The sequence below is a fragment of the Leguminivora glycinivorella genome, chromosome Z (genome assembly GCF_023078275.1).
Source record: "Leguminivora glycinivorella isolate SPB_JAAS2020 chromosome Z, LegGlyc_1.1, whole genome shotgun sequence".
NCBI lineage: Eukaryota > Metazoa > Arthropoda > Insecta > Lepidoptera > Tortricidae > Leguminivora > Leguminivora glycinivorella.
The window spans coordinates 18,405,908-18,477,996 of NC_062998.1; the positions used below are offsets into that span (position 1 = coordinate 18,405,908).

The 72,089-nt window shown below is 36.1% G+C and overlaps 2 protein-coding genes across 3 annotated transcripts in view; both read left to right on the top strand.

Annotated features, from left to right (window-relative positions):
• LOC125241788 overlaps positions 1–837 on the top strand; it is a 13,554-nt gene extending 12,717 nt beyond the window's left edge. Inside the window, exon 8 of the mRNA XM_048150415.1 lies at positions 724–837. Coding sequence (XP_048006372.1) covers positions 724–837 — 114 coding nt within the window. The remainder of the gene's footprint in view (positions 1–723) is intronic.
• Positions 838–5,329: 4,492 nt separating this feature from the next.
• LOC125241745 (methionine-R-sulfoxide reductase B1) lies at positions 5,330–15,705 on the top strand. Of its 2 annotated transcripts, none has more exons than XM_048150358.1 (4): positions 5,330–5,582; positions 5,715–5,819; positions 5,901–6,062; positions 14,480–15,705. In XM_048150358.1, the coding sequence occupies exons 1-4, from the start codon at positions 5,480–5,482 to the stop codon at positions 14,659–14,661; spliced, it is 552 nt and encodes a 183-aa protein (XP_048006315.1). In that variant the 5' UTR covers positions 5,330–5,479; the 3' UTR covers positions 14,662–15,705. The 2 variants fall into 2 exon arrangements, with proteins under 2 accessions (XP_048006315.1, XP_048006316.1); XM_048150359.1 differs by having other exon boundaries at positions 14,516–15,705.
• The last annotated feature ends 56,384 nt before the right edge of the window (positions 15,706–72,089 follow it).

Consider the following 72,089-nt stretch of genomic DNA (forward strand, 5'->3'; position numbering starts at 1 on the left):
ATTATACAATAAGCATGATTTTGAATTATTTCTGAATTATAATTCTCATTATTGACGAAAAATAGTGACACCAAAACTGAAATAGTATTAAAGTATTTAATGCAACCGGTGTTTAAGGGAGGTAAAACAAGGTGAATGGCGCGATTATTATTCTGAGCGACAGAAACTTACAAAACTAATTTTATTCAAAGGAAATTAAAATTTATGAAAAAAACAATTACTTATTTTTATTTCACTGAGTAGAAATTAAATATAACACAATGTACAATAGTGCTAAAAATAAACTACTTAGTATTTCACACACAAAGTATAAAACAAAGGTCTACACTAAAAGTGTCGCGTCTAGGAGGTCAAGTGTTACTCTATGACACGGTTCGCTTCACGCGCATGCGCCTCGCGCTGCCGCCGCTGCCGGTCGGCGCACAGAATATGTTCGAGTTGTCATATCTAGTACGTAGTACATAGTAGTTCAATGCTAAGAATTCGTTTTTTTCAGTAAACTGATGACTTTTATCATGCCGCCAAATCCTTCAGAATAACCGAATTAAATGAAACTTCCAAATTAAGCAGCTCTATGACTCTTGTTTTTGGCACAGTGCCGTCAGTTTTTAGAAACTAATTTTAGTTACTTATTTTTTTTTTAAGAATTTGTATTTTTTAGTCCATAATGGCACCACCGTTCATTACACGTATAAGGTATTTTACATTATAATTTAATTCCAGAGAAACCAAGTGAAACTCGAGTCAGACTCTGCTAAATCATGTACGCGTCGTGCAACCAATGTGACAGCCACGCAGCCAGCTCCAGCTGCTAGGGAAAATATAAACCAGCCCTAGTTTCATTTCAAATTACTTAGCTAACTTTTTATAGTAATAGTTACGAATTTGTGAGGTATTTAAAAGAAATATTTTTTAATAAAATGCTTGAAACGCACCTATGTAGTTTTTTTTACAGCCATATTTTGATCAGTTGTTTATTTTTTGATCGTATTTATGTAATGTATATATATGTCGCAGTAAGATAGATAAAACCGTTATATAGTTATAACCCTAGGAATATAATTATACGTCGTAACATAGTTAAACGAAAGCGATTAATTGCTATCTTACTAGGAATGTAACTATAATACGTTACTAGTTTAGTAAAATAGTTATATGACTGGATTCAGTCTAGTGAAATGATTGTAGGCAGGAGTGCGGCGGTGCGGCAGAGGTATAGTTATAACCTTAGGGATATAATTATATGCCGTAACATAGCTAAACAAAAGCGATTCATAACCATCTTACTAGGAATATAATTATAATACGGTACTAGTTTAGTTATATAATTATATCACTGGATTAAACTTAGTCTAGGGATATAATTATAATACGTCTATAAGTGGGACTGGAACCGGGAGTCCCGGTTCTTTGTATTTTTATAGTTCTATACCAAAAAAATCAAAAGGAACCCTTATGGCGCGACTCTGTCCATCCGTCTGTGTGTTTAGAGAGAATAAGCACATTGAATTGGAAATAATTAACAAATTCTTGCCATAAACAATTCTTCACTGTGGTTTGTTTGTTTAACGCATATAATTATATCCCTAGGGTTATAACTATACCTCCGCCGCACCGTCGCACTCCTGTCTACAATCATTTCACTAAACTGAATCCAGTCATATAACTATTTAACTAAACTAGTAACATATTATAGTTATATTCCTAGTAAGATAGCAATAAATCGCTTTCGTTTAACTATGTTACGACATATAATTATATCCCTAGGGTTATAACTATATAACGGCTTTATCTATCTTACTGCGACATATACATATACATTACATATAATGTATATATACATATGCATTACATAAATACAGATTGGTCCCATTTTTATCAGAACCCAGTTCTGATGATGGGATCCTGGAGAAATCGAGGGAACTCGTCAAATCTTAAAGGTATAGGTACTTATAAATAGTGATTTTTGTGTTTTTATAAGAACAGCATGCGTTTACGTTCAGAACAGTTACATTTGGCTCAGTGGAACTGCTGGTGATGATGAGAATGGAACTCCTCAAATCTGAACGGCACACTTATAGTGACTCTGGTATTTTTATGAGAACAGCATGCATTTACATTCAAAACAGTGACATTTGGTGCAGTGGAACTGCTGATGATGATCAGAACGGAACTCCTCAAATCTGAACGGCACACTTATAGTGACTTTGGTATTTTTATAAGAACAGCGTGCATTTAAGGTTAGAACATTGACATTTATTTGTTAGGAGGAGATTTGTCCCCCCCGTTACTCGCACGCGAGACGGATTAATAAAATCGGTAGGTAAGTATGAGATAAAAAAATAGAATCGGTGGTCGCAAGGGGCCACACACACTCGGTCGCACGGGATTTTGTTTGAGATTTGCGATATCGTATGTATCTGTTGCGACGAATCGTACAAATATATCGTAACTCGTACCAAATGGCCGCTGTACACATATGGCCAACGGTTCCACCAGCCCTTTGTGAAGCCCCTTGGCCAAGATAAGAGCCGCTGTTTACACATTGGCGAACCAATCACTTGGCATTGGCTCTTCATGAAAGATGGACGTGGAATGGAAAAGTCTAGGAAATTCTAGGTCATAGACGTTGTCAGAAAAATTTGATTAAAAAATAATAACCCCGTAGTAAAATTAAATGATTTGAAATATTAACAATTTTTTGAATATTCTGATAAGAGTATTTATCTTTTTTAGGACATACATTAAACATTTGCAAGGTTATTTTATTTCCTAAAATCTACACTATTATTGGCATAGATAAACTTATTATTTTCGTAAATATTTCACTACTGTCCTCTCTGACGGCTGATGACCAACTGAATGAAGCGCCAACGTGTAAACGCAGTTGGCCATTGGCGCCAAGATCCTTTGATGTGTGGACAAAATCACAAAAAACCGACACCAATCGGTTGGCCGGCAAGCGCAAGCGCCAACTGCCAACTTACGGCCAAGTAGCCCTCTACACGCTTGGCCAAGGGGGTTGGTGAAACCGTTGGCCATATGTGTACAGGGGCCAAAAGAGAATATAATCACTACGTTTTAATTTCATTCAAAATTTGTTTTGATCCTAGTTGCATCAGCCTGCTCGTATCGTACCATGAATGGGGCCTTATACTCTAAGTTGGCAACACTGTGTCGAGTCTCTACCAGCTGTCAATAAAAATACAAGTTCACCACCAGTGTTGCCAACCTGGCATAAAAGATGCCAGATCTGGCATAATGGCAAGCGATTTAGCATTAAAATTTTCCATCTAGCATCTGGCATATTTTTTAGCATATTTTGGTCGCAGCCAAAATTTTGTACGAACTTAGCAGTTAAACTAAAAAAAAATACAAAACCAAAAATAGACCGACGACTTGACGTGATTTTTTAAGTGGAGAACTATCTTCACTTACAAAATCACGTCAATATAACAATGCTATGTTTTTGAAGGTTTGTGATTAGCCTGTCCGGTAGCCAGGTGTTATTTTTCGATACTTAGGCCGGCAACAGACAGTCATTCATAATCTGAAAAAAATATAATTTTACAAAAATCAGATCAACACATTGCCAGACACATTCTTTAAATTCAGATTATTCGCAATCTGTCGGATCAATCTGAAAAAATCATAATCTTAAAAAATAAGACTGTGTGTAGACAGTTGCAAAATTGTATGGAAATCCGTGTACTCGATCTGATTTCATAAGATTATGATTTTTTTCAGATTATGTATTTTAAGATTGTCTGTTGCCGGCTTTACCCAAGAGTCTTCTTCTATTTTTTATGTTAATGTTGCCTGTTTCTTAATAGCTCACATATATTTTAATCTTTATATACATTATTTGTTCACAAATAATGTGATAGGTATTGCTCAAAACAGTTTTTTCAGTACAGATGGTCGTTTTTTTACGCACTAGTTCGAGAAGTGGTTCATTATATGCCAGGTCGAAACTTCGGAGGCTCATCTGTACTGAAAAACGTCGTACGATACACGTGCAAAAAGGAAATTCGTAACTCGTGTCGATTTAAAACACTCCCTTCGGTCGTGTTTTAATTTATCGCCACTCGTTTCGAACTTCCTTTTTTACGCACTTGTATCGTAATGTACTATTTCAGTACAGATGGTCGTTTTTTTACGTATTAGTTCGAGAAGTGGTTCATTATATGCCAGGTCGAAATTTCGGAGGTTCATCTGTACCTACTGAAAAACGTCGTTCGATACACGTGCGAAAAGGAAATTCGTAACTCGTGTCGATTTAAAACACTCCCTTCGGTCGTGTTTTAATCTATCGCCACTCGTTTCGAACTTCCTCTTTTTCGCACTTGTATCGAAATGTACTATTTCAGTACAGATGGAGTTTTCTTTACGAACTAGTGCGAGAAGTGGTTCATTGTATGCCAGGTCAAAACTTCGGAGGCTCATCTGTACTGAAAAACGTCGTACGACACACGTGCGAAAAGGAAGTTCGTAACTCGTGTCGATTTAAAACACTCCCTTCGGTCGTGTTTTAATTTATAGCCACTCGTTTCGAACTTCCTTTTTTACGCACTTGTATCGTAATGTACTATTATTTTATTTCCTGAAAAGTGTATGTGTCCACCACTAGGGGACTTGTAAGTATTATATTATTTTTTGATTCCCCCTACCTGCTACTCCGACTAGATTGCAATTGTCTCAACCCAAGGTAACCCATGATAGGTTTGCAACGATTTTCACAGCCTCGTCAGTGCAGATGTTATATTAAACGTCAAACTTTTATGAAATTATGACGTTAACTTAACCCTTGCAGAGGCGGGGCTATTAAATTTTTTGCAAACTTGTCCTGGCCGGACTCTAGGACGTCAATGCGCATGCAACATCTATGGAGTAGCAGGCGTCCGTAGCACAGGGTTGATTGCTTCTAAATATGGCTCACCTCATGGCCGTATGATTGTTTGACACAAATGTAGTACTAAAAATTCGATCTCAATGTTCGGGTTGACCATCTGCTCTGACAACAGACTCCTAGAAGAGGTAACATACAATCTTACCCCACCATGACCTTGGAATTTTTCACCTAAGTGAGAGCAAGAAAGAGTTATTTATTGGTCGTTCTCACTTACGTGAAAAAATTCCAAGGTCGCGGTGAGGTACGGTCCTTTCTTAGCTATTGGACAGTCGCACAAACCACATTATTTTTAATATCTTTTTGGGTAACAGTTTAGCATTTTTTTTAGCATCCTGCGAAAAAGTTTAGCATATTTCTGGCATATTCCGGGCAACAGTCTAGCATTTTTTCAAAATCCGAGTTGGCAACACTGTTCACCACGCGACCAGTGGCGATTACGATTACTTATCATCTTTCTAGTCTATTTCCAGTGCTTGATGACAATATTAAAGGCGTCGTAATCTTATCGCTGTTTTATAAAAAGTATTTGATTGCGTAACAGTGTTCATGAAATAGGCAATGTGAGTTATGCGCATTCTACTCAGGCCATTTATTGCGTCCAGACAAGTAGCGCGGCAGCAACTAAATAATAAAGTGATACCAATAAAGCTACGACATCCTTTTACAACAGGTAGGTATGTAGCGCTCACCCAGGGCCTCTTCCGAGCGATGTATACCTTAACAGCAATACGAAATTTCCTCGTCGCGTTTTTTTGGCACCATGCCAGACCAGCTCTTCTAAAGTTTAGTTCCGTATTTACAGCTTTAGTGTGGAGAGCAATGGAGGATAAAGAAGCCTTGAAAAAACGTTTGACTCCACTGCAATATCATGTCACTCAAGAAGCTGGAACTGAGCGACCTTATACAGGTAAATAAGTCATTGCTCATTATAAGTTACATGTGTAACACAAAATTTTATTGTATGTTTATTTATACTGATTTATTTTAGGGTGCTACAATAAATTTTATGAAGAAGGACTGTATGTATGTATAGTCTGCAGACAGGACTTGTTTAGTTCGAAGACTAAGTTTGACTCTGGTTGTGGCTGGCCAGCATTCAATGATTGCCTAGCTAAAGATAAAGTCACTTTGCACCAGGATACAAGCGCAGGTATGTTGTATCATTCCTAATAATATTTTCAAATTAAATTTGCTTGCAATTTGAATGTACTAATACCGATTGTGTGTATCATAAATTTCATTCTGTCATACCCTAATACTAGCTTTGGACTATGTTCATTCATGCAGAACATTATGTTCAATGCCACAGCCAATGCCAGGAGAACTCATTGTATTAGGCTTACAATGTCAATCATATCACCTTGAGGTGTAAAGATCCAGTATTACATATTTATTTGTAATGACTTCAGTGTGGATAACAAAGTCAAAAATAACAAATGATATAATATTTATATTACTATACCAAGGTTTTAAAAAGAGCTATTATTCAATCTTTTGGAGATAAACCTTTGCCTGCAATGCATACAAAATTGATAGGGTGTTTCATATTCATAGAAGTTCATGATAGGGAGTTGCCTCATAATATTGGTTTCAGTGGCAGTTAAAGTATATAATGGTGTCTTTATATACTTTAACTGCCTTTACTTTTAACTCCATACCATGAAGTTCTATGAATACGAAACACCCTTTCAATTTAGTATGCATTGCAGGCAGAGGGCTATCTCTTTTGATAAACTGGAGCTTAGGTTGCGGGTGGCGAAATATTTAATTAATTTCATTTGCAAAATCCATACTAATATTATAAATGGGAAAGTGTGTGTGTCTGTTTGTTTGTCCATCTTTCACGGCAAAACGGAGCGACGAATTAACGTGATTTTTTAAGTCGAGATAGTTGAAGGGATGGAGAGTAACATAGGCTACTTTTTGTCTCTTTCTAACGCGAGTGAAGCCCTGGACAAAAACTAGTAATAAATAATTTAATTTTATCTTGAAGTGAATACATATTCTTAGAGCCTGTTCATATATTGATTACTGAGTAGTATAATTATTTACATCCACTACTAAAGATAAGTAGGTAGTTGTATATCTTATGGTAGATTCAATATTTTATTATTGATATGTCATATCATAGTTTCCAATTTTTTTTTCAGTTCAGCTCTTTTTATATCTGGCAATGGCTATGGCTATTTTAAGTTTGCTTTTTAAATCTTGTTACATTTCACACATTAAAATAATATACATATTTATTCTTTACATTGAAACATAATTACTCATAAAATACTGAGTGGTATACTAATCATAATCAGTCTGCGTGGAGTGGTGGGACAGGCAGGTCTCCTTTAACATTTAATTCTCACCCTTGAGTTTCTTGCTTCTGCTGTTATATGTATAAAACAACATATTAGAATTAAAGTTTACATAAGATTAGGCAGTGGAGGTGGTGTAGAAATAATGATGTTAGCCATGTCAGCATTGGATTCCCTGCTTTGCCATTGCCACCAATGGGTTGATCGCAATGATCGCTTTTTCTTTGGTGTATGGTACCTATTCCAGTGTATGGTGCAGGGTGATGCATATTTTATCAAAGTTAAAAAGTGCTATGTCTCACCCCCTCAAATTGTTCTCTGGTACTAAAAAAATTATTGTAATTTTTTTTAAGAATTTTTTGATAAATTTTAGAGGTCGCTACTACACAGTGAAAATTTTTAGTTTTCATACAAAATGATTTTTTTAATATTTTTTTTTTCGTTTTTTCTGTCTAAAACAATGTTTTAAGGTATTTAAAGCTATTTTTGAGGATATTTGATATTAATAATAATTTCGTTTGATTTTTAATAATTTTTATTCCTGTACTGTTGGTACAAGTCAATAAAATCCACTAAAATCAGTGTTTAAAACACCTAAAACACGAATTTTATGCATAAAAAAATTAAGCTGTAATGTTATATCAAATTTTAGGTACATGAATACAATGATTCGTCATAAGTATCATAAAAAAACGAAAAAAAAAAAAACATTTTGTATGAAGAATCAAAATTTTCAACGTGTGGTAGCGACCCCTAAAATATAACCAAAAATTCTGAAAAAAAATTACAATTATTTTTTAGTACCAGAGAACAATTTGAGGGGGTGAGACATAGAACATTTTAACATTGATAAAATATGAATCACCCTAATGGTGCCATATTTTTTATATAATGTAGTAGTGTAACTAGTGACTACTTAAAAGACACATCACAAATATATATTGAATTTAATTTGATTTTTTCCCTAGATAGACATTATAACAGATAATTTTCTATCAAGTTCCTATTCAAAATATACTGACCTGTCTATCCATGATGGGAAGATATTTTATTTAATATCCAGATAATTAAAAAAAACCGGCCAAGTGCGAGTCGGACTCGCCCACCGAGGGTTCCGTATCGGTACAAACTTTCAACAGTTAAAATAATGTTATGATTCTTAATAATAATAATAACTTAATACTTAGTACCTAGACTTGGCTTACGAGATAACCGCCATGTGGGATGTTGATTCGACGATTATTGTCCCGATAGTCGTTTCAGCGAACGGTCTCATAGCGAAGAGTCTCGACCAACATCTCGAGAGACTCTCGCTAGGTGGTTGGATCAAGGGTCAGATGCAGAAGGCGGTGATCTCGGACACGGCGCGGATAGTCCGACGGTTCCTCTCTCTGCAGCCCTAACCACCGGCAGCTTGGGCCCTGCCCCGCTTTAGTAGTAGTTTTGTATTTTACTTTTATATTCGTATTATAAATAGCCTAGCCTAAGATTTAAAAGAAATAAAGAGAATAACTGAATAATAAGAAGGAAAATAAATACTGAGAATAATAACTTAAAAGACGTGACTAGAAGTATAGGTATAGCGCCATCTCTCGGTGAATTTACTAACTTAATTTGCGCTACCTGTATGGTATGTTGGTTTTTCAGGGATAATTCTTTATAATGTTAACCGATTTCGATAATTTTTACTTTATTTGAAAGATAATATTTCACGTAAAATTTCGTATTAATTTGAAGTACGATATATATCTGCAAGGGTGATTACATTAAAAGTTAAAATGTGAAAAGCTTTTTTTTATAAAAAAAAAGTTTCCGAGATACAGACACGACTTTATTTTTCCTGTAATATTTGGCATAAAACCAATGTTTCGTAAAATTTTCATAATTTTTCGTTGGTAAACTTCGAAGATAAGGGGGGGGGGAACAGTATTTTTTTTTAGATTATCCTTCATAATTTTTTTTTCCACTACAAAAAACATAGTTTTGATATGTACAGTTTGAGCTCTTTCTAACGATACCCCATTTGACCTAGTAACTTGACATTTACAGTTTGCCCCCCTTGCATATTCCCTATTTTCTATAATTAATATTATTTAATAAAAAAAAAAAATACTTTCAATTTGTAGAGGTTAACAATGTTCTGAATAACTATTCGAAATTTCAAGTCGATAGCATAAAAAAAAAACCGGTCAAGTGCGAGTCGGACTCGCTCACCGAGGGTTCCGTACAAACTTTCAATAGTTGAATCATCAAAATGTTATTCATAGAACTCTACAGATTTGACTAAATCCCTCAAGACTCAATTTCCCACATAACAAGTAATATTTTAATATACAATTTTATTGTTAGACAACGTCCAAATAAAATCAAGACTATTCGACTTCAATAGTGTACGACTTACGACATGTCGCAATGATGCTCCTGAACCGACCTCATTATATCAGGAAAAACGCGATGTAGGAAATGAGCGTTCAACGTACAGCGACATCTATCGGCAAATTGAGTAAACTAATGCGCGCGAGCTAGTATGGAGGATGATTTTTATGGAATAATTGTTTATTGCGTGAACCGATTTTAACCACTTTGCCTCTATTTGAAAGCAGGTAATTTCATTGTTATTTTGTTAAACATTACAGGTACAATAAACACCCGCAAGGGTGTTGAAATTGAAAATGTAAATCTGAAAGGTTTTTTATAAATTAAAAAAAAAGTTTTCAAGATACGTGTATGATTTTATTTTTCCTGTAATATTCATTATAATAGCCATGTTTGGTGAAAATTTCATAAATTTATGTTGGTAAACTTCGGAGATAAGGGGGGGGGGGGGGAACGGTATTTTTTTTTACATTTTCCATCAAAAAACATTTTCTTTCCACGACCAAAAAATTATAAAATATAGTTTTGATATGTACAGTTTGAGCTCTTTCTAACGATACCCCACTTGACCTAGTTACTTGAAATTTTCAGTTTGCCCCCCTTTCATTTTGGCCATTTTCTATAATTTATATTAATTAATTAAAAAAAAAATCTTTCAACTTGTAGAGGTTCACAATGTTTATAACTATTCCAAATTTCATATCGATAGCATAAGTAGTTCTCGAGATATTTAACAATGTGACAGACGGACAGACAGACGGACAGAGTCGCACCATAAGGGTTCCTGTTGTACCTTTTTGGTACGGAACCCTAAAAATGTTATTGTTACTCAGTACATAGTGGCCTTTTTAAAGGAGTCGTTTATGTGAAAATACATTCAAAAATAGTAAAAAAAATTGTCCAAAAATTACAAAAGTCATATAATATATTTCTTTGTTTTTACATAAAAAATGCGTGGTTAAATTCATCGGGTTATTCAGGCCCGCGGTGTATAGCTGAATATATCTTTTATCCAAGTTAAATTCCTAGAAACTAGAGCCTAGAAACTATATTAACAAAAAATGGTCATAGGTGCCAAATATACGCAGTTAGGTACCAAATAGTACCAAATAGGTACTGAATCTTAGTGAGTATGTACTAAACATCAAATATCTGTAGTGGTCCAGGGGTCCTGACTAGGGCATGCAGAACCGGAACGGTACCAAGAATTTCATTTCCCGGTTCTAAGTGAGACTGGACCTGGGAGTCCCGGTTCTTAGAGTTCCGTACCAAAAAAATACAAAAGGAATCCTTATGTCGCGACTCTGTCCGTTCGTCTGTGTTTTGATAGAAAAAGCACATTGGATTGGAAATAATTAACAAATTCTTGTCCTAAACAATTCTTTACTGTGGTTTGTTTACGTTATATAAGGAAGTAAAATAGTACCATGGTTTCAAGCAATGTTGCAAATTGCACTATTTGCGATAAATATCATGTTTATCTTGTCAGATTCAACTTTACTAATTATTTACAAATACTAAAAATGCCATCGCACAAATCCAAATGCAGATACAATTTAAAAAATGAATAAATCGGATATTTTAAAAAGAACCGGGAACACTGGTTCCTAAATTTTTGTCCCGGTTCTTTCGCCACCATAAAATTACCGGGATTTCCCGGGAAATACCGGGAGCATGCCCTAGTCCTGACGCTTACTATATGTTGGTCAACATAAGCGTTCATTAAATCTTAAATCAAAGCTTCATTTATTTCATAAGATGGGAGACGTTGGTGATGTAAAAGATATCCCATCAAAACCATAAAATATGTGATATGACAGCCAATTTCAATATTAGAAAGAAAGAAAATAAATTTATTCGGGAATTTTACATGAAGATTCCTTATATACATAAACATCACTGAAAGGGTCTCCCCTCAGCAAACAAATACACATTCCAGTTTTATTTAGTGCTTTATTTGCTTTTAGCAAGTGTGCGAAATATTAGATTTGTGTCTGTAACAAGGGATCAAAATTAATTATATCCTAGCCATGTCTTTGTCTCGACTACTTAGTCTGGCCACGAGTAAGCCCATTTATAGTATAAAAAAATCCTGAATGTAATAATGGATTTTACAATTTAAATCTGAGCTTAGTAGCGAGCTAGCGAGGTATTCCAAAATTGAATCATGGGCGGTTAGTGGGATTCAAGTGCTAACGCCCAAAGAGAAAATTTTGTTGCTACTGATATGGCTATTCACATCACCTATGAGGATTTTCCAAATATGAATTAAGGCTCATTATACTAATATAGTTAGTACGCACTTTATCTACAAAAATATAGTTTTAGATTATAATCTGTTGTGATTAATGATTATATTGCGCTTTCAGAATTGGTGATGTGAAAAATATAGTGTACAGTGCGATTAAAATCAGTTAACGATTCGGCTTTTACCCTTCGGCTTCGGCTCTTATCGGGATCGCATAAGTGCGAGCAAGATAGATATAAAACCCGAATCGTTAACTGATGTTAATCGTACTGTAACACAGATGATAGATAAATTAGATATTAACATTCTGTAGGCACTAACCGCCGCCCATGAAAGTGTTAATATTGTGAACTTGAGTTTTTATTAATACTAGTAATGTCCATAGGCGGAGATGACTGCTTTCCATCAGGCGACTTGTCTGCGTTTGCAAAATACCTAACATTTAAAAGATGTCTCGCTCTCGTTTAAAAATGTGACCGTACCTACATGTATATTTTGTATTTGTTTTGTTAGTTTACTTTTCCCCGCACTGAGTAGTGAAATTGTGTTCTTTACCTTTTTCTATTGCCTGTCTGTATCCTTAACTATTTTTTAACAAAGTTTAACAAACCACAGTAAGGCTAAATTGAGAAAGAAATTTTGAATTGAAAAATGATGTACCAAAAGTCACAAAAATTTCACTACTAAATATATGGCGTAGTTTCGAGATGATCGGCTGATTTCGCTAATAAGAAAATGTTTGGTTTATTTGATTAATGATACATTTTGCCCTCCGCCCTATTGAAGAAAGTTAAAACGAGATGGAACGTTTCGCCATTTGAGGGTAGATAGACCGCTTTTCTGGACCCGTGTTGTGCTGCCACTGCCTCGCAACCAGCAACTTGTTAGACACCTGTGCTTGTACACCGTGTTTTTTTGTTTTCCGTTAAATTCGACACGCAGTTAGGTTCCTCACCAGGAACCAGCCTGTATATCGCTTTTTGTTAAATTTGAAAAATTTTTTTGACAAAAAGTAGCTGACATTTTTAGAAAAATACTAAAATAACATAATATTCAAAAAATCCAAAAAATAATTAAAAACTGAATATCTTTTTTGGGGAAAATAATATAACCTTCCATCATATCCCTAAAAATCAAGGAATCCTGTATTTTTTTACTTTTGTAACTTTTACTTCATATTACGATCACTAACTATAAAAAAATACGTTTCATTCGGACGTAACAAAAGTTACTGATTTCTTGAAACGCAAGTTACCAATGTTTTGCATGGTTATTTTCATAATTGAAAAATATTAAGATTCCTTTTTGCTACATAAACATACTCTTGACTGACACGATTTAAGTTACAAGAAAATTCGTAAACCAATATGGAAATAAAAAAATCGTATTTCAATGATGCTTTAAAAACCCATGTCCAATTTCTGTAACGAAAGTTACCACCTCATTTTAGTGTACTGAGGCCAGAAAATGGTTATGTTTCAAATAATTTCCACTTTAGTTTAATGAGATTTAACTGTATTAAATGGTGCACTAGCAAAAAAAGATATTTAAGTATGAATCAAGCCACAAATAACCTTTGTTTGACAACTTTGCGTTCTAAATGTAACGCAAGTTATCATGGAATTACCCAGTGGTAAGGGATGCCACACACGTGTTCAGTAATTAAGTTTCTTAGAGAAATTGATTGTATTTGAACTAAAGAATCTTCCCTTAAAGTTAACGGAATTCAATAAAAACACGTTGTATAAGTAGATAGGCCTGGCCTGGGGATGCAAACGCGAATGACTTTACACGTCGGTTCGATACTCTATCTATTATGAAACAGCGATACAGAGGCAAACAGACGAATCTCGATTTTCGCAATATCCTCACCTCCAGCCCTTATTTTAATTATTTTGCAGTAAATGGTTCTTATGTAATATAATTTATTATGTATATTTCAAAAAATACATTTTGGTGACGGGAATGTGGAGTTTTGGTGCTAATGTATTTTTTATCTTTTTTCTGTCTGTCTTCCCGTACCCTTTGAACACCTTCCGACACAATCCTGAACCCAACGCAAACGTAAGTCGTCCCAAATTGGTAATTATAATTTAATTATCTTCTTATGCTTTTTTTGTCGAACGTATAATCTTAAATTCATTATACGTCGCTCTTACTAACCTGAGCGTTGCTCAAATGTATTTTACTTTTCGTCATCTATCTTCTCAATGTCTATGTTTAATGACTACATCACACGATCATTTTCTATTTAAATTGCGAATTACACACACATTAATTTACTACATGACTTATGTTTGTTCTTTCGCTCTTAAACGCATCTCATGAATGTTGGAATATGCATGTAATGGCACTGCATTGTCCCGGTCCCCCGCCCGCTCCCCGCTTCCCCGCCCCGCCCCGCCCCGCCCCGCCCCGCCCCGCCGCGCCGGCGACCACCCCGTCCCGCCCGCTGCCCGGATGGCCGCTGGTTGGATGACTCCTGGTGCTCCGCTGCGACAACGCGCCTGAAAATTCACGACATCTACTCTGGAAATCATTTCGGATTATGTGCTCATGGCATCACACGGTTTCAATGTGTATCTGTGTAAATAAATGGTGATGTGGGTGAACGGATTGTGCTTGTACGAATCGTAGTTGGAGCGAATATATTACTAGTTTTAACACGGCCAGGTTTGGTGCGAACTGAGGTGCGATGTTCCAAGTGCTCCGCTCACCTGGGCCACGTGTTCGATGACGGGCCGGCGCCCACCAAGAAACGTTTTTGTATTAATTCTGCCTCGATGGACTTCATACCAGCCGAAGAAAGAAAGGATTAACTTGTCTTTATATTTTTCCTTCTGATACAAAAGTCACCGTTAACGATACTACGATAAAATGTTACCGATACTATAAAATACCATTTGACGTAGTTTAGCGCAAATGATCCATTCTCTAAAACTGGCTTGCCATCACAGAACAGCCCTTGTTGCTTCAATAGGCTACTAGACTCATATCTAATTGGCACAAGAAATGATTATCTTCTGTAATATTTGACAAGAAACCATGAATTTTTGATTTTGGGTATTAAAAGTGTACGATGACTGCATTTTTCATTATAAATGTAAGTATTTTTTTTTATTTAGGCCACTGAAAACGCTGTCGACCTTGTAGTGACAGTGACGTCATCCCATACAACGATTTCGGTCGCAAAATCTTCAAATTAGTCACTAAATGTCAAATGTGACATAACGCGTGGTAAGGTCGTGCACACAATGTGCGGTCCTGATACAATAACAAAATGGAGTCGACGTATGCACGCATTACGGTAATAAAATGTGTACAAATTTTGAATGCTATTCACTGTCAGAACGGTTTCTTACTTCACTTTGTTAGACACTGTATGCACACATGACGGTAACAAAATGTGTACGAATTTGTGGCTGTCAATGTCACTGCCAGGCGATTTCTAACTACACTTTGTTAGTCGCCGTACGCACTCATTACGGTAACAAAAAGTTTTTTTATTTATTTATTGAAAACAAAGATTACAATCAATGTCACTGTCAAAAGAAGCCATTTTGTACTTTCAGTCACCGTGTACTCTAGGACCATTTTGCGACCAATTTTCGACTGTTTTTTTACCTGGAATATTTCCCAGCCTTAATCCATATTTTAACAACTTTATTGGTTTTCTAAGCATTATTTTTATTATTTCAGTATAGTACTTACATGCACCGGAGCACTAAAAATTCAGTATAGTTATGTACACAAACACTGAGTAGTAATAGTTATTTGTTATACAAGGGGGCAAAGTTGTATTTTAACGCCGAGTGTGAAATTGAAAAACGAGCAAGTAAAAGGATTCTATAGTTGAACCACGAGCGAAGCGAGTGGTTCGAAAATAGAATCCTGAATTTGCGAGTTTTTTAACACACGAGAAGTAAAATACTTTTGCACCCGAGTGTAACACAAAACTTTTCCCCTCACTACAGCGAGGAAACTACAACGCAAAAAATGCGTTTATCACTGCTTCCAGTAGTTTCACAGGTGGGAAATCATCTTTATTACTAGATTCACCTACTTTTATCAATTTTAAAGCAGTTAATTTGACTTTATTCAAGGTCAAATTACTTTACCCACTAGTGGATAAAATGCGTTTTTACCCGCTGGTATTAAAGGACAAAACACGTGTTTCCGAGCTAGTGAGGGGAAAATAATATTATTGCTGGTTAAATCCGTAGATGTAGATGTAGATGTAGTGTAGGGGCGCCCGGCCGGATACAGGCGGGCTGTCGATCGCTGATGCGTTCATTCAGCCCAATTCCCTGGAGTTGGAACTGCAGGTTACTGTCCCGGCTGCCCTCCCACACTTCTCTCCTCAAATCTTCTTGTTTTCCTGCAGAACAGAAGGACATCTTTAAGTTTGACATCCTTGAGTTCATCTTCTCTTAAACTGTCTTTACCGAATGTATCATATCGCGGTGCCGCATACATGATACATTCTGCTAGTAAGTGCAAGCTTGTCTCCTCCTTACCACAGTGTGGACAGGATTCGTCACTACTGATACCTATTATCCTCATGTGTCTGTTGAGTAGGGTTTGCAAAAACCGGTTAACTTTAAAAACCGGTTAATAACCGAACCTATATCTTCAAAACCGGTTAACCGGTTTTTAACCGGTTTTGCGAATTTTTAGTAAATTACCGTACTACGCAATAATATTACCATTACCTTCAAGAATTCTGTTGTTTATGATATCGTAGCAGGTATTACTTGCACGATGAAGATCATTTTTATCCAGTTTTTTGAAATTTTGTGAAATTTAATGCAGAAGTTGCCATAAAGGACTTGAGTGCCTATAGCGTATATGACGCTTAAACCTGTCGTGACTTTACTGTTTACTGTGATAATCACTTTACGAACTAAATATTTGTCAGTTGTGCGTTTTCTATAAGCATATCGCGGAGGTCTACAGCTCCCAGAGATACCAGTAATACAAGGAATTAACGTAGGAAAACCAAGATCTACATTTTCCCTTTATTTTAAAAATATAATTTGAAATATACAGTAGAATCCGGTTATAACGACGCCCAAGGGACCGCTGATATTACGTCGTACAAAAAAAAATCATTTCGGTTTAAAGATATATCATTTTTTAGTATGCGTGCTTGCTCATCACCGGCAAATTACTGTCGTATTTCGTAATAATAAATAGTCGCATTCCTTGAACCTCGATTTACGTAATTAATATGACAATCTATTTTTTTATTGAGTAAAATTAGTTTATACGCAATCGAAAAATAAAAAGTGGGTTCTATTTAGCTCATAAGATTAGACTGGAGGCGAACAAATTGTTAAAATTATTAAAACCAATGCTCCAAAAAGTCACATGGCCACAATCTCATCTTACAACTTGTAGGCAAGACAGGGGGCCGTGATATGGGCGGAAATAGCTTTGTTTCCTCAATTTACTAGTAAAAACGTTGTCGCTCGTCGTTGTAACCGGGCTTGACGGACGGATTTTGCGTAAAATTACGTCGTAAAACGCGGTTGGTCGTTAAAACCGGAGTCGTAATAAACGGATGTACTTTCATAATATCACATACTATTTAGCATTTTGGTTATATAATGAAACGTTTTTATTTTATGCTTGTATGAGAGATCATATCAATTCAATTATGCGACCGAGTATGTTAAAGGGGTATAATATGCAGCCTTTTGTCTAAAATAATAATCAACGTTTTTACTTCAAGAAAGGTAACTAACTTCCAAGGAACAAATTAGCTTTACTCAAATGTCATATGACCTGTAGTGACTACTAATATGATGAAATAAGTAACTTCCAAAGAACAAATTAGCTTTACCCAAATGTCATATGACCTGAAGTGACTAATATTATGATAAAATAATTGTAAACATTTATTTGTATTCTCCATTTAAGCGATCCTAATTAAATTTGTTTTTGGGATAAATTTAAATATGTAATTCAATTGGCAAATATGGGACATAATAAAACTGCGTTGGTTATAAATCAATGACACCAATTATATATTTACTCGTTAGAAACACATCAAATATTCAACAAGGGAGTAAAATCATAAACATGGTTACTATTAAGTTACGTATAATGAAATAGTAAAATATGCTTATTTTTAATTACAATTTCATTAGTCAGTTTCATCAATTTATTCAGGTAGTTTTCATTAATTAATTTTCATAGTTAAATACGGGTAATTATTATTAAATAATCAGACATAAACAGGGTTGTAGAGTTGTTTATAACGAAACACTAAAACATTAACTTTTTAATTACATTTTCATTAATCCATTTCATAAATTAATTCAGACAATTTTCATTGAATAAATTTATAAATTAATTCAGGTATTTATTAAATAATCAGATTAAGGTACTTCAAATAATTTCATAAACTAATTCAGACAATTATTATTATTATATAATCAGATTAAGGTACTTATCTCTGTTCGTGGCGCTGGTAGAACTAAAAGTGACTGCTCGCCGACGAGCAGTCCCTTTTATAACCAGTTCAGGTAAACTTGCCAGACCGACCCGGTTTCTTTGTCTACCGACATTATTGCCATAAATTTAAATGTTTGAGAGAAACGTACCTTAAAATGTTACAATTATTAAACATTATAATGGCAAATCCAACACGGCCATACTGACAAGTACTTCGATCTCGAAGTACAAAAGTATTTACATAGTTATACATCTTAATCTTACTCATATTAAGTAGCCACAAGCCTTGTCATGTAAGCCCCATCACCTGCTGCCCGTGAAGCCAGGCAAACATCAGACTTGTGACCGACCAGCATTTTTTTGTAGCTGTGGGCCCTGGCATGAAAGCTCCGTCACCTGTTGCGACATGACGTCGAGCAATCATCAGACACACAACCGACCAACAGTATTTTTGTAGCTATGGGCCCTGGCATGAAAGCTCCGTCACCTGTTGCGACATGACGTCGAGCAATCATCAGACACACAACCGACCAACAGAATTTTTGTAGCTGTGGGCCTTGGCATGAAAGCTCCGTCACCTGTTGCGACATGACGTCGAGCAATCATCAGACACACAACCGACCAACAGTATTTTTGTAGCTGTGGGCCTTGGCATGAAAGCTCCGTCACCTGTTGCGACATGACGTCGAGCAATCATCAGACACACAACCGACCAACAGTATTTTTGTAGCTGTGGGCCTTGGCATGAAAGCTCCGTCACCTGTTGCGACATGACGTCGAGCAATCATCAGACACACAACCGACCAACAGTATTTTTGTAGCTGTGGGCCCTGGCATGAAAGCTCCGTCACCTGTTGCGACATGACGTCGAGCAATCATCAGACACACAACCGACCAACAGTATTTTTGTAGCTATGTGCCCTGGCATGAAAGCTCCGTCACCTGCTGCACCATGACGTCAAGCAATCATCAGACACATAACCGACCAGCAGTATATATATACAATTGACAACATTTCATATTTTTGAGTACTACTTTTTATTGTTTGGTTTGAAAGAATTCAATACTAAAAGATACACGTATTTTTTTATTTTTCCAAAAACTGCTATTTTAATGAGAAAGTCCCTTATTACTACTTCGAGTAGAAAGAGCTTAAGAAGACACAGCTTTATGACTTCACATGTGTTGATTCATACACTTAAGAAAACGACAAAATAATTTCCAAAAAAAAAAGTTTTAACATTCAGCTTAAACAGTCCGGTATGTCTGACTGTCAAGTGGCACTGTCAAACTCAAGTGACTTCCTAACTGGAAGTTTCTTTTGTTATAGTGACAGCTCTAAATCAGCTATTGAGGTCACTTCCCCATTAAACTATTTTTTAAGATTTTTTTGTTATCATAAAAATACGGGAAAAAAAAATTATATTAATATTATATCTCGAAATGGTTTTCGACTTAGGGACACTGAAAATTTTGAAACGTTGTCAATTATACATAGTATATAATATATATTACACATTTTATTACATATGTATATATCCAACACGGCTAATCCGGACTTAAAGCAATCGGCAAAAAAGCTACCTTTTTTTCAGTTATTTATTGTAACCTTAAATTAATGTAACAGTATAGCAAGAACACAATAAATATAGCCAGTTTTTTTTTTGCGGAATGCTTTAAGATAATCAGCACTTAATATGGCCATTTACCATTTTGTATACTATTTTACATTTTCTTTACAGATATAGCATCATCGATAGGTATATCTTTCATCAAGTTTTATCACAAAATGTTTTTATCTTTGTACTGTACTGTAAAAAGATACAATATCCTAGGACTTCAATTAATCGAGCTATATATTTATTTCTGATTACTTCACGATCAATCAACAAGTGTGAATATTATTATATCTTCCAAACAGCTCGGCCAGTCTGACCTAACGACATAATATTTTATGAAGGGCATGTCATGTAAGATGCAAATGCCGTACAAACTGAAAACTCATCTTCCCTTATTCGTAGCTTATTACATGGTAAATATCGCTTTATCAGCAACAGTTTTCAGTAAATAGTATACCTAATATATTTATTAAACATTACAGTATCACATATTAACCATGTAATGAGCTATCTTGAGAAGTAAAGCATAAACGTGACGAATAATCAGGAAAAGAAGCATATAGAATCGCCCACTTATTTATACAGTTATATTTTGAAAATGGTCCCTTTTCCCAAAGAATCTTATTTATTTGAATCTATTCACACTATTTTCCGTAGGTACTCTACTCAGCATGAAAGATGAATAAGTACCTACCTAGTGACCCTTTTTTTTGCAGAATCTTGTTCTGTGAGATTTGTATTATTGTTCATAATTTAATTTATTAATCTTATTTTTTTTTGCTTTCCTTTTTTTAATAATGACTTTCTTGTTGGGAGATAAACGAACCCGCTGATATGAAAACACTTTTTTTTGTTAAATTTGACAGTCGCCAGGATCCCTATCAGGAACCACCCGGCAAATCACTTATTAAATTAGAAAAAAGGTTTTTTTTTAACCGTTTTCATACATTATAAATTTGTCAATCATGTGAGAGACCCGTAGAAACAATAAAGTCAGTCTCAAGTAAATGACGACACATGTAACAATAAATAATGCGCTAACGCTTACTGAGCCACTAAATTCATTCCCTGAATAACTCGATAACAGTAAGAGAAAAGACAATATTTTCTTACAGAAATTAATTGTAATTTACCTAAAGAACCGTCCCCTAATATTAACGGAAATCAATAAAAATTCTTTGTAGATAATAATCTACCCAAACTCGAAAACCAGGCAAGCACAGAGTAAACTCTCTTTATAAAGCAAGTTGCGTAAGCCTTTATTTGCACTAGGTCCATTTATTTATCTACGTATATATTAATATGTATGTAAGTTTATTTATTGTATCTATATATGTTTATTTTATAATAGAATCAACTTGTATTTAATCATTAAAATCTCATACTGGCTTTATAATGGCGTCCACCAGACTATCTCTGTTTTGCCCAATGGTTGACTGATAGAAAATGACTTAAGGCGTTAAGTTCGCCATTTGTACTTGTTATTGTTAATTTGTGCAATAAAGTTCAAATAAATAAATAAAACTTTATTCGTTTTTGAGCCTAAGATATGCGATAACAGACACACAAACGTGAAAGTAGAATTAAAATCTCAGACACTTTCTTAATCGTTACTTCTCAACGAAAAGAGAAGACAAAATTGTAAACATACTCGCAATGATGATAAATAGATTTATCATTTATCAGATCAGTAATTTGTCAGAAGTAACAGCAACTTGGAAAAAGTTTCAATGTTAATTGAATTCAAACCAATAGGGATGTGTATGTAACATTACTGTTGGGTACTAAAAGTAAATTTTATTGGTCCGCAATTGGTGAAATAATTTTGAAATACGTTAGTGCGGGATACAAACGTTTAAGCGTTTCTTAGAATAAGCACAGCATTTATAGTAGCAAGTTTTGAATCTATTTTTTTTTTATTAATTAGGTAGGTAAGGAAAGTCTACCATATTTATTAAATAATTTGGTTTAAATTTCAATACCTCAAACTGTACCTACATGGTGGGCAGGAACAGGTTAAAATAAGCACAGCATTTTTAGCAGCAAGTTTTGTGTCTATTTTTTTTTTATGATGTAGGTAAGTATGTAACTAAACTACTGTATTTAAATAAACCAATAACTTTCACTTTGAAGCCATGCCACTATCTGAAGAAAACACTAATATACTACTTTTAAATTTGACATTTTTGTAGGTAGGTAGGTTTAATTACTTACTAATTTGTTTGTTTTTGGTATAGTATAGTTAAATAAACAACGAAACCACCTAAAGTAAATCACATATCGATTGCCAATTTTTTTGTATCTTATTATAATGGCAATCCACTTAGGTCTCATTCTGGTCAAAGTGGAGAAAAATCATTATAAAATGTAAGCGAAAACAAATATTGGACAGTTGAAAAGCGAGTATTAAAAAAAAAACGATTTTTGAAACGTACATATTTGCTTGAAAACATCGATCTTGAGTCACTTATTAGTATCAAATTTTTATTTATTAAGTGAAAACTGCCACTTTGCTAAATACATAAACAAAAAAAATATATTAGTGATTTTCAAATTAGTGTTTCTCAAGAGAAATAGCTAAAAATATTTTTTGGAAAATAAAATAAACGTTGGTCAATACAGAGATTTAGACCCTATATCAATACGAAAATCGAAATATTGTTTTGCAGTTATAGGATCACTCCGGATCAGTAGTGTCGTAATACAATCTTTACAACAAGAACTTGTTTACCGAATTATGTCATTAACAAAATATAATTTATTCCCAAAGGAAGAAACTAAACCAGTATTGTTCTAAACCTGTATTGTTCAGTTCTGACTTTTATACCCTTTCTTCAGGATTTAACTGTTTTTCTTTTAAACAACATGATCTAATAAGAGGTAATTTTATTTATTCAAGATGTCATAATCATAACACTAGCTCTTTCAATAACTAGCTCGATTAACTGCAGTTCCGTAATAAGTAAACAAAATCAGTTTAAAACACAGTGGGTACAACAATATTTCTTCAAAGCAAGATTTTTTACATGATAATGCAGAGCCCTCAGGGCCTTACCGACTTTAATGATCATAACAACGCCAGTCCATTCAGGTTTTCAGAAGGTCCCGAAATCGGTGCACCATGCATCGGCCGTGCAGCCCCATCATCGCTGTTAGTAGGACCAAATGTAGGAAGCACAATGTTGTGGTATCGGCAGCCCGAAGAAACTTCACTCCGAATGGTGGTATGAAAGTTGGTCAGCAGATTTCAATCCGTTATCTCTGAAATAATTCACAGTGTTAAAAGATGGCTAGGTAAAACGTATCCCACTTCTGAATTTAGCATTTTGGTTATATAATGAAACGTTTTTATTTTATGCTTGTATGAGAGATCATATCAATTCAATTATGCGACCGAGTATGTTAAAGGGGTATAATATGCAGCCTTTTGTCTAAAATAATAATCAACGTTTTTACTTCAAGAAAGGTAACTAACTTCCAAGGAACAAATTAGCTTTACTCAAATGTCATATGACCTGTAGTGACTACTAATATGATGAAATAAGTAACTTCCAAAGAACAAATTAGCTTTACCCAAATGTCATATGACCTGAAGTGACTAATATTATGATAAAATAATTGTAAACATTTATTTGTATTCTCCATTTAAGCGATCCTAATTAAATTTGTTTTTGGGATAAATTTAAATATGTAATTCAATTGGCAAATATGGGACATAATAAAACTGCGTTGGTTATAAATCAATGACACCAATTATATATTTACTCGTTAGAAACACATCAAATATTCAACAAGGGAGTAAAATCATAAACATGGTTACTATTAAGTTACGTATAATGAAATAGTAAAATATGCTTATTTTTAATTACAATTTCATTAGTCAGTTTCATCAATTTATTCAGGTAGTTTTCATTAATTAATTTTCATAGTTAAATACGGGTAATTATTATTAAATAATCAGACATAAACAGGGTTGTAGAGTTGTTTATAACGAAACACTAAAACATTAACTTTTTAATTACATTTTCATTAATCCATTTCATAAATTAATTCAGACAATTTTCATTGAATAAATTTATAAATTAATTCAGGTATTTATTAAATAATCAGATTAAGGTACTTCAAATAATTTCATAAACTAATTCAGACAATTATTATTATTATATAATCAGATTAAGGTACTTATCTCTGTTCGTGGCGCTGGTAGAACTAAAAGTGACTGCTCGCCGACGAGCAGTCCCTTTTATAACCAGTTCAGGTAAACTTGCCAGACCGACCCGGTTTCTTTGTCTACCGACATTATTGCCATAAATTTAAATGTTTGAGAGAAACGTACCTTAAAATGTTACAATTATTAAACATTATAATGGCAAATCCAACATACTCGTATGTATGAAAACCAAACAAATACCTGTGCTTCCGTTATTCGGTTATTGTAAGCGGTTGGACGTTAGGTATATGCGGAGTCGTAATACTAACCGGACTCTACTGTATAAAATGTATATTTGAGTGGACTCGGGACTATTGTTTAATCTTTTAATTTAGTTAGATTATAAAGTCATGATTACACTATGACTTCTTTAAGAAATTCAGTGCAGGTGCGTAATGTTGTCAATGAAAAGTAATACATAAATCTTTATTGTTACAAAACATTGAAGAATTACGTACTTTTGACCCTTTTTTATGCCTAATTTGGTCATTTTGGGAAATAAATATAGTTTCGGTTATTAACCGGTTAGAGACTTTTAAAACCGGTTTTTAACCGAGGCCAAAAAGTCTCGGTTAACCGGTTTTTCGGTTAACCGGTTAACCGGTTTGCATACCCTACTGTTGAGAGTGTTGTGCCCCGTTATAATACCGGTCAACATTCTTAGACTGTTCTTACCTAGTTTCAGAAGATACCTGGTTCTCCTTTGGTCTCTACCTTCTATCATCATCTTCGTTTGTCTACAACTGGTCTCTTTTTCCCAGTTTCTTTGTGCTTCCAGCTCTTTTATCTTTTCAATGACTCCTTTCGTGACGTCAGCTGACATCGGCAGAGCCGGTTCCGGACCCAAGAATTCCATCTCCGCCCCCGCCCTTGCCAACTCGTCCGCTTTCTCATTACCTGTGACTCCCTGGTGTCCCGGTACCCACGCAACCGTTACACTTCTTTGCTTGCTTATCGAGTTGAGCTCCTCCCTACATTCTTTCACCAGGGACGAGGTCACCGATGTTCTCTTCAGAGCCTTTAGTGCCGCTTGACTGTCGGTGTATATTACCACGGCTCCATCTTGTTTATCGTTCTCTTTTATAATACGTGCACAGCGCGCTATTGCACATACCTCTGCTTGGAACACGCTAGTGTATCTCCCTAGTGGTATTGATACCTTTTCTCCTAGTTTCGGAATTAATATTCCCGCCCCTGCTAACTTTGTAGAGCTTCTTCTAGAGCCATCTGTGAAGCATATAGTCGTTGGGTGCACGACTCCTACCTTCCAGTTGTCTCTTTCTCCTATATGTACCCTGTACTTCTTGTCGAAAATCTCCTCCCTCTTTATGTTATTATTGGCCATCATCATTTCTAGTTTTGATAGTGCCTCTCTTTGTATCAGCGCATGTCTCTTGTCCACGGAGCTTCCTCTCCATTCCTTACATGCTTTCATTCTCTACCACTGTTCCATGGCTCTCTTTTCTGCCTCAATCCAAAGGGGCTTTAAGCCTAGCAGCATCTCCATAGCATGTGTCGGGGTGGTCCTCATAGCCCCCGTCGTCATGAGGCAAGCTAGTCTTTGTACTTTTGTCAGATTCTTCCGATATTCTCCAATATGGGTCCTGTGCCACCAGATCACGGCCCCATATAGCACCCTGGGTAAGATTATAGCCTTGTAAATCCAGTGGATCATACCCGGCTTCAGTCCCCAATTCTTCCCTACTGCCCTTTTGCATTGGTACAGCGTTCTTATGGCCTTAGCTGTCTGCTCTCTAATATGAGTCTTGTATTTGAGTGAACTGTCGAGAGTAATACCCAAATATTTGAACTCTTCTACCATTTCTAATTCTACACCCTCTATTCTTATGGGTTCTATCTCTTTTTTTCCTCTTGTTAGTGAACAACACCAGCTTTGTTTTCGACGGATTGAGATCCAGTCCTCTCCCTCTACACCATCCCAGTACCTGCCTGAGAGCTCTTACCATTATGTTCCTCATGACACTGAGGACCATACCTCTCACCAGTAGCACTCCATCATCAGAGTAAGCCTGCATGTATAGGCCTCCCCTGTTGAGTTCTCTTACCATAGAATCCAGAAGTAGACACCACATCAGGGGTGACAAGCAACCTTCCTGCGGGAACCCCCTCCTGGGACTAATCGTCTTCGTTATGCCTCCCAACTCCGCCGTTATGGACCTGCACTTAAGCATTCTACCTATCCACTGCGCTATTGTCGGTCGGATACCTTCTCTCTCTAGACTCTCTTCAACGGCTTGGAAGGTAGCCCTGTCAAAGGCCCCCTCCACGTCGAAGAAGCAGCCTAGAGCGTACTGTTTTGATTCTAGTGCTCTTTCTACCCTCACAGCTAGGTTATGAAGAGCTGTCTCCGTTGACTTCCCAGCCATGTAAGCATGCTGATTCCCGTGAAGCGGGTCTCCGCTGCAGTTGACCTTCTCTCTTATATGCTTGTCTATTACCTTCTCTAAGCCCGTTAAACGGGTTAAACCCGTTAAACTGAGGTAAATTGATGGCGCGTTGATAAATTTAGACTTATTTTATGAAATCACTCGAGCAGTTTAATTGCCCATGGTAATTAACCCACATTGTAATACAAATGCAAATTTAAATATTTACCTTTTGCAAATTCTTACGCTATTACGTTTTAATGTCATATAGTATTAATTATTTTTCATTCTGACGTCTCTAACAGTTCGCCATTTGAAAAGAATGAAATGAACGAATGATTTTGGGAAAACAGTCGCCAAACGGTAGCAATTTGTGCTCGGGTAGTGCACAGTTCTGTGACCAATTGTGCCTGTTACCAATCGTCCCCATTTGGGTAGCCTCGACTAAACGACGACCATACTGCGACTAAGAATTGAGACACGAACATCTGTGTGCACGCAAAATATCGTAGGATTTGCGTAGGAACGACGACCGAAAATGGTTATATGCGATTGTAAACCAACCAACTTTATGTGGAATCAATCACCGACATAATGACCCTTATGCCTCGTACTTAAAGTGTAGTTAAATGTCAGAATGTGTTATTTTCCTTAGATGACATGGCTGATGTTGTATGCCTAATTACGCAATAGTATACTTTAAAAATATTTTTCAGTACAGATGGTGTTTTTTTTACGCACTAGTACGAGAAGTGGTTCATTAATAATAATATAATGAATCATTATATTATATGCCAGGTCGAAACTTCGGATGGCCATCTGTACTGAAAAACGTCGTATGATACACGTGCGAAAAGTAAATTCGTAACTCATGTCGAACACTTCCTTCGGTCGTGTTTTAATTTATCGCATCTCGTTTCGAACTTCCTTTTACGCACTTGTATCGTAATGTACTATTTTGCGGTTTTTAAGTCTTAATAAAATATAAGTAATGATTTTATTTTCGGTTCATTGGACAGTAAGACAAACTTTAAAAAAGGGTCAAGTAGCCTATTGCAGAAAATGTCATACATTTGAATGACCTATACCTACATATAAAAAAGGAACACCATAAATTGTCAAATAAACAAATTAAAGATTTTTACATTTGACACAAAGATCAAAGAAATAATTCAAATAGTTTTTTTTATTTGGATCATTGACCTTAATCTACGTCCAATTTATGTGTATAATCAAAATAAGACAAGTTAACAACTGTTTTGTACAAAAATCAGCCCCAAACAACATGTCACCTAAAAAGCAAATTTGGAAGAATACTAATATATAATGTAAACGAATCTAGAAATATGTTATTATTAGGTTTGATTTTATAACTTCTTGATTTGCCTACGTCGCGCCGCCATGTTTCATTTTTACGACCCGCAAACGTGGCAACATTCATTCATTAGGTAAGGTACCTGTTCAACCAACTTTACCATAGGTTATAGATACCTCCTAAAAATAGCAGCTTTTCAAAATTATGACAGGCTACATGCAATGTAACGTTTATTGTATACATATAGATTACAGAGCCTTACAGAAGACCGCAGCCAAATAGCACTAGACCCTACTCATAGTGTTGTGTTCCTGTCGGTGAGTAAGGCTGCCAGAGCTCAACGAGGGTGCGGTGTGCTGATGACGGGAGGACTTACGGAACTAACTTGTTCCGTCTATTGTCCTTTGAGTCGTCGGCAACCCGAACCCTCCTTAGAACTTGTACACTTCTTTTTGCTGTGTACTTAACACAGCAAAAGGGAATGTACAAGTTTCTAATGGGGTGGCAACGCGCATGTGACACTGTTTGAGTTGCAGGCGTCCATAGGTTACGGTGACCGCTTTACATCAGGCGGGTCGTATGCTTGTTTGCCACCGACGTAGTATAAAAAAAGATATAAGGACAAACATTTTACTGAAACGACAACTGTCATACGCACAAAGTTTCGAAAAATACATTTATGAAAAAATGTTGTAAAGTTGCCACGTTTCACGGTATTAGATTTAAAATGTTGCATATATCGACGATACTTTTCCCTACACAATAGTAGTAACCTCATTCCTAAGTGGTTTCTAGTACCTATACCTGCTGATAAATGATAACGTAGAAAACGAAACTGAATTTCATTCCCAAGATTCGAAAGTGGTGCTAGAATATATTATATTACATATGTACTTACCTATTACTTTTGCGAGACCTACGAAAATTTGAGCCTATTTATTATATGACAACTATGCTCTAGGGCGAAATGTTTGAAACTAGTCAAAGTTTGATTCACAGGTAATTATTACAAAATGTATTTTAGTTAAATGAAGTTAAGGATGGTGGACAAGGATTATTTCCACCGTTTACTGAAAATTAAACCTTTTAAATCGTATTGTATTATTTGTACTTTATTCATAACCTATGCCAACACGCTTTCATGCCTGTAACTTGAATATACACTTAATTTAATGAACTGATAACAGGTCCTTAACTGCGTTTAGTTTTCTTTTAATCTAACATTTTTTGCCTGTTCTCGCTGGCTATAATTAAGCGTGATGACGCGGTGTCCCTGTCATGTCATTGTAACATCGTGTTATTATAAATAACATTTATAACAGCCCAGTGTGGGAGCGCCATAAGGCAATACATGGCCCTTTGTCCTTTTTCTCGATTAAGATTGCGCTTGCAAGTGTAATATAATAACCTTTTAATTTTAACCCTTTTCCAGGCTTCGCCAATCGAGAAAGTTTTATACAAAATCCAACGTACCTATATCTTAAAAAGTGATGTTTTTGCGATAGATTTTAAGGCGAGTCTCTTCTTGGAAAAGTGCAATCTAATTTGTACACTTAATTGCCCTGAAGTGTTTAGAAAGTAAATCGCGTCGACACGTATTTGGGCGATGAACCGTACTGGAAAAGGGTTAAAATTAGTACCATAAGTAGCGTGAAGCTGATGGGGTAGTCAAAATATCCGCATGGCTCTCATTATCATTAATTTTATTATCATTGTCCGTAACAATCAAGTAGTGTCTATTTGAATACCTCGTCCGCTTTCCGATCTCTGCTGCAGCGACACGAACGACCGACTGCTCATAACGGGATATTTTTAAGCTAGTAATTCGTTAATTTTGAACAAACTTGTGATATTTATTTTATTTTGTTCTTTACATTTTCCGAAGGCAACTAAGCCGCAATCCAGTCAAATAATGTAATAAAGTTACCACAGTTATAAAGTCATTATTTTACAATTTTATCTATTACCTAATCTATTTCATGTGTTAGATTATTTATAAGAACGATTTTAACAATAATACTATTTAGAGTTAACTACTTATTTAATTTAACCGAGATGTTTAATTTTTGTCTTTTGAAGAATTTGTCAGAATAACAGAAATAAAATATTTTTATGTATCATTGTATTTTGTTTTATTTTTAAAGACCTCCCTAGATATCATGTGAACTTCGAGTGGAAAATGTCAAAAAATGATATATAAACATAACATTAGGTATATTTTGTTGCTAGGAGGGGGATAAATCTAATCCTAGCAACTACAGGCCAATATCTTTGCTTGGAGCTCTCTCAAAAATACTAGAAAAATTGATGAGTAAACGATTGGTCAGTTTTCTAGAAAAAAATAATATACTGTCGAATCGTCAGGATACCTGGACAGTAACGAAGCCTGCCTCGGTGTTTTCCTGGACCTAACCAAGGCATTCGACTCAGTCTTAATCCCAATTCTTCTAAAAAAGCTTGAACTAATCGGGGTGAGAGGGAACGCCTTGGAATGGTTTACCAGCTATCTTACAGGCCGAACACAACGAGTGAAGATAGATCAAGAAGTGAGTACTCCTATGGAGATCGGTTTTGAAGTCCCGCAGGGCAGCGTTCTGGCTCCTATATTGTTCAACGTCTACATTAATGACCTGGCTTCAATCATTTTACCCAACGCTGACTTAATCTGCCATGCCGATGATACAGCAATTATCTTTCACGACTCCACCTGGGCAAAGGTTAATCAGACCGCAGAGAGAGGTCTAAGTGTAGTTGCTGACTGGCTTAAACGAAGCTTGCTTACCCTAAACACTTCAAAAACAAAATTAATTTGTTTTCATAAAACGAAAGTCTCGGCTCCTATATTTTCTTCCAGTATCAAAATACACACCTGCAACCAGAACCATTCACTAACGTCTACTTGTTCGTGCCAGCCGATGGACAGGACTAAATCTATCAAATATCTTGGGGTAGTTATTGATGAAAGACTTGATTTTAAGGACCCCTAACAACCACTATGAAGCGCATACGCCGGCTTATTTACGTTTTTAAAAATCTACGTAGCTCGGCTAAGAAATCATTGCTTAGGACAGTCTATATCAGCGACTGCCAATCGGTACTCGCATACTGCATAACTGCTTGGGGAGGGGCTTGCAAAACTTCTATGCTCATGCTGGAAAAGGCCCAAAGAGCAATTATCAAGGTTTCCCTTCGAAAACCAATAAGATACCCTACCCCGCAAGTATACAAAGACCTGGAAGTCCTCAGCGTTCGGGGAATTTTTATCCTGCGTGCAAGGTTCACGCAGCAGTGTTGTTGTCTCCCAACTACAACTGCTACAAAAACGCACTTTCAAAGTCCCAGTCCCCCCAACTGCACCAGTTTTCGCCCAACGTCTACCTAACTTCATCCATCCATTTGTTTACAACAAAGTCAGTAATCAAATCCCCATAAAAAAACTGACCGTTAGGGAAGTTCAGAAAAAAGTGACCACATGGCTCAGTTCACTTTCTTATGAAGATATGGAGAAACTTCTAAAAGTTGACAAATAATCTTTTTCTACACTTTTCAACTCACACACAAACACACACACCGACACACATTATACACAACATGTGCACACTAGATTAAAATTAAAATTAGATTATATTTTGTTAGCTGTCTTGATTAGTTTAATTTAGTTTAACTTTAATTAATTGTAGGATGCCTCGCTGTTAAGTTCTGTAAATTCGAAAATTTTGACATTAACTCATTGGAGTCTGGCTACCTACGAGACAGGCTGAGCCTAGTGTAGGAACCAGAGTAACCTGACCTGTAAATTTCTTACCTGAGGTACCTGCATTTGTTTTTGTTAAATGTACATATTCTTAGGTTAAGCACAAAACTTTGTAAATGTTTGTCTGTACCTTATAAATAAATAATTTGAATTTTAACGATTTTTCTTTAATTTTAAATAAATCGAATAACTAGAGCTACAGCTACACTTTAAATTAGTGTAACTTAGGTGATAGTAGTATACTATCACAAACAATGCTATTTCAAGGGATTAATGGCTATATTATTTAATTACAAGGATACAAAGGATAACTTCAGGCTGGTAGGCTAATACAGAAAAGAAAAGAGATGTCTTTTTCAGGAAGTGCTTCTCAGGCTCTGGAAGTGACTCTCACTTTCTATCTATTTCATTGTGATTTAAATACGTAGAATATATCCATGTGATGTTTAATACTCGTATTCCAGAGAGCATGTCGTCAAGGAGGATCGAGGAAGTATACGTATAGATAATTATTGTCATAGCAAAATGTGTCGTCATACTTACAATACAATACAAATACTCTTTATTGCACACCTCAATACAGGAAACAATATAGTAAGTATACACAACAACTTAAGAGGTAAAACAAGAGGCGGCCTTATCGCTAAAGAGCGATCTGTTCCAGACAACCTAGGCAGTGGAGAATAATAAGTTTAACCTTGTAAGTAGGTGTACTAAATGTAGACTTAGAGGAAATCTAGCACAAAACTATACTACGCAAAACAATATACTACACACATAAAAATAAAATACAATACATAAACATACAAATACATATATATAGGTTTAAAGATATTTTATTCTCATAAAAGACATACAAGTCACTTACACGAGAACAGAATTTCAAAGTAAAAATAATCTTATTTACGGTAGCATACAAAGTCGCTCAAGTCAAGAGGTACACGCTCACGCAACTTTTTTTTTTAAGGTGGGTAGTGGTTTAAAATGTGTTGCGATAATCTAGTTTTAAATGTGTTGAATGAGCCTGTGTCTCTTAAATCAGACGGTAACTTATTATAAAGCTGTGCACCTTCATACGTAAACATTTTTTTCCTAACTGAGTTCTTATCTTAGGCAATACAATGAAGCTCGCACGACGAGTAGTTCGTTTAGATACTTGTTTCTTTGTCGTAAAGGCTAAGTTAGTATGGAGTGCGCTATTTAATATTTTCCTAACAAGAATGCTAGTACTATAAATATACAGTTGTTTGATGTTCATCAGGCCAGTTTCTGCATAAATACGTGTGGTTGGTGTTAGACGGTGATAATTAAATAGAATTTTGATTATTTTGTTTTGAAGTATTTGTAAGGAAGTAAGTTTGGTTTTGACAGCACTACCCCACAGTTCAATCAAGTAAAGTAAGTGTGGTTTAATTAGGGAATTATATATGGTGTAGCGTAGCTTATGTGGAATACAGCTTGATATTCGTCGTAAAGAACCCGTGATAGATGATAATTTTGCTCTTATATGTTCAATTTGAGTATTCCACGTAAGGTAACTATCCATTCGTAGGCCAAGGTACTTTTCGTTATTTTTATTTGTTATAGCTACATTATTTATTGTCAGTGGGCTATGCAGAGGAATATTTTTATTTTTTGCTCTAAAAATGACATAACTCGTTTTGGATGTATTTATCGTGAGGAGATTGTATTGAAACCATGAGTGTAATTTATTCAAATCGGTTTGGGCGTTTCTTATTAAATTTCCTACCGAAGGGCCGAAATAGAACAAACATGTGTCATCTGCATATAATGATACATGACCTTGAAGGCCTATATCGTGTACATTATTGATGTATATTAAAAACAGGAGAGGTCCTAAAATGGAGCCTTGAGGAATTCCGCATGTTATAGGCAATTTAGAACTTTGAGTTTTATTTATTTTAACTACTTGGGATCTATTTTCAAGGTATGATTGAAACATTTTTAGTGCATTACCAGATATACCAATTACTTGTAGTTTTTGAAGAAGCAAATTATGACATACCGTATCAAACGCCTTTTTTAAATCAATAAAGACGCCGAGGACTATGTTTTTCTTATCAATATTTGATTTAATTTTAGTTACAAGGTCGATTGTTGCAGTTAATGTATTACTTTTATATAACAAATTACATACCAGCTATATGGGACATGAGTCTATCAAGGAATCAATTGATCAGGAAAAAAGTGAAGCTTGAGAAGTGTCTTAAAAGAAGTAGAAGATTGAGCGCGTCTAATATTTAGAGGTAGGGAATTCCAAAGCCGCACAGATTGAAATGTAAAAGAGTACATTTTTTACACAAAAATTACAATAAAATTTATTTATTTCAAGTAATACAACTCATAATTTACAATAAAATGCAGCACAAATACTAAAAAGTCAAGCAGCTGTGATTGACACAATGATAACCATTTATGTAGGGTAAGATGGTTGACAGTGGGTCGCTGGTGCACAATAGGTCACGCACACTACGACGAATCCAAATACACTATTATTAATTTATTACACGCCGTGGATACCTCTGGCCAACACGTACCTACTAGCTCAGTGACCGCGGGACCGCGCGAACAGAACGTCGTGTGCATGTGTGAACGTAAGTAATATCACTCCGCGGGTAGCATATTTACGTAAGTTGGAATTTATCGTATAATTTCGAATTATGTGCCATTGAATGTCTTTTTATCGTTTTTATTACTACCTTGATTAAAAAGCTATTGTGTGTTTTATTTTAACATTTTCCGCTATAAATATTTTTTTGTATTTGATTTTAATTATTTAATTTTTTTGGCGTGTGGGTTGACACTGGGTCATATGGATCAAGTACACAATGGGTCAGATTTAGTACACACTGCTATGTTACAGACTGCTGCGAAAAAGGGTCACCTGTAGAAAAGAAGGCGGAATACCAAACGAACGAGTGGAAAAAGCATAGGCTGCCATAAAAAAATCTTGGAAGACTATTTTTATGTGGCTCTTACTTATGTTGTATGGTCAGAAATGTTCATTTCAGAAAAATTGATCCCACAAAAGCATTTTGAGTAGTTAATTATTTATATACGCATAATAATTATTGGTCTAATATTCTTACATTATAAAGTTTAAGTTAGATAACAAGAAATATTTATTTTTGTTTTATTGTATGGTTGTTTACTAAGCTTGTATGGCCGAAAGTGGAAAATCTTAGAAATTGGATCTTTTAGTTAGATGATCAGTACACCTATGTTACTACCCATATAACCATAATCGGTCGCCGTTCCTACGCAAATCCTCCTATTTTGTGTACACACAGGTCTTCGGGTCTCAATGTTTAGTCGCAGTACGGTCGACGTTTAGTCGCGGCGACCCAAATGGGGACGATTGGTAACAGGCACAAATGGTCACAGAAGTGACAGTACGTGTGCACTACGCGTGCACACATTGTTACCGTTTGGCGACTACTTTCCCAAAATCATTCGTTCATTTCATTCTTTTCAAATGGCGACTGTCAGAGACGTCAAAGTAAAAAAGAAATAAAACCATTTGACATTAAAATGTAATGGCGTAAGAATTTGTTAAAGATAAATAATGTTTGTATTTGTAATATAATGTGGGCTAATTACCATGGCCAATTAAATTGCTCGAGTGATTTCATAAAATAAGTCTAAATTTATCAACGCGCCATCAATTTACCTCAGTTTAACCAGTAATAATATTATTGACTACTCGGTGTTTGCGTGTTATGTATATTGATTGGTGAAGTTTTAGTGCTCCGGTGCATATACTATACTGAAATATTAAAAATAATGCCTAGAAAACCAATAAAGTTGTTAAAATATGGATTAAGACGGTAATATTCCATGTAAAAAACAGTCGCCAAACGGTCACCAAACGGTCGACAAACGGTCGCAAAATGGTCGCAGCGTACACGCGTGACCGAAAGCTATTTTCAAAATGGCTTAATTCTTGCATTAATTTTTTCCAGGTATCCTCAAACTTTATAAACAATTAAATATGCCGTCGTACTCAGTTGCCCTCACTAAAGAAGATAAAAAAAAATGTAACGTGCGTACCGAGCTGCTGGGTTGTAAAGGATCGGGGATCATATTATTATGGTCTTCTATAGAGCAACTAGTATTTTGCGGCATTTCACAATTGACACTTGTTGAAGTAGTCGTCAATAATATTAGGTACTATCAACATTAATTTCAGCGATCTGTACTTCTTTTGTCAAGATTTTTGTATAGATAAGTGTCTACAAATTTGTAATGTTAAAGAGACATAAATAAAACGTAGTAGAGTAAATAATGTGTTTTTTTTGTAACCCAAACAAAATACTTGTAGATACGAGTGCGGAAAAGAGGAAAATCGATACGAGTAGCGATAAATTAATACACGAACGAAGGGAGTGTTTTAAATCGACACGAGTTGTGAATGTCCTTTTCGCACGTGTATCGTATGACGATTTTCAGTACCTAAATCTGAGCTAAGAGTTTCGGCCAGACAAGAAATGAATCATTGCTTGATTTGCTCGCACTACTGCGTGTAAAAAGCAGCATCTGTACTGAAAAAAACTATCATTGCGCAACAGAAATTCTATTAATATCACAGTAAATACTCTATTTCATTTGATTCCTACTTTTATTGTGTAAAGCAACACTGCACTTCATTTTTATCAATAAGAATTAAAAATTATATATTTAATACATTAAGTAACTATAAAGTGCTTATCTATTTGTATTATCATTCTGCACTTTTCTTAACTTTCCCACATTTCTATAAAATGTCGAAGAGTGCTTAAATGGTCGTCGTCGTTTATTATTATTTAATTCGCTCATATTTAAATGATTCAAAGCAACCAGTCCACAACTTCACAAGAAAGTTTGAGAAACCTTCGTATTTCAGATTGTCATTTGCGGTTACAGTGGTTTAGGAGCAGTTCGGTAATCAGACCTACACATGTGTGTACAAATTCTGTCAATGTCACTGTCAGAAACCGTTCTGACAGTGACAATGACAGCCACAAATTCGTCCACATGTTGTTACCGTTATGTGTGCAAACGTCGACTAATAAAGTGTCGTTAAAAGTCATTCTGACAGTGACATTGACAGCCACAAATTCGTACACATTTTGTTACCGTAACGAGTGCACACGACGACTACATTTTGTTATTGTAACAATACGGTCGCATTGTTTGCACGACGTTACCACGCGTTATGTCACATTTGACAGTTAGTTACTGATTTGAAGATTTTGCGACTGAAATGGTTGTATGGGTAGGTTTTGATATTTAGTATTGACTATTTTAATAAAAAATAATACATGTTCTGTTTCATTCTTTCTCAATCAATCAATATCATTTATTGCAAACCATGGTATTACATTACAGATTATCCCCTTATCTTTCTGATATGATTCTCTTTGGTCCACTGTGGACCACTGGTATATCCATTGTTCACACCCCCTGTTGCACAGTGGATCAAATTCCATTTTTTTTAAAGCGTTAGTGACTATACATGTCTCATAATATAGCTTTTAAACCACAACACAATAAATCTTAAATAAATGTGTATATAAGCGTCCAAACAAAATGTAAATATGTCAAACCTTTCCTGAGATATGGCCTCTGAAAAATGGAGTGATCCACTGTCAACCATCTTACCCTACATTTGTCGCCAGCAGACATATCTGAGCGATCAAGGTGCTCACAAATATCTGAACTGAACACGCCTCTATTTTCTAGGTGATTTCGGATATATTTGCACGCCCCGGCTACTCAGATATATCTGAACCCATACAACCATTTCAGTCGCAAAATCTTCAAATCAGTAACTAACTGTCAAATGTGACATAACGCGTGGTAACGTCGTGCAAACAATGCGACCGTATTGATACAATAACAAAATGTAGTCGTCGTGTGCACTCGTTACGGTAACAAAATGTGTACGAATTTGTGGCTGTCAATGTCACTGTCAGAATGACTTTTAACGACACTTTATTAGTCGACGTTTGCACACATAACGGTAACAACATGTGGACAAATTTGTGGCTGTCATTGTCACTGTCAGAACGGTTTCTGACAGTGACATTGACAGAATTTGTACACACATGTGTAGGTCTGATTACCGAACTGCTCCTAAACCACTGTATCCGCAAATGACAATCTGAAATACGAAGGTTTCTCAAACTGTCTTGTGAAGTTGTGGACTGGTTGCTTTGAATCATTTAAATATAAGCGAATTAAATAATAATTAACGACGACGACCATTTAAGCACCCTTCGACATTTTATAGAAATGTGGGAAAGTTAAGAAAAGTGCAGAATGATAATACAAATAGATAAGCACTTTATAGTTACTTAATGTATTAAATATATAATTTTTAATTCTTATTGATAAAAATGAAGTGTAGTGTTGCTTTACACAATAAAAGTAGGAATCAAATGAAATAGAGTATTTACTGTGATATTAATAGAATTTCTGTTGCGCAATGATAGTTTTTTTTCAGTACAGATGCTGCTTTTTCTAACGCAGTAGTGCGAGCAAATCAAGCAATGATTCATTTCTTGTCTGGTCGAAACTCTTAGCTTAGATTTAGGTACTGAAAATCGTCGTACGATACACGTGCGAAAAGGACATTCACAACTCGTGTCGAAGTAAAACACTCCCTTCGTTCGTGTATTAATTTATCGCTACTCGTATCGATTTTCCTCTTTTCCGCACTCGTATCTACAAGTATTTTGTTTGGGTTACAAAAAAAAACACATTATTTACTCTACTACGTTTTATTTATGTCTCTTTAACATTACAAATTTGTAGACACTTATCTATACATAAATCTTGACTTAAGAAGTACAGATCGCTGAAATTAATGTTGATAGTAATATTAATGACGACTACTTCAACAAGTGTCAATTGTGAAATGCCGCAAAATACTAGTTGCTCTATAGAAGACCATAATAATATGATCCCCGATCCTTTACAACCCAGCAGCTCGGTACGCACGTTACAATTTTTTTTTAATCTTCTTTAGTGAGGGCAACTGAGTACGACGGCATATTTAATTGTTTATAAAGTTTGAGGATACCTGGAAAAAATTAATACATGAAGCCATTTTGAAAATATAATAAATATTCACTGCTTTCGGTCACGCGTGTACGCTGCGACCATTTTGCGACCGTTTGTCGACCGTTTGGTGACCGTTTGGCGACTGTTTTTTACATGAAATATTACCGTCTTAATCCATATTTTAACAACTTTATTGGTTTTCTAGGCATTATTTTTATTAGGCACGTATTTAACCGGGCGACTAAATAGTGTGTGTGTGGATTGAGTGAGCACCTTCCGAAAATGAAAAAAAAATATGCTGATCATTTAGTAAAAGTTCTAAAACAGTTGTAAAACGAATCTCTGAATTTGTAAAAAGATAAATCAAAAGATACAGCCATTAACATGTGCTCACTCAGTTCTCACAAACTACCAACGAAAACAGTGAATATATTCATTTAACATATAATATTTATATACTAACATTTAGTAAAAAATAGGCCAACCTACCTCTATAAATATTAGATCACCTAGTGACGTATTAAATTTTTTACAAATAGTTTCTTATGCTCACTCAATCCACACACTTTTGAAAAGCCGAATTTTGATGAAAAACATAAGATTTAGACCGCTATTATATGTGTATAGTTTAGTAAAAGTGAAATGGGAATTTGTAAAATACAAAACGAACCACTAACGTGTCAGGTTTTTTTATAATAAATTTTTGTAAGTGCTCACTCAGTCCACACGTTTTGAGAAAGTTAAAAATGTAAATATCTTACGATTTGTAGCACCTAAGACACTCGAAAGTACTTCAACATTTAGTAAAAATTTTTACTAAATATCCACCATCTAATATTTTATATTCGTTGTCTGGTTTTAAAGATATTCAGACATAACTTTTCTCATACAAATGTATCAAGTAGGGTGACCACACTATGTCGGCTCCTGATTTTCCCCACCTTCCCATTGTCATATTGAGATTGGGGAGTTTCGTTCAATTTTGATAATAGTTTACCGGATTTGTAAGTGGGAGCGAGAAAAGAATAACTATTTCTCGCTCCCACTTACAAATCCGGTACGCTCATCTGTTAGCGCGATTAGATTACCAGGTTCTGGTTTCTTACTAGTGAAGTATTATATTCTTTGTTTCTTACCAATTATCATTCATGTCCTTTTTAATGCATGCATGTCGATATGGTTATTATCCTGACGTCGATAAAAATTACACAATACACATCATCACTAGGCCAAGAACATAACCTAAAAACAGTTTGCAGATGGATAATTAATATGGTATTAGTTTAATATTATCAAAATTGAACGAACGATACTCCCCAATCTCAATATGACAATGGGAAGGTGGGGAAAATCAGGAGCCGACATAGTGTGGTCACCCTACTTGATACATTTGTATGAGAAAAGTTATGTCTGAATATCTTTAAAACCAGACAACGAATATAAAATATTAGATGGTGGATATTTAGTAAAAATTTTTACTAAATGTTGAAGTACTTTCGAGTGTCTTAGGTGCTACAAATCGTAAGATATTTACATTTTTAACTTTCTCAAAACGTGTGGACTGAGTGAGCACTTACAAAAATTTATTATAAAAAAACCTGACACGTTAGTGGTTCGTTTTGTATTTTACAAATTCCCATTTCACTTTTACTAAACTATACACATATAATAGCGGTCTAAATCTTATGTTTTTCATCAAAATTCGGCTTTTCAAAAGTGATTAAGAGGATACGATACCGAAGCACGAATTCAAATTTGAGATTTTTAGGTCTTTATCGCCGTCGCGCTGACGGGGGCGGCACCCACAGAGAGGCCCTGTGTGCGTGCGCGCGGCGCACGCACACAGACGCATAAGCGCGGCGGCGCAAGTACCAACTCGCGCACCAATGCAAGTTTTATATTTGATATATTTCTCTAGTTTTCGGAGTTCTGATGCGTATTGTTTTGGACTCCGGGAAGTATACTAAGTGGATTTGACAAAAATGCAAATTTGTAATGTTTTAAGTATTGTAAATACAATTCCTTATCTTATACATAATGTCGTTAAGGTGTAGGTATTCGGGTAATGCCGTTAATCGGATAATTCCAAAATTCAAATGATAATCACCCGTGATTCCATAGTAATAAATTACGTTCAGAATTACCAGAGTACAACTTATCTTAAAAGAAATAAAGTTATTCGGTATGTAAAAAGCCACAACCTTTTCGATGTCAAAGAGATTTGGATTATGTACGTATGGGATTATGTACGTACAATCAACCAATCTGAATCCTAGGTCCTAGGCCACTGTAGACCCCTTTCACAGTAAAAATCAAACTGACTTTTATAGCAAATAAAGCACGGTGTCAATACGACAGGGTTCTGAGTGGCCTAGGATTCTACATAATTGGTTGACAGTACCTACCAAAAGTTTATGTGAATCTTATTCATTATTTTTACCTAGGGCAATTTGGTATCTATTATACTTTACCAGACACCAGACTATGTTCCAAGAGCGTAGGTAATTAGAACTTTTTAGCAGAATTCTAACAAAAAATCTGCCAAAAAAATCTTATTGCATATGAATCATAAGGACCTTTTTCAGATGGAAAGCCTTTATACATATGCACTTATATTTCTAATTGTCTAGGGTTGTATGTATACATATTACCTATCTAGCAGTAGAAATACAAGGCTTAGCTCAGAACAAACCCAACCATAAAAATGCTTAACTAATTTGCCAGCTAAATTTAAACCTAGGTATCGGTACTTAAACGTATAGATACTTTTGATATTTTTATTATTTAAAACTTATTTATACTTACATATCAGCATTTCTGTTACCATAGAATTAAAACGTATATAACACTCATTTCATCTACCAACTAAGGGCATCTGTAATCTACATACAAATAAGGCCCGGTTAAGTCTCGAAATGTTATGTACATTTTATAATTAGATAAGTGTAAATGGGCCAAAAAATTGGGTCCATGTGCAATTGTGCATTAAGTAGGTGCACTTTTCCCAAATTGCTGCATGTATGAAATAAGGCCCATCAGTAACTTAACAAAAAATAAGGTATTTCTTACATACCGAATTAAGCGTAATTGTGTCGCTTAACTTCAAACCTGGATAAATCCATTCTGCTACAAGGTTAATATATATTTTTTATATATTCAATCTTAAAGCAGAATGGATTTAAGTACCCAGGTTTGAAACTAAGCGACACAATTGATAGTATGTATCTAGGAGATATTTTCTTTACAAAATCGTATTACTTATTCAAGAGCGCTATGATAAACGCACGTCGAAATAAAGTAAAATTGACAATATTTACCGATGAAATTGTGCTCTGTGTGTAATGGTAAACATTAATAATATGAAAAGTAATTGTTTCAGTCATGAGCATCTTCACTCGTCAATTTCGTCTTACTCTTTAGTTGTGAAACATGGGTGACAAAGTACGGTCGCCGGAAGGAAAAGAATAAAAATATATGGATACCTATATATATTCTAATATTTATCCCGTAGGACAGCAGGTTACTTCAAAGTACTTTAATTAACTACCTAATTTTAATGTTGTCTTCGGTTCCCGTCGTCGTTCGTCGTTTGTCGAATCCCGGTAAGGGTATTTATTTCTGTGATGAGCACAGATATTTGTTCCTGAGTCATGGATTTTTTCTATGTATATTTTCTTTCAACCCCTTATTTGCCAAGAGTGGCACTGAAGCTTTAGTAGTTTCATGTGTTCTGCCTACCCCTTTATGGGATACAGGCGTGATTGTATGTATGTATGTTATCTATTTAAGTATGTATTATTTATTTATTTATTAGTAAAAACATGTTTACATGACATTACAGTAAAACCAATGCGTCACGAAACTTAGATAACAAAAAAGAAAAAAAAAAACAATAAAAAAAAATAAAGTTTAAAACTAAACAATTTATTTGGGCGATGACGTAACAGCGTGGCTCCATTGCGTCGTTTGCCCCGGTGTAGGATTCGGCAAGTTGCCCCGGAATCGCCGAAAAACCACACCTTTCGGCTAGAAGTCTGCGCTCGCATTGGTGTCCTGCGCTATATCGTCGCCTAGCACCCATAGTACAAGCTTTGCTTAGTTTGGGGCTAAGTTGATCTGTGTAAGGTGTCCCCAATATTTATTTAATTATTTAATTACTTACCATAATCATAATGTAATAAAATGTGCATTTTTTCGTGGTTACCAACATGCATACCAACCATAAAAATGCTTAACTAATTTGCCAGCTAAATTTAAACCTAGGCTATTTAAACGTATAGATACTTTATATACTTTTATTATTTAGATCTTATTTATACTTTTCGGCAAAGCATTTTTGTTACCGCAGAATTAAAATGTTGGTAATACTCATTTCATCTACCTACTAAGGGCATATGTAATGTCAATGCAAACAAGGCCCGGCTATTAAGTTTCGAAATGTTATGTACGTTTTATAACTTGATAAGTGTAAATGGTTCAAAAATTTCGTGCAGTAAGTAAAAAAGTAAGTATTATTAAACAGAAAAACTATGGGTCTTATTTGATGCGGTATGAAATAAGGCCCATGCCACCCATGTGTCCACATGTTCACAACCTTCGATACCCAAGAAGTAGCGCTGTGGAAATAGAGATGGATCGGATATAATCTTCAAAGATGAGCTATCAACAGCGCCACTATTTGAGTGGTGGCCTCAGAGTGGAAGGCGACCCCGCAAAGCCTAGTACTGTACTGTACTGTATTATGATACACAATACACATAAACAGAATACATTATAATATTTATTGCCCCGTAGGACAGCAGGCTACCCCACACTACTTTAATTAAGTACCTAATTTTGTCCCTTTAAACTTAATATGAAATAAAGTCAGCCTATCTTGACCACATTGACCTTGACGCACTGCTTGTTAAGACTTGAACCCCTATAATTTAGAGTACCATATCCTAAATGCATAGTCCTGAATAAATGTGTTTTAGACGACAGACCGTAGTGTAAATACTTATCACACAAATTGATGATTGAATTCATGAACACAATGTTTACACAAAGTTATAAAACTTAAGAAGCGAGCGATGGGCCTTATTTAGAGAAGTAACTATTTAGGGCATTTTTTGATTCTATGTCTGCGAAGAAAATATACAAAACGGCATGATTGATAAAACTTAGAAGAAATATAAGCACTGGGCCTTATTAAGGGCAGGTACTGGTACCAACCTGAACAAACTATGTATTACTAAATAAGGCCCATCGTTTTTTTAAATATTTTAAAACATGACTTAAATTATTAATATTATGTCTGTTTTTATTGTGTGTAAATAAGTACATATAATATGACTAATATAACTACTTACCTAATTGGTGTTCGGCAGAATAGTAATAAATAAACAATGATGACCGAATACCAAATTTTCGGCAAAATGGCTGAAAAGACCGAATACCAAATAGTTGCCTAATATTCGTGGAATCTATCGTAAAATACAGCATAACTTTATAATTGTTACTAGTAAACCAATGACGAGAAAAGTTATGCATGTATAAAATAAACCTATACCTGTATGCAATTGTTACATACCTATACTTATAAAAATATGGACTTAGTATTTCCACAGAATATATAATACAGATTCAAACTTTCACGATTTTTACATATATTTAAAATTGCAAACGGGACTTAATCGCGTATTTACTATGTTTTAAACACTAACCTCCGACGTTTCAAGGACGGCATTGTCCCCGTGGTCTCGGAGCAGACTGGTCTTTTTGGACCACCAATTTTAAATATGAACATATTATAGTACGTATTTCTAACTAAAAAGTTCGTCAAACACGGTATGTCGATATTTCGACGTAGTATATCGATAACTTTTCACATCACTAGATTATCGACATTAGATGTCGAGTATTTCCCATCACTTTATTTCAGTGTCCGTATATAAAAACTTAGCCCCGCCCCTAAATTTGGTGCGATAGGGACAACTGCAGCTCAGGCGCGAAATCCCGCGTAAAAACTGCAAAAATCGAGGTTCCGCTCTCGACTGTTTCCTCCTCCAAAACTTAACCAATCGTTACGAAATTTGGAAATCAGAAAGACAAGGAAATTATCTGTGTCGGACCGTTTCGTTTTTTTGGATAATTGATCTCAGTTTTGAATACCACGCCTTTCTTTCTGGCAAATTCAATTAAGCCGTTTTGGCCAACTTTGAGAGGCTCTAATTCCTTTTAAAACAAAAATATCAAAAAAAGCAAAACGGTCCGACACAGATATTGATAATAAAAGTCTGTGTTGAAAAAACCATTGATCTAGCTTCAAAAACCAGAGAGGAAACAGGCGAGAGCGTTTGTATGGAGAAATGAGGGGTATCGTAGCGTCTTAAATATTAGTGTGACATCGAATTTAACCTAAAATGTTGTTTACGTTTTGGCGAATTTTAATGGATTTAAGAAGAAATTAAAGTGAAAAACTGTATAATAAGTGGTAAATAGACTTGATAAGTGTATGCAAGCGTTGGTGTGTGTATATATTCATTATGGAAGACTATATAAAGGAACAAGAAAACGTGTACGCGTTGTTAGCCAAAACTATTGCAAATTACAAGAAATCACCAAAACAAAGACTAACTAGTGGTTATGTACAGTTACGGATGGAATTGTTGACCGAATATTGGACTCGGTTTCACAACAATCATATGGAAATGTTGAAATTGGTACCTAAACATGATCGCGGACAGTATGAATATTTCACCAAAGATTATTTTACGGAAGTTGAAGAACAATACATCGAGCTGCGGTCAGATATGATGGATTTGTTATTGAAGTTAAATTCACGAAGCGGAGAAAGTACGTCGAGTTCACATAACCCTTCAACTGCCACTAGTGTTAGTGATGAAGTCCGGCTGCCGAAAATAAATATTCCTCAGTACTCGGGCAGTTACCACGAATGGACTTCGTTTCATGATATGTACACGTCGCTAATACATAATAAAACCACACTCAATAAAGTGCAAAAAATGCATTACTTGAAAAGTTGTTTATCAGGTGAGGCCGAACAATTACTTAAGCATATACCTATCAGCGAGAGTAACTACGACATGGCATGGAATATATTATTAAAAAGATACAACAACAAACGAATTATTGTAAACACTATTTTGGCACGATTAGTGAATCAACGAAAATTAAGTACGGGAACATCGAAAGGGTTACGAGATTTATTAGACACCACAAGTGAATGTATGAGTAAATTAAAAAATCAAGATATACAAGTTGACACGTGGGATACACTGGTAATTCATTTAATTGTAAATAAATTGGACGCCGAATCACATAAAGAATGGGAACTCGAGCTCGGGTCCCTAGAGATAAGTGATTTACCTACACTCAACATGTTAAACAAGTTCCTGGAAAAAAGATTTCGCGTCTTAGAGATTATACAATCGCCGTCGTCGAGTGCACCTGTAAATAAAAAAAGTTTTCATGTAAATAAAACTGAACAGAAATGCATATTTTGCAATCAAGACCACCTATTATACACTTGTAAGGAGTTTACAAAGCTGGAGGTAGAGAAGAGAGTGGAATATGTGCAAGGCTGGCGACTTTGTTTTAACTGCCTAGTACCGGGGCATTCAGTGAAGTTCTGTAAACATCGATCATCTTGTCGCCGATGTGGGAGAAAACACCACTCTCTGCTACACAGCACGGGGAGCCCGCAGTCGCAGACCGCTGCGCCGGTTCCGGAGTCATCAGCGCCGACTTCTGAAGATAAAGAAGATACCAAGGAGGAAAAAGAAGATAAAAATAAAAAGAATATTATATCTCACCTCACTACTGGGAGTCACGCGCGGCTGATGCCAACTGCATTAGTGCAAGTATACGCTGAAAACGGAGAAAAACACTTGATGAGAGCGCTGTTAGACCCGTGCTCACAAGAGTCTTTTATAACTGAGGACGCCGCACAAAAGCTTCGTTTACGACGTACCTCAGTCAGTGGGCAAATTACGGGAGTTGAAGAGATGAAGAGTAAACTGAAATATGTAACAGAAATAGAGTTCTCATCAAGAATCGAGATTAAGATGAAGATGAAAGCAACTACATACGTTGTACGCAACATCACCGGCATTATACCGGAGCATAAAGTGAAGACAGAAAACTGGAAACACGTCGAGAAGTTGAGCCTCGCAGATCCAACATGTCACACGCCAGGTCACATCGACTTGCTTTTGGGAGTCGAAATTTGGAGCGAAATTGTTAAACCTGGAGTGATCAAAGGCCCCTCAGGAACACCTATAGCACAAAATACTCACCTGGGGTGGATAGTTTGCGGAGATGTGAGGACAGAGCACACTGCCACAAAACACATCGTCAGCATGCATCTCAATGTTGATCTTAACAACATGCTGAAGAAGTTCTGGGAGTTAGAGACTATAGAAGAAGGAAATAATACACTAACTTCAGACGAGAAGAAGGCAGAAGACGTTTATGAGAAGACCCACAAAAGAAAAGAAGATGGTCGTTACGTGGTCAGGTTGCCATTTAGAGAAGAACCACCTGTGTTACCACGTGACTCGCGAGAGATAGCAGTCAAGAGATGGATATCGCTAGAAAGAAGATTGGATAAAAATCCTAAGTTGAAAAAGGATTACAACGACGTCTTACAAGAGTATCTAGATCTAAAACACATGAAGAAGGTAGAAGAGGAAGAAAGACCTGAGAATTGCGTGTACCTCCCTCATCACTCTGTTATAAGGGAGGACAAAGAAACTACCCGAGTAAGAGTCGTGTTTCATGCGTCATGTGCTGGAACTAATGGGGTTACTCTAAACGATGCCTTACTCATAGGTCCTACCCTGCAAGAAGATTTACGAGATATACTGCTGCGATGGAGGACACACAAAATTGCATACGTCGCTGACATCATTAAAATGTATCGACAAATTGAAGTTAATGAGGCAGACACGGATTATCAAAGAATCGTTTGGAGGCCTGATGCTCAAAAACCGATAGAAGATTATAAACTACTTACCGTCACCTTCGGGACCTCTTGCGCTCCCTACTTGGCCATCAAAACATTACGCCAAGTTGCGATAGATGAGGGTCAAGAGTATCCTGAAGCCCAGCGCATTATACTACAAGATTTCTACATGGACGACGTTCTATCGGGGCACGAGACAGAAGAGCAAGCTAAAAGAAATCAAAAAGAAATAACGGCAATTCTCAAAAAGGGTGGGTTTGAACTTCAAAAGTGGAGTTCAAATAGCGAAGTATTCATGCAAGAGATTGAACCTGTGAAGAGATCACCAAAGTCCCAAAGAGAAGTAGATGGAAGAGACAGTATTAAAACTTTGGGTATAATTTGGAACACTAAAGAAGATACATTACAAATAACGAATAACTTGAAAGACTTACCTGATCAACCCGTCACGAAGAGGAATGTTTTAGCAGATATAGCTTCATTATTTGATCCTATGGGTTGGCTGGCCCCTGCAGTAGTCGTCGCTAAAATATTCATGCAAAAATTATGGCGATTGGGGGTTGATTGGGATGAAGAACTCGAAGATGACGTGAAGAAAGAGTGGCTCAAGTTTAGACAAGAGATTCCTGCTTTGACAGAAGTCAAGATTGATCGCTGGATATTTACCAATGGAGACAAACGCTCGATTGAAATTCATGGCTTCGCTGATGCCTCGTCCAGTGCTTACGCCGCTGTAATATACGTTCGAGCTATTGACACAGACGGGCAAGTACAAGTATCGCTACTTACGGCTAAGACGAAAACTGCCCCTCTGAAACCGGTAATATCCATGCCTAGATTGGAGATGTGCGCAGCTGTTCTGCTGTGTAGACTTCTGAAACATGTTATAAACATATTAAAGATTGACAGACGCCAAGTCTTTGCTTGGTCAGATTCACAAGTTGTGCTAGCCTGGATAAAAGGTGAACCAGGTCGATGGACTCCTTTTGTAAAAAATAGAGTAACTGAAATAAAGAAAATGGACGAAATAAACGGATGGTATTATGTAAATACTAAACACAACCCAGCAGACCCAGCATCGCGAGGAGTGATGCCAAAAAAGCTCTTGACGAATACCCTCTGGTGGGATGGTCCGGCGTTTCTCAAGGAGCCAGCCATAGAACTGCCCGGAATCGAAGTACCTGAAACAGACTTAGAATGTAGAAAAAACATAAAAACATTAGTTACAACAAATAAAGAAACTGAAGAAGATTTGATACTTACCTTGATAACTAAATACTCGTCGCTTGGGAAACTGGTGAGGATAATCGCATACTGTCGTAGATGGATGCTGAACCTGAAAAGAAAGAGAGAAAATAAAGATCACTTACCAACTTACCTGACGACTGAAGAGAGAGATGAAGCACTAACCATTTGCTTGCGACGATCCCAAGAAATAGAATTTCAAGAAGAAATTGAAGATTTAAAGAGTAAGAGACAGCTGAAAAGAAAAAGTCGATTGTTGTCACTCGCCCCCTTTTTAGATCCAAAGGGTGTGTTGAGAGTAGGCGGCCGACTGCGCCATGCTGATTTAGAAGCCCAACAGAAGCACCCCATTATATTGACGAAAGACAATGCTCTGTTACCTCTTCTTCTGGCAGAAGCACACAGCAGCACTCTTCATGGGGGTCCCCAGCTAATGGTGATGTACCTTAGATCAAAATACTGGTTAATCAACACGACTAATAAAATAAAGAAATATGTACGCACCTGCATCGTTTGTATCCGGCAAAGAGGAGAAACCAGCAATCAGCTCATGGGAGATCTGCCTTCTATAAGAGTAAAACCTGCAAAGCCTTTCCTGATCAGCGGAGTTGATTTTGCGGGACCGATAAACGTGCGGATGAGCAAAAGCCGTGGAGCAAAATCCACCAAAGCGTACATATCTCTCTTTGTATGCATGGTGACTAGAGCGTTCCATATCGAGCTCGTGAGCAGTTTAAGCACAGAGGCGTTTCTAGCAGCTTTAAGACGATTCGTAGCTAGACGTGGACGATGCGCAGAGATGTGGAGCGATCATGGCACAAATTTTATTGGAGCCAAGAAGGACTTGATAGCCATGTGGCGCCAAGGGCAAGCGAGAATCCCAGATGAGTTTGCAGCTCAATTAGACCATATGAGGATCAAATGGAAGTATATCCCTCCTGCAGCTCCAAATTTCGGAGGTATATGGGAGGCCGGCGTGAAATCCATCAAGTATCACATGAAAAGGGTTATCGGCAATTCCACCCTCACTTTCGAAGAAATGGCGACGTTACTTACTCAGATTGAAGGGTGCCTTAATTCTAGGCCCTTATACCCACTCAATGATGACCCAGACTCCCTGCAGCCTTTAACTCCAGGACACTTTCTGACCACTGAACAGATCGTTAGTATTCCTGATGATGACTATTCAGACTCTAAGATTCACCAGCTATCTAGATGGCAATTAACACAAAAGATGTTACAAGATTTCTGGAGACAGTGGCAAAAGGAATTTTTAACTCGCCTTCAACAACGTCCTAAATGGAACAGAGTAACCAAAGATCTGGACCTCGGCGATCTGGTATTGGTTAAAGACCAACGACTCCCGCCTGGAAGCTGGCCGATGGGTCGCATCATAGGGAAACATCCCGGCCCTGATGGCTTGACTCGGACTTATGATATAAGGACAATTTCTGGTGTTATACAAAGATCTATAACTAAACTTTGTGTTTTACCTTGTGTAAAGGACTCCGTCCTTTCCGGGGGAGTATGTTCAAGTTAATTAGTATGTTTTGTTCTTTACGCCATCTACCACGACCGTATATTAACTATCTTGTCCTAATATTCTTAATTTTGCATGTAAACATTGTGAACCTATCGATCTTATGTAATTAAAACTCATCACTTCGGATAGATGGCGTTACGGGTCTCAAAAATCATAATGTATAGTTGTTTACTTGAATAAATTGTCTTGCACTACCTATCTGCATGAACGGTGCGTTTTTAATTCTCCCACAACTCTCATCGAACGGTACAACGTCACTAGGTGATCTAATATTTATAGAGGTAGGTTGGCCTATTTTTTACTAAATGTTAGTATATAAATATTATATGTTAAATGAATATATTCACTGTTTTCGTTGGTAGTTTGTGAGAACTGAGTGAGCACATGTTAATGGCTGTATCTTTTGATTTATCTTTTTACAAATTCAGAGATTCGTTTTACAATTGTTTTAGAACTTTTACTAAATGATCAGCATATTTTTTTTCATTTTCGGAAGGTGCTCACTCAATCCACACACACACGACTAAATAACCATAGAAATGGGTATCAAATATAATAGTTTGGCGACTAAAATGGGGCCTCAAATTATTTCAATATGAGGTAGCATTTTAATGTCATTACGGCTACGGTTTATTCAGACGCGAGTACCAACTATTTATTTGGCAACTGAATTATTATATTGGAAACAATTTAAGAGAGACAGTTTAATAGGAAAACGGCTATCTATTAATATAAAATATACAGTTCTTTTAAAATATTTATATAGCAAATTAACATAAAAAGTACATTTAAAATTTATACATCGGCACTCATCACCTGAGCTGTCATTTTAATAAAAAAAAAGGATTATTACAAAATATAATGGTCGACAAAATATTGTACTTATGGGTATGAAATTAGGTGTTTGGGAGTGCTGGCAACTTCGTCTCTATACAATGAATTTAACTTTTCATGACGTTTACTCTATCGAATCTAAGGCCGGTCTTACGTAGTCTTAACGTCACTCTGAAAGATTCATTTTTTTGGCAGGAAAACCTTACTCAGAATATGCCTTGGCATAAATCGTTCCGCAGATTTTATAATATCCAATCTTATGCTGGCATAATGTTAATGAGCAAAATAATCTTCTAAATTAAGAGTACTTCCGTAGATTTTTGTTTGCATAATATTTAGGCAGTAAAAAGTTGTCCATCTTCTTCCTATTTCTGTTTTGATAGCGAGTCTTGTGTGTTGGGGATGCAAGATACCTAACACTCCTCCTCGGTTCGCTCGTCGTCGTACCTAACGGTGCCTCTGGGACTGTATTTCATTTCCTTTTTGCTATCGTTGTTTTGTTCATACAAAGTACCTAAGAATTATGCCATAGCAAATTTGGTAAGACTTATATTCTACTAAAAAAATAACCTAACACTAACCCACTTTTCTGCTAGCAGAAAATAATTCTGCTCCTATACCTCTAATATTATACTATACGATTAACACGGTACTTTTTTTAAATGCCATGTCGGTGGTAAACAAGCATACGATCGGCCTGATGGAAAGTGGTCACCGTAACCTATGGACGCCTGCTACTCAAGGGGTAGGTATAATATGCGCGTTACCGACCCATTAGAAGCTTATACACTCCTTTTTGCTGTGTATTTATTATAAAATGATTTGGTACGCGTTCCCTTATAGAGATATTTAAATACTACTCGTGGTTTACGGGTCGCAAATACGATGTTTGAATAGAATAAGTAGAATAGAATAGAATAAACATTTATTCGTGAACACAGGCAAGAAAAAATACACATAATAACAACAAGACGGAAAGGAATGAAGTGCCACGAAATGGCCTCATCTCAGCGTGTTGCTGGTGACTTCCAGCGCTGATTTTCCGATGGGACCATCGTTTCCATAAAGAAACGATTTTATATGTTTTTTTAAAAAACCTACTTCCCAGTAATTTTTTTAGTTGCCTCCGCAATTTAAATACTACTTTAAACGATGAGCTAAGTATAATTATTTAGGTGCTAACATCTATATGACTACAAATATTAAAAATCTTACGCTTTACAATACTAGGTGCCAATTATTATTTTAGTCGCCAAAGTATTTTTTAATGTTCCTCGGCAATATTTTTGTCGCTTGAAATTTGCTGCCGTTTTTTCAATAATAATGATGCTTAATATTTGAGGCTCATATATTTTTTTTGTCGCCACAGTATTAAAACACAGCCAAATTATATTATTGTATGCAAGACTTAACTTCCCGTTTAATATTTTAGTTGCCCGGTTAATTATATGCCTTTTTATTATTTCAGTATAGTATATGCACCGGAGCACTAAAACTTCACCAATCAATATACATAACACGCAAACACCGAGTAGTCAATAATATTATTACTGGTTAAACTGAGGTAAATTGATGGCGCGTTGATAAATTTAGACTTATTTTATGAAATCACTCGAGCAATTTAATTGGCCATGGTAATTAGCCCACATTATATTACAAATGCAAACAATATTTTATCTTTAACAAATTCTTACGCCATTACATTTTAATGTCAAATGATTTTATTTCTTTTTTACTTTGACGTCTCTGACAGTCGCCATTTGAAAAGAATGAAATGAACGAATGATTTTGGGAAAGTAGTCGCCAAACGGTAACAATGTGTGCACTCGTAGTGCACACTTCTGTCACTTCTGTGACCATTTGTGCCTGTTACCAATCGTCCCCATTTGGGTCGCCGCGACTAAACGTCGACCGTACTGCGACTAAGCATTGAGACCCGAAGACCTGTGTGTACACAAAATAGGAGGATTTGCGTAGGAACGGCGACCGATTATGGTTATATGGGAAGGCGACTATACAAGTACCGAAGGCCCGCTGATGTTCACAAAATGCCGCGTTTTTAAGTGCCTACACATCAGTGGCGGCTGGTGAAAATTTTTGCTAGGCAACACCAAAGCAAAAAGAAACCTACCTTAACATTAGGTACTTTACTAGTAATCAATTTTAGGCAAGCCGGTGGGAATTGGCTTGTATGGACCAGCCGCTGCTGCTACACATACCTACGACTAAGTGAAACACCGGGGCAACTGACCACTTTAAAATATCTCCTATACTATAATAAGTTATAACTTCAATAAGCTGCAGTGCGTGTCGGTTACAGCACAGTATAATAAAGAGTATTATCGTACAGTATGGCCACTCCCGCTCCCCGCTGAAAGCGCCGCCCACCCCCTCGGTTACCTCACAGTTACCTCCTGTCAAAAACACGAACAGTCAACCTGTTCACCTACACGAGCTTAAGAGTGTGTGCTAAGAACGCGCCTTTTTCATATATTTGATCGCCAGTGTCCGAGATGTGGTTACAGTGTGACCTAAAGAGTAGAAATTAATAAGTGGCAACATCATCCCTTTCAAATCAATACCTACCGTAAAGTTTCATATCTTCGCCTGGGTTTTGACACCTTTTCTAAAAAGTCACCCAAGTTTGGAGACATTTTAGCCCGTTCTGGCAAAAAAACTCCATTTAGTACTCTGGACTTCAGTATAGTCGTCAAAGGGTTCGAATTTCATTAGTTAACTTGGTCATAAACGGGCTAAGGTGATACGCGAAGATTGGGTGCTTTTCCCTAACTTCGCCTATGGCATGCTTTACCGCTTAGAATAAACTGTTCTGTGACTCAAACACGTTAAGTCGTATATCCTTGGAGTGGTATAAAATAATATGAACTTCAATTACACGAAACTAAGTTCATTTTTGGAAAAATGGGCAGTAGGCGAAGTTCGGCGTCGATCTGACGTTATTTCATACATTTTCTGTGATGATGCTAGGGTTGCCAAAAGTTAACCAACTGGTCAAGTAAAGGGGAGTACTTAATTAAGGTAAAGGGGAGTAGTTAATGGTTTTTAAGTAAAATATGTTGATTATTTGAATCAAATAACAAAAAATTGATTGTCTGTAAAGTCGGTTTACGGACGGTAGTTTAACGTGATAACGTCAAACATTACAGTAGTATAGACAGGGGCGGTCAGAGTATAGCAAAAGGGGCCCGATCCTGGGACTTTTTTCACGTTTTTTTGTTCTTATTTGAAAGAATGCATTAAAATAAGCATCTTTTATAAATTAAAGTTTTTTTAAAAACCTACTAATTTAGGAGTTAGAGTGGTGCAAAGTTGCAAAATTTTCCCGTAGCATTACTAAGGCGCCAGAGACAGAAAGCGATATCGACGGAGCCCCGCTTACGCTTACGCGGGGCTCCTATTCTGTGCAGTTTGGCCTTCGGCCGTTTGAAGATACCTAACGAACCTAACCTATACCTATATAAAAGTCGTCATTTTGTATCCTAGACCGTTTGCGAGACACGCGTTAATTTTATTTAAGTGCTAGTGCCATTTACTAATCTTAGAACCCTAATATCTCAGTAAATATTAATGGAAAAGAAAAAGTTTATATAACAAAACATCCTTATTTAAACGTGTTCTATATGATTTATCACTATTAACATAGGTTATATTGGTAAAAAAAATCATCGTAAATTTTCTCTCTGGCGCCTTAGTAAATACTATGGGAAAATTCGCAACTTCGTACTGCTCTAACTCCTAAATAAGTAGGTTTTTCAAGCAACTTCATTCTATAAAAGGTGCTTATTTTAATGCAATCTTTCATGTTTTATATTACAAACACTCAAAAATAATAAATGAAAATTTTTAACAAAAATTTTTTAAGTCCTAAAATCGCTTATACCCCAACCGTACATACACAAACCACTTGCTCTTGCTTGGTGGCCTTGAGGAACGGGACAATGACGTCATCTTTTTCGTGCATGCAGCCCGTAGTAACGAGTTATTAGACGTTATCACGTCAAAACGTATCTCTTTCCGCTTATTATTATCATTTTCAATTGAGATCAAATCTACCTTTGGTTTCGATGTCAAAAATAGGTAATATTATTCAACAAATTAACGTGTCACAACGAGTTTGACAACCCTAAAGGTAGGCGAAATTTGGCAACACGATGGACGAAAACCACCTTCACTAACGTTTTATTCTATTGTAAATTCTATACGTAAGCTAGCCATTAAATAATGAAAGAGAAATAGTTATAGCACATACTTAATAATGTGAAAAATGTAACATTACCTGGAGGGCGATTTTTGAATCTCGCATACGGGATTTAGTCACTAAAATACCGGTTGAAAACGGTGACTTGCTTATTATTTTCAGTGTCAATTTTCTGAATTCGAACGCGTGAGACTCAAAAATCGGCCCGCTGCTCAGTATCACTTATAAAATCAAAGTTAAAACACTGACATAAAAAAACGTGTGGTTGGTGTCAGTTGTTGTGAGAAAACGGACTATAAATATTTAATTGCAATGTTGGCGATTTGTTGTTTTGGTTATAATATGTATAATGAATAGAATACCTACATAATTATATGATTGTTGTATTGTATGACATCTACCGCGGGACGACACTACGTGGGCTTATACTAGTGTGAGGCAACGTGAAGAAAAGTGCCACTTTGCTTCCTCCTAATAGGGAAGAGAACTAACAACCCTTTCCGAATGGGTGATGTGAAAAAAAAAATACTCAATAACTTTTGAATCGGAACTTAATCGCGTACTGTTTACATTTTAAACTGACCTCCAACGTTTCAGGGACGGCGTTGTCCCCATGGTCTCGGAGAAGACTGTAATATGTAGTCACTATAGAAAAGAAAGCTATAAAGCTGTGTTTTCACTGAGTGTTCTGAACAGTTTTTAATCGCCGCCTCAAATCTCTCAAGGAAGGTGGTTCTCAATTCGTCTGTATTTTTTTTTAAATGTTTGTTTCACGATATCTCCGTCGTTACTGGACCAATTTTGAATTTTATTTTTGATTGAATGTATATATGCATACAGATTGGTCCCATTTTTCTCAGAACCCAGTTCTGATGATGGGATCCTGGAGAAATCGAGGGAACTCCTCAAATCTGAAAGGCACACATATGGTGAATTTTGTGTTTTTAAGGAACAGCATGCATTTACGTACGGTACAGTGACATTTGGTGCAGTGGAACTGCTGATGATGGTCAGAACGGAACTCCTCAAATCTGAACGGCACGCTTATAGTGACTTAGGTATTTTTATAAGAACAGCATGCACTTACGTCCAGAACAGTGACATTTGGTGCAGTGGAACTGCTGATGATGGTCAGCCGAACTCCTCAAATCTGAACGGCACACTTATAGTGACTTAGGTATTTTATAAGAACAGCATGCACTTACGTCCGTCCAGAACAGTGACATTTGGTGCAGTGGAACTGCTGATGATGGTCAGAACCGAACTCCTCAAATCTGAACGGCACACTTATAGTTACTTTGGTATTTTTATAAGAACAGCATGCACTTACGTCCAGAACAGTGACATTTGGTGCAGTGGAACTGCTGATGAAGATCAGAAGTATCAGAACGGAACTCCTTAAATCTGAACGGCACACTTAAATCATTAAAAGCAGTTTTAAAAAATACCTACACATTTCTACATATAATCCAACATTCGCAAGTAGCTTTCACCAGAACTCCAAAGGCGGCGGTTTTTTTTGCTTAAAAATTATGAGATAGCATTCGTTCGTTCGACTGATAAAGGTATGGAAGTCATTGGGAAGCACAGGGGGCCGATTTTTGAGTCTCACGGCGTTCGAATTCAGAAAATTGTCACTGAAAATAATAGGCAATTCACCGTTTTCAACCGGTATTTTAGTGACAGTGAGACTCAAAAATCGGCCCCCAGACCACGAATTCGCCGTTCGAAAGTCTGTGGAAAACGACGTAATGTTATTTTTGAAGAAGGACGACTAGTAATTTAATGATATAGTGATGACCACTCGTTTTAGATTCTGTTAGTAGAATTGAAATCGCTAGTAGTGGAGATATTATTGAACGAATTTCACGAAATCGAATGGCCGAGATTCAAAAATCGGCCCCCAGAACTGTTCAGAACACTTAGTGAAATCACAGCTTTAGACGGACTGCGTTTGGACTGGCTTTAGATGCAATAGCCACCTAAAAGCCTTGTTACAATTACTGGCAATATATACGACATTGACTTATTCCTTATAACTTTTTAGTAAATGTCTGTCATGTAATGTCATGTAGATACAACTGTTTGTAAATTTTATAAATTATATTATATTATCTCAGTGGCGTTTTGCTGAATACTTTATTTTTCCTAATATGTATTTTATAAGTTCAAACAAAACATTGCTATTGCAATGACGTCGCGAGGTAACGAGTTTGTGTTTAAGACAGAGTATATTAAAAACATATTATATTTTGCAACTTTGAGACAAGATAAACAAATCAAAAGTACACCAGATACACATTATTTTAGTATTGACAACGAATTAGTTTATGAAAATTACTTCTCAGACTTTGGACCCCTTAACCTAGGTTGTGTTTATAAATACTGTAAATTGTTGAGTGAAAAATTGAAATTATTTTTGAACAAGCAAGCTATTGTGCACTACACGTCGTCAGATCCGAGGAAAGCGGCCAATGCAGCCTTTCTCATGGGCTGTTACGGAATATTGCTCTTGGGCTTATCTCCGAAAGACGCCTTGAAACCTCTTACTATGAATGGATCAATTACTTATCGGTATGTACATAAGGTTAAATTGTATCGTTCGTACTTTTACCGACGCTGGAGGGTTGTCGATAGTGAACCTGTCTACCATGCTGGGGCTTGATCACTAGTAATAGTTGTAATGTTATGAAAATTATACTATATTTAAGCCGCAAGGATTTCAATCTGAATCCTTCAATCCCCCGTGTTCCCGGCGCGGCGGCTCGCGTGTGATTCAGCATATACGAACATCAGAAACAATTGTCTTAAGCGCATATTTTCATGCTAAACGTTATATATGTATATTATTTATTATATATAACGTGTACCATGTATGAGTAGTAGTACCTACTGATAATTCTGCTACTTACCGCTAGATGACTATGACCTTAACCCTTAAATGTATGATGTTGCCACTTGGCTACAGTGTATATGTATAATTATAAATAAACGAGCCAAAATATAAGCTAGAGTTTTTTATTTATTTTTCCTAGATCATACATCTAAATAACTAAATAAAAACATTATTTCCAACCAAAATTAAAAAATCATGCATTTAAAAATTAAGGATCAAGATAAAATGGCGGATATGTGTGAAAAAACTGGATGATGGCGATTTTTAGTATATGATTTAGGCAGATTATTTCAGAGTTGGAAATTATTTTATGTTTAAACATTTTATCATAGGGGTTTCACAAGTAGTGTAAGGTAACGGACCCAATCATGGACAGTTTAAGAAAAAATTTCGCCTATTTTTGATATTTCACTGATAAATGTAAAAATTCTACCGCTGAGCGTGTTAAATCTTGAATGTCCTATCCTTCTTTTACATTTCAAGCGTATTGCAGAATAGATACTCCTATTAGTTTCTTCATAGTTAACAAATTAAAACTAGGTGTTTTTTCTCCAATTATGGACGGCAGTTCTCCAGTAATGGATCCCCCATTATGGACAGTGAAATAAGTTTAAAATTTTACTTTTAAAGCCAACTGATACTCAATGAGTCAATTTTATATACCATAAATACAATTTGTTTGAGTTATTTTAATAAGGTTCCAGTAATGGATACTCGCAAAATAACGCCATTTCTTTATATCTTTGGAGCAACAAACTAGTATGTTTTATACCTTATCTCATGCTTAATGCAGTAAGTAAAACGCATTCAAGTTTACACCGAGTATTATTTTTTTATTATTTTATACATAAACTCAACTCTCTTAGCAACATTACTAAGAATTCGTCTTGATATGTTTTTCAGTAAAGTGGTGAATTTTATCTTGTCGCCAAATCCTTCAGAAATAACCGAATTAATTGAAACTTCAAAATGAAATAGCTCTAACAACTCTAGTTTATGGTACATAGCCGTCAGTTTTTAGAAACTAATTTTAGATACTTATTTTTAAGGATTTGTGTTTTTTTGTCCATAATGGCATCACCGTCCATTATGGGGTTTTACGTTACCTTTCTAATAGTAGTAAAACATTTCATAGTTATAAATTTTACCAATTAATGATATATTTATACAAATAAGATTTAGCCTATTTAACTTCTAACACTGATTTAGTATTAAAACCGATGTTATTTTTTTTATTAATTTCCTAGAGTCAGAAAACCATTGTCTATCACATATACTCGTATTAATTTCTCGTTAAAAAAAAATGCATTTAAGGGTTATCGACAGAGTTAAACACGCTGGTCAACGGGCTAGCGGGCGTAGCACACTACCTAGTTGGATAAACTTTATCGCATCGGTGCGTCCCTATCGCACTTACAAAGGGTGTGAAAAGGACGGCCTGACGTTATATCGTTTATCACGCGACCGTGGTGTAGTTACTAATAAAATTAGCATACACCGGACAGACAGGGCAATTTAGTGAATTTAGAGTTTGGCTAAACTGAAAAGTCTGATGAAAGTAATGAAAAGTTAAAATAAGTAAATAGATCTACTAATTAATAGTTATTTGTTATACAAGGGTGCAAAGTAGGATTTTAACGCCGAGTGTGGAAGTCTCTCGCTTAGCTCGTGGTTCAACTATAGAATCCTTTCACTTGCTCGTTTTTTAACACAAGAGAAGTAAAATACATTTTCACCACACCAACTGGTAAAGGCTTACTATGCTAATCGAAAACAGATAGCAAAATTGCATTTTATCCACTAGAGTGCAAAGTAATTTCATAAAATTTTTAACTTGATGTCACAAACTGGCTGTGGCTATTCACGTATAAATGATGATTTTAAATCAAAAATATTGAATAAATTGATAGATTTGATTTAGTTTTGATGTTTTATAGTCTGTATTTTGTTCGCGTTGGTGTGGTGAAAAATTTTGTGTTTCACGCGGCGGCAAAGTTTGTTTAACCTTCGTGCCTTGAAACCCTCGCAACGCTCAAGATTCCACTTCTCGAACCACTCGCTACGCTCGTGGTTCAATATTAGAATCTTTCGCTTGCTCGGGTATCAATATTGGCACGTGCGGTTAAACAACAACCTTGCCCCCTTGTAAAACAAATAACTATTGCACCCGAGTGTAACACAAAACTTTTTCCCTTACTATAGCGAGGAAAGTACAACGCAAAAACCGGCCAAGAGCGTGTCGGGCCACGCTCAGTGTAGGGTTCCGTAGTTTTCCGTATTTTTCTCAAAAACTACTGAACCTATCGAGTTCAAAACAATTTTCCTACAAAGTATTTATAAAGTTCTACTTTTGTGATTTTTTTCATATTTTTTAAACATATGGTTCAAAAGTTAGAGGGGGGGGACGCACTTTTTTTTCCTTTAGGAGCGATTATTTCCGAAACTGTTAATATTATCAAAAAACGATATTAGTAAACCCTTATTCATTTCTTAATACCTATCCAACGATATATCACACGTTGGGGTTGGAATGAAAAAAAATATCAGCCCCCACTTTACATGTAGGGGGGGGTGCCCTAACGAAACATTTTTTTCCACTTTTTATTTTTGCACTTTGTTGGCTTGATTAATATACATATTGGTACCAAATTTCAGCTTTCTAGTGCTAACGGTTACTGAGATTATCCGCGGACGGACGGACGGACGAACGGACGGACGGACAGACAGACATGGCGAAACTATAAGGGTTCCTAGTTGACTACGGAACCCTAAAAACGCGTTTATCACTGCTTCCAGTAGTTCCACAGGTGGTAAATCATCGTCATCACTAGATTCACTTCACTTTTATCAATTTTAAAGCAGAAAAAAATGACTATATTCAAGGTCAAATTACTTTATCCACTAGTGGATAAAATGCGTTTTTACCCGCTGGTATTAAAGGACAAAACACGTGTTTCCGACCTACTTAGGGAAAAATAAATATGAATTCATTATATAATATTTCACGTAGGTAATAATAATAATATTAATATTCTTTATTGTGCACATTAAGTAATTACATACAACAAATAAGATCAAACAAGAAATTAAGCAACAACAGGCGGTCTTATCGCTAAAAAGCGATCTCTACCAGACAACCTTCGGGTAGTAGAGATCAATGTAACGGAGAAATATAAGGGTAGCAAAAAATAAGTGGTGTGAGAGAAAAAAAAAACCAGCACAAGTAACTACGTAGAAATATACATACTAATATAAGTTATATAGATATACATACATACATATATATAAACAATATTATATATTATACATATAAAAAAGCAACAGAATAACATGTATAAGAAGTTTAAGGAAGTGACAGATAGTGTAATTTCAGTTGAGCCTTAAAAATTGGGAGAGATTTGGCACGCCTTAGATCAGACGGCAGAGCATTCCACAACCGAATCGCTTGAAAGGTAAAAGAGTCGTTATAGAATTATATGCTTTTCATTGGCGTTTGCATATGTAAGTTTAAAATGCCCCCGGTGTATGCTAATTCGTCAATGTTAGTTATGTATGTTATACCACCATGGTTGTACCATTATGTCCATTCTATATTCTGTACCTATCATTACAACTACATACTACTACTTTTAATTTTTTTTCTGTTAAAGACCTTTTCAAGACGCAACTGACGGAGATTCTGTTTTTACAATAACTTTACTAGATTGCCTTAAAGCCATCAAAAAAGCTCGAGATTTAGGATTGTTCAACTTCAAAGATTTTAATTACGATGACTATAATAGACTAGACAAGATAGCAGGTGGTGATCTGAATTGGATAGTTCCAGGTAAACTAAAAATCAACGGTCCGTAGTAAGCTCGGTTCTCCATAGAAATGTAGTTACACTTTCATTATAAAGCGATTAACTTAAAACATAATAAAAAGATTGCTCCTTAATCCTTGTACTTACAATTGGATAAGGTATTTAAATGCAGATACCATAGTTAAATAATACAGTGAATGAATGTTTTACATAATACTTGTGCTATTTCGTTTGTTTTAAAACGAGAACGAAATTCTGTTGAATTAAAACCGAGCTTATTGCGGCTTCTTAACAATAAAATTGTTAAAGATGTAATAGTTATTTGTTATACAAGGGGGCAAAGTTGTATTTTAACGCCGAGTGTGGAATTGAAAAACGAGCAAGTGAAAGGATTCTATAGTTGAGCCACGAGCGAAGCGCTACAAGTGGTTTTCGAGTAATAGTAAAATCCTGAACTTGCGAGACTTTTTTCAAATTACTTTACACACTGGTATTAAAGGACGTGTTTCCGAAGTAAAATACATTTGCAAAGTTGTATTTTAACGCCGAGTGTAACACAAAACTTTTGAACCACCCTCACTATAGCGAGGAAGCTACAACGCAAAAAAATGCGTTTATCACTGCTTCCAGTAATTCCACAGGTGGTAAATCATCTTAATTACTAGATTCACCTACTTTTATCAATTTTAAAGCAGTTAATTTGACTTTATTCAAGGTCAAATTACTTTACCCACTAGTGGATAAAATGCGTTTTTACCCGCTGGTATTAAAGGACAAAACACGTGTTTCCGAGCTAGTGAGGAGAAAAATTCTTTGTTAGTTGTACCATTAACTTTAAATATACAGAGTGTCCCAAGACTAAGGGACATGAACGGAAAGTATCTTAAATATCATAGATAGGGTATTTTGCTAAAATAAGACTTAATTTTATTTTTAAGGCACTGGTCCCACCGCGAGCTAGTAAGCTATGAGCTATCGGCTATAAAAACGAACAAAAGATAAGCACTCTCGTGCAAATAAAAGAGACACGGCGATATTGATAGCTCACCGCTGGGCGAGTAACTATAAACATCGCCGTGTCTCTTTTATTTATGCGGGAGTGATTATATTTTGTTCGTGTTTATAGCCGATAGCTCATAGCTTACTAGCTCGCGGTGGGACCAGTGCCTAAAACTAAGTAAAACTGCATTCATAGATTTTTAAATAATTTCATGGTTAAACCGGGAATCAAACCCGCTACACGAGAAAAAAAACAACCTGTAATTTTGTCATACCGATCGATAGGGTTCATCATAAGGATTATTTTTCTCTAAATAACATAGTGGAGGACATAAAAGGAAGACCATGAATTTTAACATTTTACATGGCATACTCTTAAATTTTGTCCATACAAATTTCAAAAAAGAATTAAAAATCTTTGAATGCAGTTTACCAAGTTTTAAAAATAAAATAAAGTCTTCTTTCAGCAATATATCCTATCTGTGATATTTTAGGTATTTTCCCTTCATGTCCCATGGTCTTGGGACATGAAGGGGCATTAGGTACATGGACTTGGGACATTGTGTAATTTTCAGGAAAATTTTTGGCTTTCATTGGACCCGTGGATGTCGACTACAGCGTAAATCTGTACCATCCACCTGAAATTTATATGAGTTATTTCTTAGAGAATGATGTGAAAATGGTTATCAGATTGAACAAGAAACTTTACGATGGAGACGTGTGAGTAGATGGATATACCTACCTATGTGAATTTTAACGATAGACATGTATTCCAAGTCTAGAATATATCATATATGCGGGATAGAGATTGAGTGTCGATAAATGATGTACAGATTCAACCAAGTGGGGATCGCCCACCACGACCTGTTCTTCCCGGATGGGTCGTGCCCGCCGCGACACATCCTCTTCAAGTTCCTGCAGATCAGCGAGGACACCGCTGGAGCCATCGCCGTGCACTGCAAGGTTACGAGTTTATTATCTAAACTTTGACTACAGCGCACAGCGTATATAATACTACAAGTACAGAAGGGGAAATCCTGTGCATATCTAAAGCACAGTATATAAAAGAGTACTATCGTACAGTATGCATGGCCACTCCCGCTCGCCGCTGAAAGCGCCGCCCACCCCCTCTCGGCTACCTCACAGTTACTGCCTGTCAAAAACGAGAACAGTCGACCTGCCATATTTCACTCATACAAGCATAGTACGCGTTCACCTACACGAGCTTAGACTGTGTGCTAGGAACGCGCCTATTTCATATACATATTTGATCGCCAGTGTCCGAGGTGTGTCTAAAGGGAGAAAGCAGTGACGATGCTCATCCTTTATCATTAGCTAGGACAAATCAAGAAGATGTACTTACCGTCTTATCCTTTCTGATATCTGACTTAGGATTTGTTTAGGCAGGTCTAGGGCGCACGGGGTCACTGATCGGCAGTTACCTGATTAAACACTACCGGATGACCGCGCGCGAAGCTATCGGATGGATGAGGATATGCAGGCCCGGCTCGGTCATCGGCCATCAACAGGTGACTCATTACTTGTAGAACGAGGTCTTCGGGTCCTAAACTATTTCGATGTGTATAATAATGTGTATGCATAGCCAGTGTGATTCACTGCAATTTACTCAACGCAGTATAGAATCGTCCCACGATAAGTCTGCATAGATTTTAATAGCCCCGCCTCTGCAAGGGTTAAGTAAACGTCATAATTTCATCAAAGTTTGACGTTTAAAATAACATCTGCACTGGCGAGGCTGTGAAAATCGTTGCAAACTTATCGTGGGACGATTCTAACTCATTAATTAAATTTATTTAAATAGGTACTTATTAGTAGTTTTAGTTTAATTATGCGGTACTGCAGCCGATATATGTGACTTTTTCATATAAAAAGTACCTCAATCTTGCTTAACAGAAGTACGAAATTTTCTCGTACACAATACGAATAATAAATAACCTGTTCGAGGTTCCCTGAGTTTTTGACAATGTGGAACTTTTTACTTGAGAACTGCACATACACGGTGTAACATGAGGAAACCGAATCATTTTAACAGCGTATTTTATTCGTAAACACATTTCTAGACTGTCATATAAACTTTTTTAGATTTCGCTTAGTTTGACACTTATTCCAAACCATTAATATAAAATTTATATTATAAATAAACAACTCATTATTATTTATTTGTACAACATGTTTTTTGGGGCATAATCTAATTGCCTTATAGATGTCAAACAATTTTAAGAAACACATTGCAGAGAGTAGATTTTAAGAAAAAAACACAAAATATTAATTTTAGGTGACAGTTTTATTGATTACGGTGACGGTTTTATTTAAGGTAATGCCAGAACCGATTTTAGATATATACAGAAGAGGTCCTTACTATAGAGCTATACAGATATAACGGCCTATAAAGTAACAAGCCTACCTCACCAAATAAAATGTGTAGATAAAACTTCGGCCTATTTATAACTAAGCTCAAGAATGTACTATTGAACAAGGCATACTACTCTATCCAAGAGTATATGGAAGATACACACTTATAATAAGCCTAATTAGTAATTAAGTTTAAATAGTATGTATTCAAAATTGCCATACCCCACCAGGGTGCCATGTGATCCTATGTACCTATATGCAAACAACTTTGTAACCATGGTTCGCAATAAATGATTATCTTATCTTATCTTATCTCATACATTTGAAAATAGGGAACTTGACTGTTCTTAAATTAATAGTTATTTGTTATACAAGGGGGCAAAGTTGTATTTTAACGCCGAGTGTGGAATTGAAAAACGAACAAGTGAAAGGATTCTATAGCTGAACCACGAGCGAAGCGAGTGGTTCGAGAATAGAATCCTGAACTTGCGAGTTTTTTAACACACGAGAAGTAAAATACATTTGCACCCGAGTGTAACACAAAACTTTTCCCCTCGCTATAGCGAGGAAACTACAACGCAAAAAATGCGTTTATCACTGCTTCCAGTAGTTCCACAGGTGGTAAATCATCTTAATTACTGGATTCTCCTACTTTTATCAATTTTAAAGCAGTTAATTTGACTTTATTCAAGGTCAAATTACTTTACCCACTAGTGGATATGCGTTTTTTCCGCTGGTATTAAAGTACAAAACACGTGTTTCCGAGCTAGTGAGGGAAAAATATATTATACCATGCACGAAATAAAGCATCAGATAATTATAAGAAAAACATGGACAGAAGTTATTTTTAAATCCAATTTCTATTTAATAAGTCAGGTAGAAATATATAAAGTAACTGAATTGACCGTGACGTCACTCAATTCGATTTACATGCGCGGATCCAGGGGGGGTCATGACCCCCCCCTGGAGCCTAGGTTGGCCATACAAATAGACCACGTGACCCCCCCTCTGGGGCCTGGGCCTTTACCACGTGACCCCCCCCCTGGGCACGAAGCTGGATCCGCGCTTGTCGATTTAATATTAATTTCATATTCGCAAGTCGTTCAAATTCGTTTTGACAGCTCTTAAAAAAACTCTTTGACTAGGAGGCAAGTAGCCTATACTAAAAACAAGACATCTTTTGCCGAAATTTATTTAAACTCGTATAACATTTTTGCTTTCTTTCAGCCTGCGTGGTTACAATCTGTCGGGTTCCTCAAGTTACACCGTGTATATCATAATAATATCTTAACAGCCGAGGCCTAACTTAAAGCAGTAATAATGCGTGTTACAGGCATGGCTAGAGCAAATAGAAAGTTGGCTGACAAAACAAGGCAACATGTATAGGTAAATATATAAATTGTTCATCTACTTTGGCCGTTGAAGACATACTACTCGATATCGAAAAACATGCGAAGTCTATAACGCCGTCGCCGCGCCGCCGCGCCGGTTGTTGCCAAATAATTGGAATCTAGTTCCTATTAGTGCATCTCTTGCTGTTGGGTTACGTAGGTACCTAATTACTACGAAGAGAACAAACCGACTTGCAGGATTCACAAAGCAAAAAATAATAACCAGGCACGTAGGTTAAAGTTTAAAAGACAAGCAGGTGCCTGCTATTTGAAGATGACTATCATTTAATTTAGTCCTTTTATCACTATTTAGGTACATATCCCTACTAAAGTCAGTTCATCTTTACTTGTCTAATGATGTAAACAAACGAAACGTCAAATATGGTCAAAGACAATAACCAGTCATTGGAAGTGTCGATAAAATGATGTATTAACGGTAATTTCGCTGCTGACGTCATCAGAGGATTTTCAATTTTACGTCACACAATATTTATGTTAAAATCAAAATCTTTTTCGTCACATTTGCAACAATCCTGTGAAAAAGGCTAGTTCAGTATTCATTTTATAGTACTTAGGATTAACATTTACAACAAGAAATATCAAAATATACTGATAGTTAAATATTTATTGTAAAGAAAGGGTAGGAAATAAAACATAATGTAGTCGATTAAAAAAAATCTGATAAATTATTGTAGTCAATATCAACGCATTTTTTCCAAGCTTTACAAACTCAAATGTTAATATCGAATGATAAGTTGTCATCCCAACATTACGATTCGTGGACAACCTAGACTTCGTAATGTCAGGGGTTGTTGATGTCATCCGTTCGTCATTGCAATTATTGATGAAAATCTTTTTAGAAATGATATTTTTCATTGGTTTTTTGACTGATTTCAATACTTTGCGAGTTTCTTCATCACTACATAGTATAAAACAAAGTCGCTTTCTCTGTCCCTATGTCCCTATGTATGCTTAAATCTTTAAAACTACGCAACGGATTTTGATGCGGTTTTTTTTTAATAGATAGAGTGATTTTAGAGGAAGGTTTACATGTAGGTATAGTACCCGTGCGAAGCCGGGGCGGGTTGCTAGTTAAGTATATAATAACATTTTAAGTGATGATTAATGTGTAATTCCAGAGAAAATTGAGACAATGTTTTCCAGCAGTGTTTGTTTACATGATTGGACAAGTAAAGGTGAATTGACCTTAGATACTAGATAGAGATTAGAGACCAACTAAGCAAGATTTTAATAACATTGTACCTTTTTGACGTGATAACGTCTAATAACTCGTTACTACGGGCAGCATGCACGAAAAAGATGACGTCATTGTCCCGTTTCCCAATATAGCTTAAGCGCCATCTATTGGCGCGCGTTGGAACTAAGCGGCTGATCGATGCGCTCGGTATGGTTGTAGCGTGTGGCCTGAGTAAAGCACCACAGCTGCGACAGATGGCGCCCCCGTGTTTATTATTTTTGAGTGTTTGTAATTTAAAAACATGAAAGATTGCATTAAAATAAGCATCTTTTTCTTCTTCATTCTTAGAAGTTGTTTGAAAAACCTACTTAATTAGGAGTTAGAGCAGTACGAAGTTGCGAATTTTCCCATAGTATTTACTAAGGCGCCAGAGACTTAATAAATTTACGATGATTTTTTTTACCAATATAACCTATTGATAAATCATATAGAACACGTTTAAATAAGGATATTTTGTTATATAAACTTTTTCTTCTCCATTAATATTTACTGAGATATTAGGGTTCTAAGATTAGTAAATGGCACTAGCACTTTAATAAAATTAACGCGTGTCTCGCAAACTGTCTAGGATACAAAATGACGACTTTTATATAGGTATAGGTTAGGTTCGTTAGGTATCTTCAAACGGCCGAAGGCTCCTATTCTGTGCAGTTTCTGTAATAAGCGGGGCTCCGTCGATATCGCTTTCTGTCTCTGGCGCCTTAGTAATGCTACGGGAAAATTTTGCAACTTTGCACCACTCTAACTCCTAAATTAGTAGGTTTTAAAAAAAACTTCAATTTATAAAAGATGCTTATTTTAATGCATTCTTTCTAATAAGAACAAAACACTATACTAGAAAGAGTGCAGAGGAAGTTCTGTAGGCACATTTACAAACGACTGTACGGATATTACCCATATATGTATCCATCTCTATTCGTAACAGGAATGGTTGGTCTTCAAACTTTAGAAACCAGACGGAAACTGCTGCATATTATGCATTACCGCCAACTGTTTCACCATAGAGTAGATGACGCATCCGTGCTTGAGAGAATGGGGCTGCAAGTGCCAAGAGCGAATGTGGTGGTTGGCATGCCGGGCGCGGTGCCGGCGCGGCGGCGGCGGCGCCTGTTCGCGGCGGCCGGCGCACCGCTCGAGCCCGAGCTGCTCTTAACCGCATCATGTTGGAGACAGACGATATTGACATATTTGCTGATAGTGTTGGTGTGTTTTACAGAAAACTCTTAAGGTTCATAGACTCTACACTCCTTAGGTGATTAATGTAATAACCATAGTTTAACTTTTAAGTGTGTTTGCTTTTATTTATGTCAATTAACATGTACATAATTATATTACCACATAAGTGCTTTGGTGAAATACTGTTAACTTTTGTGTATTTTTAATAAATAAATAAATAAAAAAACGTGAAAAAAGTCCCAGAATCGGGCCCCTTTTGCTATACTCTGACCGCCCACAGGGGCGTATAGACATCTATACTACTGTAATGTTTGACGTTATCACGTTAAACTACCGTCCGTAAACCGACTTTACAGACAACCAATTTTTTTTAATATCAATAATAATATCTCAGGGTGATAATTTCTTAGGTGGACTCTATTAGTTTAGACTTGTCTAATTCTGTTATAAAATTATAACATTAATGAAGTTTGTGCTAGGAAAAAATACTTCAATGATGCGGATCGTATTCCGGTGCATAAGTACGGAATATATTCGGTCGCGGAAAAGGCCTTGAAAAGGACAACCGGCTCGAAGATTTTAGCGAAAGGCAATCAAAGTCCGCCGCCGCCTATCCAGTGGAACAATCGGTCCGAAATATCGCCACCGCCGAGGCCTCGAGCCTCCAAAGTACGAGAAGGTAAATACTTCACTTCAGAAAGTCGCGTCCGCCTCGGGGCTTACCTATCATACTATGTTTTTTTTAATGTTTCAATAAGTAATTAAAGGTAATTAACTAATTACTTATTAACTTTTATTTATTTAACGTCATATTTACGAAATCACTAGCCATTTTTAAGCTTAAAATTAGTAGATGGTGTTACGAAGGAATAGAATGACATACATATTTACGGCGAGAGCGTTGTAAAGAATCCTAAGCGCAGTGAGGGATATGTATATTATGTATATCTATGGTGACTGTTTACCATCAAACAGGCCGTATAGTACGTTGCTTCTGGAAAGTTATGTATGAAAATATTGGCATAATTAATGGAAGACTTTTTTTGATTGGGATATGTACATTAGAGGCCGAAGTTTTTTTTTATCAACCCTCCCCATCTCTCCCCCCTCTGCGTCACCCCTCTTCCCCCCCTTAAATAGCCGAAAATGCGGTTTTTCGTGATTTCTGACAAAACCGTTACAGATACAGAAAAAGCGTGTAGGAACAAAGTAATCCTTAATAAATTTACTACAAATCATTCATTGACACTTTGGTTCTAGCACTTATAGTTTTCGCGTGATCCATCACGAAAGTTGGTCCTTTGCTGCAATTTTCTTTAGTGAATTTTAAGTTTTCTCCCAAATTGCTTACGAAATCTGTTTGATATTACTTAAATATTATAAACTGAAAATGAATTTCAGGGGGAAAAATCACTACCATGGGTGGAACTTGAACTCACGGCTTCTGGATTGAAACTCCAGGGCTCTACCAACAGCTACCAAAACAAAAGCTCATCCCCAGTCATCGATATACTATATGGAACAATGGTACTCCTAGCGACTACTACCGTGAAAATATTACGTCTTAAATAGTTACTGGAATTCCAAGACATATTGGAAATTCCACCCATGGTAGTGATTTTTCCCCCTTAATTTTATTTTAGTCATGGGTTACAATATTTTAGTCATATCAAACAAATTTCGACGATTTCGTAAGCATTTTGGGCGAAAACTTAACATTCATTAAAGAAAATTGCAGCAAAGGACCAACTTTCGTGACGGATCACGCGAAATCTATAAGTGCTAGAACCAAAGTGTTAATGAATGATTTGTAGTAAATTTATTAAGGATTACTTCGTTCCTACGCGCTTTTCCTGTATCTTCAACAGTTTTGTCAGAAATCGAGAAAAATCGCATTTTCGGCACTTTAAGGGAGGGTAGAGGGGTGACGCAGAGGGGGGAGGAGTGGGGAGGGTTGATGAAAAATAACTTCAGTCTATAACGTACATATTTCAATTTAAAAAAACCTTCCATTAATTATGCCGTAATTTTAGCTAATTTCCCCCTACTAGTATGCTTGTTTGCTATTCAATAGTTATTCTGTCTGTCTATTTTAATTGTCTTTTTCCAACAGCCGTCAATAAGGCGCTCACACAGAGGGATAGTAGCACAGAATCGTCTAAACGAAATTTTCAGAGGTCATTCAACAAAGGGTAAGTTTTCTTGCTTATCCTACTGGGGGCCGATTTTTGAGTCTCACGGCGTTCGAATTCAGAAAATTGTTACTGAAAATAATAGGCAATTCACCGTTTTCAACCGATATTTTAGTGAAACTAAGATTCAAAAATCGGCCCCCTGGTCACCAAATACAAATTTCGCAAAGGGAAAATGAGCATAGTTGGAAAATTATAAGTTCCAGCTATGTATATACTTTTAGAATTATTAGATTATTAGAATTTTATAATGAATATACTTCCCCTAGAAATTATTATTGTAGCTTTTACGGTTTTTATTGAAATGTTAAAAAACTGAAAATAGGGACCTTAAAATGAGAGGAAAGAGTGGAAACATTGACACCTCGGCGTGTTTCTACTTCTATTTTTTCTTATTAACCTATAAGCTATATACCTACATGCCAAGTTTCATGCTTTCTGCTAGCTGGTAGCTGGGACTATACATTCATAATACTAATTCCCCTGTTCCGCCCGGACTATGGGTCATTCTCTAAAAATATTTCTGCTGTTGCGTCTAATTG

Coding starts and splice junctions, on each gene's coding strand:
- LOC125241745 (XM_048150358.1), top strand. CDS start 5,480: ATGCGCATTCTACTCAGGCCATTTATTGCGTCCAGACAAGTAGCGCGG. Junction 5,583..5,714: donor ACGACATCCTTTTACAACAG/GTAGGTATGTAG, acceptor CCGTATTTACAG/CTTTAGTGTGGAGAGCAATG. Junction 6,063..14,479: donor GCACCAGGATACAAGCGCAG/GTATGTTGTATC, acceptor TACGAATCGTAG/TTGGAGCGAATATATTACTA.